The 72,089-nt window shown below is 43.1% G+C and overlaps 1 long non-coding RNA gene across 1 annotated transcript; it reads left to right on the forward strand.

The window, feature by feature from the left end:
• The first annotated feature begins 18,507 nt into the window (after nt 1-18,507).
• On the forward strand, nt 18,508-46,570 carry LOC143787339 (uncharacterized). The gene is made up of 3 exons (XR_013218334.1): nt 18,508-18,726; nt 42,570-42,661; nt 46,362-46,570. It is a non-coding gene; the product is annotated as an uncharacterized LOC143787339 (long non-coding RNA).
• The last annotated feature ends 25,519 nt before the right edge of the window (nt 46,571-72,089 follow it).

Below are 72,089 nucleotides of genomic sequence, written 5' to 3' on the forward strand. Positions count from 1 at the left end.
ATGAGCTCTTCTCCCGTGAAAAATCAAAGTTTCTTGTGTCACCTATAAGTAACTATCCTGTAAGTCAATATTTGACCCATAATAGATGGAAAGATTAAATTCTCTAAAAAAAATTAAAAAAAGTTAAACCCAAACTAAAAAGTGTTTGGTCATTAAGAGGTTAATTTATATAAAATTCAGCAAAAAAAGAGACAAATAATGCTTAAGGATACACGGTTATAAATCAGATGTCACAGGGCTTGCTCTTATCTTACAGGAAGTCTTTATCCCCAAGTTGTGTTCCAGGAAGTGACCTTGATAACTGCTGAGCTGAGGGACACCGAGACCCCTCTCCGCATTTATCAAGGACCTGTCCGACAGGTTATGAGGTTATCTGCAGATGATGCTTGTAATGTTCCATGAGTCCAGGCGCTTTTGGAAGTTGTAAGCAGATCCTTCCTTCCTTCCTTCAAGCAGACATTTTGACATTGTCAAGGTCACAGACATTACAAGAACTATAGGGCCCTTAAAAAGGAGGGGCCCATCACGTGGTCCAGGATATAGATAGTAGGGAATAGGGAGGATGGGTCTAAAGGTTGGAAATGCATCCAGCCATCTTGTCCAGGTGTGTAACCTCCAAGGTAGCTCATATAGCAGCTTCTATAGGGCCCAAAGAGTCGTTTCTATACAGTGCAGAAAGTAAGGGAAGATACAAAAAACTGATGCCAGCACTGAATATGTGTATTATCCCATCATTGTAGCATCACTATGCTTATTATCTATGTACTGTGACATCACTATGCTTATTATCTATGACTGTGACATCACTGGGCTTATTATCTCTGTACTGTGACATCACTGTGTATAGATATGTATAATTATACGTTTCTTCAGACAGATACAAAATTAGGATTATTCTGTTTTTGGAATGCGCTGGATACATTGTATCACTGTGAGAATCATCGTCCTTGTGAGTACAATAACATCATTGGCAGCTCCTCGGAAAGAGCTGGAATGCAGGAAAACAATCCCATAATTATCAACACACAGAAAAATATATTCTGAGGTCATAATGAGACATGAGATCTCCTCCGCCTCGTCTTCATTTCGATCCTACATCTCTGGCTGAACAACCTGCAGAATATGGGACATAAAAAATGAGTCCAAAGACAAAACTATCAGACCTTCTGGTGCCGGAACCTCACCTGAGCCCACCAATAGCATCACTGAGACAATGTATGTTTTTGGCAAATCCATAAAAACAATCCTGTCCATCACTGAGTTCATGAGAACAGTGGGGGACAGAGGCAGAAGGGTGGTCTGACCACACATGCATCTCTTCTTGAAAGAAAATGACAACATGGGGTATTCTAGCGAACAATGGTGTCATCCAGGGATGGGGCAAGTCATCTCCCAACCTCTGAAAGTCAGAGCCCTGATTCATCATTGCTGCTCCTCTAGTTTTCTGGAGTAATTTAGCTCCTTTATTGGCTTTAGTGTTGGTGCTTTACTCTCCATACGCTTTGTGCCACTTTTCAAGTCGCCTTACTTTATTAGGTCTTTTTTATTTTTCTTTACAACTTTGCTTATCCAGATGTTTCAGACAGATTCCAAAAATGCAACATATCACCAGGATGGTGAGGGATAATATACAACACTACTAGTAGGAGGAAATGGTGCACAAGTAGGGTATCCAGCCCGTATATAACACCAAACAAACTTGGCGCTCCAGTTGAAGAACGGTGAAATAAAGTTCCTTTTATTATTGCAATCAAAATGTTGAACGTTTTCGGTCTTGTATTCAGACCTTCATCAGAACTGATTGTCGGAGGTTAGAAGAGGAACCTGCATACAGCCGCACTAGTGCATGCGACCTGCGTCATTTAGGGAAAGCACATGCACTAGGATAAGAGACATATTACCAGGATGGGATCCCTGTATGAAGGCCATATACCAGGTTGGGGAATATATACCAGGATGGGGGGACATATGCCAGGTTGGGGAATATATACTACATGTAGGACTATGAGCTATGCATTATACTGTATGGAGGACTATGGGGGTGTAACACCCCAGGGTCCTGGTTGTTACAGTGGCATTGCTTTCCTCACAGGGAGAGTGATGTCACGCTTGGAGGCGAGGTAAGATCTCTTTTATCAGGTACCACAAGCATACAACATGTTCACACTCCAGGCCAGAAAGGGGAGCTCTGTTCCAGTTTGTGGGTGGCTCCCCTATATATATATATTCTGGTCTGGAGGGAAAGCTAGTTAGTTCCTATCAGAGGAGAAAGCAGTCAAACATTGAGTGTCGGAAGGCCTGAAGGGACCGTGCAGCCAAAAGGTGCTGCAGCTCCTGGAGAAAGAGGGAACACAGAAAGACGAACAGATTTGTAGTGAGCATGCAGGAGAGCGAGGCAAAGGAGAGGAAACAACTGGGGACAATAGCTGCGACTGAGCTACCTCCCTGCAGAGCGCCTGAAACCGGTAGCTGGAAGACCGAGGTTGTGCAGTATTCTACATCTCACAGCAGAAACCAGCGGGACAGCTGATTGCAAGTTACCTGTCCACGACACACCTGAACACACAGTATCGAATAGAGCACAGGTCGTGATAAAGATCCTGTAAAAAGGCTCTTGTTACCTGTCATTACAGGTATTGTCCTAGCCTTTAAGGGGGACAGAAAGACAGTGAGGACTTTGTGTGAGGCCTAAGGCAGCAAAGGACTACACCACAGAGCTAGTAGGAAGGCTTCTAACTCCACCTGGTAAAGGGGACTCTGAACTCGCAAGCCGGCCGGACCCTGCCTGTGCCTGTGATCTGGTGCCCTGGATTGTGGCTGCCTGAAGTCTTCTGTAAACCAGGTAAAGAGACTGCAAGCCTGTGTCCTCCATTTCTTACTGCACCACTCACCATCTCCATCTACACACAGGGAGCCCTGGGGACCTACTTCACCTGTGGGAAGTTATTCCATCCTAGCTGCCATAACATCACCCCAGAGGACCCCTTTAAGCAGCGTCGGTTATCTGTGACCGAATACCACAGGTGGCGTCACGAACACAAACTTTACTCCAAAACACCTTTAAAGACCCATCCCTTTTGCTTGGGTGCCCAGGGCCACGGACCGGGTCGCAGTCACAGTGACATCCCTTTAAAGTACCGGACCCGGTATCGAGTACCCCATGCCTTGGCAGGCGATTCAGGGGCACATTATACCTCATGGAGGATTATGGAAGCTGCATTATATTATATGGAGGATTATGGGGGGCGCATTATCCTAAATGGAGCAGTATGGGGAGTGCATTATACTTTATGGAGGACTATGGGGGTGCACTATATTATAGGGAGGGCTATGGACTGTGCATTATGCTGTATGGAGGACTATCGGGTGCGCTATATTATAGGGAGGGCTATGGACTGTGCATTATGCTGTATGGAGGACTATCGGGTGCGCTATATTATAGGGAGGGCTATGGACTGTGCATTATGCTGTATGGAGGACTATGGGGTGCACTATATTATAGGGAGGGCTATGGACTGTGCATTATGCTGTATGGAGGACTATGGGGTTTATTATACTGTATTGAGTACGGGGAGTGCATTATACTATACAGAGGACTATGGAGTGTGCATTATACTTTAGCTATGGAGCAACATGAGTTCTATGTACTTTTTTTCTATACATTAAAGAACAGCGGCAGAAAGGTGATGGGGATGGGATCCAAGATAAGCTACATATACGAGGGTATATATATGTATATATGTACATGAGGAGCATATGTGCCAGGATGGAAGACATATATATATATATATATAGGGCAGGGGTGTCACTCTGCGACGGTCTTCAGTAAGGATGGGTGGGCTTCAATTGTCCCTGGAACTGGAACCCTAACTATCCCTGTCCCTGGGGTACTCTTAAAGGTAGAGAGGCCCGGGTCTCCAACCTTACTATGCTCCTGTTAAGGTCCTAAGCTGTGCCCTCCCCCATACCCAGCAGTCCTGGAACAGATATGTTAGTGTTTATACATGTAAGACAAGCAAGGATAGCAACTTACATGCAAAACACACCACGGGTAGAGAGGAATAAATGGAAGGAAAGGAAGTTACAAACCAAATGATATTAGGATAATGGAGAAAGCATACACCCAAAAGCAGCAAACAACAATCTCCAGCAGCAACTACGAACTCCAACTCCAGCAAGCCAGGATGTAAAACTTCCACAGGCAGGGATGAGAAGGTCTGGTCAGGTTTTATAGAGAGAGAGAAAAACGAGCAGGTCAGAAGCAAGGATGAGATGGAGCTACATGTCTCTAGCCAACATACAAAGTGTCGTTAACCTCTTCAGCGCCAACGGAAACAAAGTCCATTTAGTATGAAGAGCAAAACACACAGACTAAATGGAAGACCTGCGATTCACAGTATGTAAAAATCGCTTAACCCCATATCTCCCAGAAGGATGTGACACACTTGTGGCGTTGGGGGCAAACCTTGCACCAGGCCCGTCAGACTCTAGTTACACCACTGGCTGGAGGGATGCGATGATGACACAATCTATATGTTGTTGTTGCGCTGACAGATGATGTTGCTGTTTCGTGTCCCGCTGATATTATCGGGGGGTGATCACATTGTTATATTGTTATATTTATAGTACAGTGTCACAATATCTGCAAAGCATTTCTACATATTAACAGCATCCACTCCCAGTGCACCCGCTCCAGCCCTGGACCCGATGGGTGAAGCTGTTCACTATCTGAATTTCTACAGGTAAACAGTTTTGTCAGACAGAATTTCCTTCCTCCAGGGTGGGAACCTCATATGGATCACTGAGGTCCACCCTTCCTGCTCCTGCCCCGACATTCCTGTCCTATATCAAGCAGACATTAACGAGATGTGATAGAAAAGAGGTTAGGAGGACGAGAAAACTCCAGGCACAGAAAATGCAAATCCTAAAACTACAGTGACGCCTTGTAACGACTGTGAACAGAGGCAATTCTGTGTCACTAGTGCAGAGGGGAACTAAAGGGGAACTCAGGGGAAAGCTGGAGTTACCATATTGTAATTATTTATTAGGGTAATTGGCTCCAACATGCACTGATTGCTGGGCTGTGAAGATTGCTGGGAGTTGTAGTTAGTTATGCAACAGACGGAGAGGTCACTGCAGGGGATGCAATCTCCTATGTGTCACTATGATTGACACAAGCTAATGGTCCATTGTGATGCCCATCGAGTACAGTGCGAGGGAATGGACAGGTTCACAGGGGCAGCAAATAAAAAATTATATTTCTGGACATAAACTCATGAACCAGAAAGCTTAGGATGAACATAATTACAATTTCCTTCCAATAGTAAGAAGAATTTGGACACTAAAAAACAAATCAGGAGAGAAGAAAATGCATAAGTACAGAGATATTTCAGTTCAGAACTAAACAATGAATGCCATTGTATCAAAACCCCTGCAGGAAAGAAGCTCTGACACCGAGACATGATACAAAAATGCACTGATGTCTACACAGAACACTGCACGAGACAAAACACCGGCCAAACTATGCAGACAACACATATGGTGCGTGCTACACACCAGACTGATCCAAACTAACACAAACCAAGCACAAAGAGTTCCTACTATCAACTGAGGCAAACAAAATCCATCAGTATAATCAGGTCAGAACCCTTGACCGGAAAATACAAAAATGACCACTTATGAAACAATGTGTTTTGTTAAAAAAAAAGTCATATAATTTTATTAAATGTTCATAAAACACATATATTTAAATTAGAAACTCAACAAGATGCCTCTTGTGTAAAGCAGGCGTGCCAGAAATATCCACATACTATGTCAAAAGAATGTAACAAATGTCCACATGGACCTGCGCCGGACCATATTAGTCAATGATAACAATAGGTACAAAAAATCAAATGATTCCTGTTTTGGATCATTTAAATCATCACAGTCATGCAGTGTACGCCAAAAGAAAGTGCTAAATGTAAATGACCGGATGAATATATCCTAATCCTGACAACCAAGGAACACTCCTCACAAATGTGTAAAGAGATTGAAGATCAATATTACCTATTGAGTGCAAAGTCCCAGTATTGAAGTCCAGCGCTTGTATGGGCGATCTGGCCCATCTTCAGGGGGCGCCCCCTGAAGAAGGCATTACGAAACGTGCGTTGGGGTGGAGGGAGGCACGGACAGATCGCCCATACAAGTGCTGGACTTCAATACTGCGGTCCGGGGAGCGCAGGTCAGGAAGTGATGTTACGTCAGATGAGGAGGAATGAGCGTTTCATGCGCCGCACACGTCCGGTTGGTTAAACACATCCCCTCACTCTAGTCACATGTCTTTCGCTCACGGCACTGTTCGTGCCATTTGACTATTTAATCCCCATATCCACCCACTCCTAACACGCCCCCGGAAGAGGCAGGATGCAAAACGCGCGTCGGGGTGAGGAGGGACGCTGCTAACCACACCTGGATGCGATCTTCATTACTGCCTAATCTCGGTAATATGTTACATTACATTTCTTATGATTTAATGCCACAGTAACCTTCACTCAGCTTAAGTATAAATGTAGGGCACATGCCTATTAGAATGTACCGCTCATATATTGGTGGGCTTATGTAATAATGTTGTATGGCTTTGTAATTTGGGCTGGTTACATACCTTCATATAATGCAGTGTCTCTCCTAGTAAGGGTGCTCTGTTATCTTTTCATTGTTTTAACACATGTAATTTTGATTTTAACATTATTATTAATAAAGCATTGTATTTTTATATCTCAAATCAAGTACTGGATCTCTTCATTCGGCAACATTATATGTTAGTCTGAAAATTGTGATGATATAGTTTTGAAATGCCAGCCTATAATATTATTGGACATTTTTTGGATTAAATACTGTAGGGGCAGTATTATAATTGTTTAATTTGTGCACATATGCACAGTATAGTACTTATTAACCTGTTTTAAATGAAATCTGAAATGACCTCGTTTTCCTTCTGTCATGAAATAGTCACAACATATTTCAGACTTCAGAGATTGCAATAAATAGATATTAGGAAGAATGCAGAATTCCATTTGTTTTTCTAATTACACCATCAGATCCTATGTAAACATTCCATTTTCAAACCAGAAAATATTTTTTCTGGGAGACTCTGATGCTCATTTCTTACAGTTTTATTGCATTTCCAGCTCAGATGGAATTATAACCAATAGTAGATCTGCATCAGGGTGGAGCACCTAAAACCAGACAATAGATCTGTGTGTAAAAGTTATGTGATCTCTGTGGGTTCAAAGTTTTATCAGTCATTGCTAAGGTAGGGCAAGAAAATTAAAAAGTTAGAAATAGTTTGGATTTTATTTTAATTTTGCAGCGCTAAATAAGGCTGTAGACAATATAGGAACATTTCTTTAGAAAGTCAACTTTAAAAGAAATCCCATATACTGTATATGGAGTTGCATAGTAATGTGCATAATACCGTTATAGTAACGCCTCCTAGAGGTGGCAGTAATGAGACAGAATGTTACTGTTTAATCACATTGCGACCACATAACATAAATTTATATCACATGGTTACTCAACCAGCATCCGCCTGTAACAGCAGTGGCCGAGGCTTCCTCCGACCGCTGCTGTTTGACCATTTAAGTGCTACCGTCAATCTTTAATAGCCACAATTAAATGTCTAACTTAGTGGTGCAATAGTGCCCATTGATCCCTCCCCATGTGATCCCAGTGTGCTGCCGATTTACCATTGCAGCTGGGGTTTGCTAAAGTCCCAATGGCTGGCATGTTGGTTTTCCTATGAACTTTAGTCTGTGGCTCGACTTCTTAGGAGAATGCAATTAAAGTATACAAGTATACTCTGCAATACTTTGGTATTGCAGTGTACAACATCCAGTGATTGCAGGTTCAAGTCCCCTAAGATAAATACCAAACTAAGCAAAAATGAAGAAAAAAAAAAAGTTTAATCACCCACTTTCCTACTTAACAATATAAATATATATATATATATATATATATATATATATATATATATACACTGCTCAAAATAATAAAGGAAAGCAACACTGATTGACAATCAATTTCACATGCTGCTGTGCAAATGGAAACACAACAGATGGAAATTATTGGCAATTATCAAGACACCCTCAATAAAGGAGAGGTTCTGCAGGTGGGGACCACAGACCACATCTCAGTACCAATGCTTTCTGGCTGATGTTTTGGTCACTTTTGAATGTTGGTTGTGCTTTCACACTCTTGGTAGCATGTGACGGACTCTACAACCCACACAGGTGGCTCAGGAAAGTGCAGCTCATCCAGGATGGCACATCAATGCGAGCTGAGGCAAGAAGGTTTGCTGTCTGTCAGCGTAGTGTCCAGAGGCTGGAGGCGCTACCAGGAGACAGGCCAGTACACCAGGAGACGTGGAGGGGGCTGTAGGAGGGCAACAACCCAGCAGCAGGACCGCTACCTCAGCCTTTGTGCAAGGAGGAACAATAAGAGCACTGCCAGAGCCCTGCAAAATGACCTCCAGCAGGCCACAGATGTGCATGTGTCTGCACAAATGGTTAGAAACCGACTCCATGAGGAAGGTCTGACGGCCCGACGTCCACAGATGGGGGTTGTGCTCACAGCCCAACACCGTGCAGGACGCTTGCATTCGCTGCAGAACACCAGGATTGGCAAATTCGCCACTGACGCCCTGTGCTCTTCACAGACGAAAGCAGGTTCACACTGAGCACATGTGACAGACGTGACAGAGTCTGGAGACGCCGTGGAGAGCGATCTGCTGCCTGCAACATCCTTCAGCATGACCGGTTTGGCAGTGGGTCAGTAATGGTGTGGGGTAGCATTTTTTGGAGGGCCACACTGCCCTCCATGTGCTCGCCAGAGATAGCCTGACTGCCATTAGGTACCGAGATGAGATCCTCAGACCCCTTGTGAGACCATATGCTGGTGCGGTTGGCCCTGGGTTCCTCCTAATGCAGGACAATGCCAGACCTCATGTGGCTGGAGTGTGTCAGCAGTTCCTGCAAGATGAAGGCATTGAAGTTATGGACTGGCCCGCCCGTTCCCCAGACCTGAATTCGAGTGAACACATCTGGGACATCATGTCTCGCTCCATCCACCAACGTCACGTTGCACCACAGATTGTCCAGGAGATGTCGGATGCTTTAGTCCAGGTCTGGGAGGAGATCCCTAAGGAGAGCATCCGCTGCCTCATCAGGAGCATGCCCAAATGTTGTAGGGAGATCATACAGGCATGTGGAGGCCACACACACTACTGAGCATCATTTCCTTGTCTTGAGGCATTTCCACTGAAGTTGGATCAGCCTGTAACTTCATTTTCCACTTTGATTTTGAGCATCATTCCAACTCCAGACCTCGGTGGGATATTAGTTGTGATTTACGTTGATCATTTTTAGGTTTTATTGTTCTCAACACCTTCCATTATGTAATGAATAAAGATTTACAACTTGAATATTTCATTCAGTGATATCTAGGATGTGGGATTTTAGAGTTCCCTTTATTTTTTTGAGCAGTGTATATATATACTGTATATATATATATATATATATATATATATATATATATATATATGTGTGTATAGCATCAGGAATACTCTGACCTGCCTAGATCTAAAATTATTTTGACCCAGATGTTAAAGGCCAAAAAGAAGAAAGACTCAAAATGCAAAAATTGCTTTTTTTTTTTTTATGGGAGGGTGGGCGCTGCTATGAATGATGTGGTAGAGCTGGAACAGTGATGAATGATGTAGCAGAGGAATAACGGCAATCACCGAAGTAACAGAGCAGGAACAGCAATGACTGATATTGCAGTGCTGGAACAGTGATGATTGATGTAGCAGAGGAGTAACAGCAATCACCGATGTAACAGAGCTGGAACAGCAATGACTGATATTGCAGTGCTGGAACAGTGAAGATTGATGTAGCAGAGGAGTAACAGCAATGACTGATGTAATAGAGCTGGAACAGCAATGACTGATATTGCAGTGCTGGAACAGCGATGATTGATGTAGCATTGGAGTAACAGCAATGACTGATGTTACAGAGCTGGAACAGCAATGACTGACCTGACATTGCAGAGCTGGAGCAGCGATGACTGATGTAACAGAGCAGGAACAGCAATGATTGATACTGCATTGCTGGAACAGCGATGATTGATGTAGCAGAGGAGTAACAGCAATGACTGATGTAACAGAGCAGGAACAGAAATCACTGATATTGCAGTGCTGGAACAGCGATGATTGATGTAGCAGAGGAGTAACAACAATGACTGATGTAACAGATCTGGAATAGTAATGACTGACATTGCAGAGCTGAAGCAGCGATGACTGATGTAACAGAGCAGGAACAGCAATGACTGATATTGCAGTGCTGGAACAGCGCTGATTGATGTAATAGAGGTCAAACAGCAATGACTGATATTGCAGTGCTGGAACAGCGACGATTGATGTAACAGAGCTGGAACAGCAATGATTGATAGAACAGCAATGACTGGAAAAGCAGAGTTGTAGCAGCAGTGGCTGTAGTAGTGCTGGAACTATGCACATGAAAGCAGAGTAGTAGCAATGGAGGAACAGTACTGATTAATCAATATAGCAGTGTTGTAGCAATGTCATTAGCGCTGTGTAGTGTCAGTATCTAGTGTCCTGATGCCTTAACTGGGTTAAATGATCCAGTGAGAGGACAACACTAGTGCACATCCGGCTACTACAGCAACCTGCTGCACAGAGGAGAAGCGAGTTGGGGCCATGATGGAAGGTGGATGCAACACTCAGCTCTGAAGCCAGGTCAGGTAGGTATTCTCTATCACTTTATGATCCCGGGGATTGATTTTTGAAACCCCTAGTGATAATTAAATGAAGAGAAAACAGTATTGGTTTAGTGTGCGGTTCCCATCTCTGTTTTTCCCAAAAATATAACTCTGTGTCTGCAGAATTGATAGAAGTCTCAGAAGTCAGACCCCTACCATCAAAAAATCAGGGCATATCCTCGACATCAATTTAAAAATAATTCATCTAATCGCCCAAATGGCCTGATTCACATTAGTAGGTTCACACTAAGAATCCTCACCCCCTGCTGTATCATCTGATGCATGATTATGGAGTTAATGTTACCATGAAGCAAACATTCTCTTTCGAGCTTCCTTTTCGATGTAATCTCCGATTTTCATGTCAGTAACATTAACGATCTTTAGTCAAAAGGGTTGGAGCTTTTTATTTTATATCTCACTTTCTTCCTGGGATGCCTCCGTTTGTTATTATTGACATTTCAGCTTTTATATTTGACATGAAAAATTATATTTCCCAATCATTCAGCAAAAAGGGTCTGTGGACGTTGCAGCCAAAGAGAGCGTAACCTTGTTGGCACTAAGAGGTCAGACCTCGAATAACTTTGGCTCCCAAATCGAGGACCATAAAGCTAAACCTTGATTAAATCCACCAACACAATCCACAATCTTCCGAGCAGCAAGAAGTTTGGACTGAAATGTACAAAATATTTTTTAATCATTAGTCCAAGAATGACTTGCGATTAAATGTATGGGAATCTTTCGACTCCGCTGCTTTCTTTCTTGACCTTGCCGGCGTCTGTTCTACATTTCTGAAAAAAAAAGTAAAAACAAAAAATGTAAAAAATAAAACAAATAAAAATGACCGTAATTAATTTTTGTGAGCCGAGCAATGTTATAAAGTAGAAGAAATATTACTCAGTTGACTAGAAGTCTAAGCAACAAAGAAAAGCAAAACTATAAAAAGCTGAGGGCTCGAGGGACACACACCTACAATACACACAAACATTTTTACAAGGTTTTGTTCCTAATTTTTAAAACAGCAAGATCCCTGGTGTGGAAGGCTGGGACGGAAGCTTCCGTGGAATGAGAACGTGTTACACCATTTGTAGTGGGATAGAAGGTAACAAACAATACAAGGAAGTGAAGGAAAACGAGTGTAAAAGATGTGAAAACCTCAAATCTGGCACAAAAAGGAGGTCATCTGAAACTCTCATGGGGAGCAGGTATTGCAAGAACAAATGAGGATTCCTTCTGTTGTGTTTTTGTTTTCCCTGATATTTAAAGGGAATTTGACAGTAGGATCAACTCTCCTAAGCAGTCTATATGTAGATCATAGGATGCTGAATAAAGCGATATCTTGGTATCTGCAATCTGATGTCCAAAGAAATCTACGTTTTTTCATAATATGTAAATAAACGGTTAAGATCTATGGGCCGGGCATACAGGTGCTTCTCACAAAATTAGAATATCATGAAAAAGTTAAACTCATATATTATATAGAGTCTATACAAACAGAGTGATCTATTTCAGGTGTTTATTTCTGTTAATGTTGATGATTATGGCTTACAGCCAATGAAAACCCAAAAGTCATTATCTCAGTAAATTAGAATACTTTATAACACCAGCTTGGGTGTCAGGTCCGAGCATTCCTACATGAACAGTTTCCTGGAAAGTGGATTGGTCGTCGTGGGCCAGTTGAATGGCCACCAAGGTCTCCCGAACTGACCCCTTAGACTTTTATCTTTGGGGTGATCTGAAGGCAATTGTCTATGCTGTGAAGATACGAGATGTGCAGCATCTGAAACAACGGATACTGGAAGCCTGTGATAGCATTTCTTCTGCGGTGTTGCTATCAGTGTGTCAAGAGTGGGAGAAGAGGGTTGCATTGACTATCCAACACAATGGACAGCACTTTGAATACATTTTATAAGTGACCATAAACTTGTAAATAACTCATGAAAGAATAAAGTTACGTTAAAACCAAGCACGCCATTGTTGTTCTTGTGAAATTCTCAATAAGTTTGATGTGTCACATGACCCTCTTCCCATTGAAAAAATAAAGTTGGATCCAAAATGGCCGACTTCAAAATGGCCGCCATGGTCACCACCCATCTTGAAAAGTTTTCCCCCTCCCATATAGTAATGTGCCACACACAGGAAGTTGATATCACCAACCATTCCCATATTATTTAGGTGTATCCATATAAATGGCCCACCCTGTAGTTATATTCTTGTACATAGGGGCAGTATTATAGTAGTTATATTCTTGTACATAGGAGCAGTATTATAGTAGTTATATTCTTGTACATAGGAGCAGTATTATAGTAGTTATATTCTTGTACATAGGGGCAGTATTATAGTAGTTATATTCTTGTACATAGGGGCAGTATTATAGTAGTTATATTCCTGTATATAGGGGCAGTATTATAGTAGTTATATTCTTGTACATAGGGGCAGTATTATAGTAGTTATATTCTTGTACATAGAGGCAGTATTATAGTAGTTATATTCTTGTACATAGGAGCAGTATTATAGTAGTTATATTCTTGTACATAGGAGCAGTATTATAGTAGTTATATTCTTGTACATAGAGGCAGTATTATAGTAGTTATATTCTTGTACATAGGAGCAGTATTATAGTAGTTATATTCTTGGAGTTATATTCTTGGACCCGTGGGAGCGCTAGTGCGCGAAACGGCAGTCGTCCAGTCTCTTCACTCCCCGCTCCCTCACCTATTCCTGCCTAAGCCGAAGAATGTTTTGTTACACTTAGGTGTTGAATAAAGACACATACTTAGCTGAAGAAACCGGGTGAGTGCCACATCTTTTCTCTTCGTATCGTGCATTATATGGATTGTGAATTTTCTATGTGGAGCACCACCATTTCCAGCAGCAAGTCTAAAGTGTCCGATCCGCAGTAAATGTGAATATCACAGACGGGGGAATCAAACAGCTTTCTGTGCTGGTAATACCCACTGTTCTTTTGCAAGTGGAGTTATATTCTTGTACATAGTGGCAGTATTATAGTAGTTATATTCTTGTACATAGGGGCAGTATTATAGTAGTTATATTCCTGTACATAGGGGCAGTATTATAGTAGTTATATTCTTGTACATAGGGGCAGTATTATAGTAGTTATATTCTTGTACATAGGGGCAGTATTATAGTAGTTATATTCTTGTACATAGGGGCAGTATTATAGTAGTTATATTCTTGTACATAGGAGCAGTATTATAGTAGTTATATTCTTGTACATAGGAGCAGTATTATAGTAGTTATATCCCTGTACATAGGATCAGTATTATAGTAGTTATATTCTTGTACATAGAGGCAGTATTATAGTAGTTATATTCTTGTACATAGGAGCAGTATTACAGTAGTTATATTCTTGTACATAGGGGCAGTATTATAGTAGTTATATTCTTGTACATAGGGGCAGTATTATAGTAGTTATATTCTTATACATAGTGCCAGTATTATAGTAGTTATATTCTTATACATAGGGGCAGTATTATAGTAGTTATATTCTTATACATAGTGGCAGTATTATAGTAGTTACATTCTTGTACATAGGAGCAGTATTATAGTAGTTATATTCTTGTGCATAGGAGCAGTATTATAGTAGTTATATTCTTGTACATAGGAGCAGTATTATAGTATTTATATTCTTGTACATAGGAGCAATATTATAGTAGTTATATTCTTGTGCATACGAGGCAGTATTATAGTAGTTATATTCTTGTACATAGGAGCAGTATTATAGTAGTTATATTCTTGTACATAGGGGCAGTATTATAGTAGTTATATTCTTGTACATAGGAGCAGTATTATAGTAGTTATATTCTTATACATAGGGGCAGTATTATAGTAGTTATATTCTTATACATAGTGGCAGTATTATAGTAGTTATATTCTTATACATAGTGGCAGTATTATAGTAGTTACATTCTTGTACATAGGAGCAGTATTATAGTAGTTATATTCTTGTGCATAGGAGCAGTATTATAGTAGTTATATTCTTGTACATAGGAGCAGTATTATAGTAGTTATATTCTTGTACATAGGGGCAGTATTATAGTAGTTATATTCTTGTTCATAGGAGCAGTATTATAGTAGTTACATTCTTGTACATAGGAGCAGTATTATAGTAGTTATATTCTTGGAGTTATATTCTTGGACCCGTGGGAGCGCTAGTGCGCGAAACGGCAGTCGTCCAGTCTCTTCACTCCTCGCTCCCTCACCTATTCCTGCCTAAGCCGAAGAATGTTTTGTTACACTTAGGTGTTGAATAAAGACACATACTTAGCTGAAGAAACCGGGTGAGTGCCACATCTTTTCTCTTTGTATCGTGCATTATATGGATTGTGAATTTTCTATGTGGAGCACCACCATTTCCAGCAGCAAGTCTAAAGTGTCCGATCCGCAGTAAATGTGAATATCACAGACGGGGGAATCAAACAGCTTTCTGTGCCGGTAATACCCGCTGTTCTTTTGCAAGTGGAGTTATATTCTTGTACATAGTGGCAGTATTATAGTAGTTACATTCTTGTACATAGGGAGCAGTATTATAGTAGTTATATTCTTGTACATAGGGGCAGTATTATAGTAGTTATATTCTTGTACATAGGAGCAGTATTATAGTAGTTATATTCTTGTACATAGGAGCAGTATTATAGTAGTTATATTTTTGTACATAGGGGCAGTATTATAGTAGTTATATTCTTGTACATAGGAGCAGTACTATAGTAGTTATATTCTTGTACATAGGAGCAGTATTATAGTAGTTATATTCTTGTACATAAGAGCAGTATTATAGTAGTTATTTTCTTGTACATAGGAGCAGTATTATAGTAGTTATATTCTTGTACATAGGGGCAGTATTATAGTAGTTATATTCTTGTATATAGGGGCAGTATTATTATATAGTTATATTCTTGTACATAGGAGCAGTATTATAGTAGTTATATTCTTGTACATAAGAGCAGTATTATAGTAGTTATATTCTGTACATAGGGGCAGTATTATAGTGGTTATATTCTTGTACATAGGGGCAGTACTACAGAGGCAATACTAAATATATTATTTTCTTATAAATTGTAGGATTTTTGTTAAAGTTACATTGTTATCAATAGGGAAGAAAATTTTACCATAACAGAAATTAGAGTGAACCATTTTGCATCATTAAAGATGTTTTTATTCCATCGCTTGGCACTGTTTGCTATCCTCTCTTACTGGCCATACAGAATCAATGCTCCTCCTGAGCTCAGTTCTTGGCTCTATTATTTGGCATTATCTCAGCCTCCGAAGTCCAAGCAGAACAGATAGTAAAATAAGAAGCAGATGAAACTCAAAAATGCCTTAAAATGGACATTTGCCCTGGTTCTTTGTTCTATATATGGATCTCTTCACTTTGCAGCCTCTTATGTAGTTATTGTAAAGTGTTTATATTTGACACGATTCCTTGGCAGCAGGAATGTAGGTGAATGGAACAAAACTAAGGTGATTGGAACAATGTCTCCTGGCTCTGGGCTCTGCTATTGTTCACATTTCTGATTTTAGGAAAGATAAGTTCAACACAGAATTGATGAAAACCTCACTCTGAAAATGTCAAGCAGAAGGCAAAATATTCCAGATAGGCAATTATCGGGGAATTTATCAAGGCTTTTTGCAGCAATTTCAGCAATTTTATGGTGTCAAAAAGTTGCAATGTGTGTGGCATATGCTGATTCTGGCAAAGATTTGCAACTTTTCATAACTTTACGCTGGGCACGGTTGAATTGCAACTTTTAAAAGGTCACTGAAAAATTCACAATTCTGACTCCGGCAGGGTTGTAGTAAAAAGTGGAAGTGGGAGAACATTTCTAGATAAAAATCTTGTAGCTAAAGATCTTACAAAACTATTGTAAAATTGATGCAAACAAAAGTAACACGGCCAATTTTCTAGTAACAAAAAGATGCAAATTATGTCGCGATACATTTTTGAACAACAATGTGAGATTTTTTTTTTTTGTTATTTTATATCACTATTACCTTTTGAAATGTGAGTGGGAAAGTAGGTATGTAAATATGTCTAAGCCATGAAAATGTAGGTCTAAGGTGGATACATGGTGTTGCCTCCCGATGTCTCCAGTGGGAAGAAGTAATATTTTGAAAATGATCCTAATGCAACAACTCCTTTATTTTCTTCATAATACTCCACTTTGGATTTTTATGTCTTTATTTCATAAAATATATGGGCTGTTTCGGGAACTCATCTGGAAAAAAAACAGCAACCCAGACTTAAACTAGAAACCCTGCAAAGGGGAAGGGATAATGGGGCCCTAGCGGTTCCAAACCCTTGGTTATACTTCATATGCTCGCAGGTACAGCAGTTTCAGGGCTGGGGTACAACTGACCACTGTGGAGCTTCGGGTCAGCTAATAAAGGAGGGCACAAAACGGGAGATCCCACTATTAGCTCTTGAGGCTGGTTTTCTAAGGGAAAATGAGTCAACGGTTCACACTCTAAATTTGATCTATAAAATCTGGGATGGGGCAAGGACATTCTCCGAGAATCAAGGGATTCACAAACTATTCCCCTCTGTGGCACAATTCTAAACTAAGTAGCTAAACTAGAGGGCTTCGGTGGATGGGAACGCAGAGGGATTTCGCTATTGACCCAAATAATACGTGACGGATCAATCCAAAGTTTTGATCAGACTTCTCTCTGCGTTTGGCATTCCACATAGATCCATAGAACTTTTGATCAGGGTCATTTGGATATTTTGGGTTTTATAATTTAAAAAGAGAAAACACAGTAGTTTGACAATAAATGGCTTCACTCAACCACTAACCATGAGTGGAGGAAAAGTTTTGGTGTTATCATTCATATTCTCTGAAAAAAAGGCCAAGAAAGCAAAAATTCTGCCGGTGTATGTAAACTTTTCAGCACAACTGTATCTGCACTGTATAGGTAGATCATATAAGCTCTCACATGATAACAAGTGAGGATATTTTATTATTAATCATAATAATACAGAGATATTTGGGGTTAAAGAGCAATCTCGTCCCACTGAGATCAGATTATCTTGAAGTTGAAGGGAATGAGTAATTCTGTTTTTCGGAACATAATGCGGGGTATAAACATAATATGGAGGATTTACTTTTTTGACCTTAGCTCCAGTTGGTCTGGGATTATTGCTTGTTTTATGGTAATTAGGAACATTTTAGCTAGATTACCAGGAACCATCTATGATAGTAAAGAGAAAACCCCACTGGGTATTTCAAAAGCAAAATTCATCTCTGAAACAAATTGTTTTTTTTTGTTTTTCGATCCAAGCCTGATACATAGGAGTCGCTGATAAGTCTGTTTGTGTTATGGGGTAATGTTATTTTGTACTTAAAACGAGTATCACAGAAGACAGATGAGGCCGGGGATGTAACCTGCCAATTTCTGAATGTGTTAATCTGTTTATCAGTGTTAGTCTGCCCCGGGGTGGGGAGTGAGGGTAACATGTCTATAAGAACTATTGTAAGAAGTTAAATTCATCATAATGACATAAAAGGATCCAAAGGGCATAATTTGCATTGTTATATTGTGGAAAAACAAAGAATTGTCTGAAAAATGTGAGCTCTTCTTCCCATTTCTGGTAACTGTATAGATAGGATCTTCATGCTGTGATGTCACAATGGTGCTATGAGCTCTGAGCCAATTGGATGTCTTCTCACTGCTGCTTCCTCTCTCCACTCACATTTTGCAGTGTCACATTAAACTGCAGCTGCAGCTCCCCCTTCCCCTTCTTCTACTCTCCCTTTGCTTTATTACTCTATGTAAAGGTTCCAGAAATTGGGGAGTTTTGTGAAAGTTTATAAAGAACCTGCCGGCAGTGGAAGGAAAATTACATGTCCGTGTAAGAAGAGGAAGATGACATGGTGTGATGGTGTGATATGCTATGTGGGTATCATTTTTGTGTATATTTCTATTTTACTTATTTTCATGGTATTCTCTTGTAGGATGAGTTGTTATTTGCCATCTGATATTCTCCCACAGTCCTGTACTGTTATCTCTCCACAGGGTCAGTGAATAATGTTGTTTGCTAATATGCTAATGACATGTTGACCTAGCTGGTTGAAACAATGGGCCCCTGAGACCTTCCCCCTCCTGACCTGTGAATGAGGAGGGGGACTTGTAAAGATCAGGGAGGTGAGACACAGATCAGTCTGGTGTGGAATGATGTGAAGAGGGTATCAGAGAGAAAGAAGATTATATGGACTATGCTATCCTCTCTGCTGGATAATCTGCTGGATTATCCTGTTACTGAACTGCATTCGTGTTCTGGAATATTTTATTCTTTGTGTGGTGGATCATATATGGACCTTTCGTACTTTTGCCTAAATAAAGGTCTCGGGATTGTTCACTCTTCGCTGGCTCTGTTGATTGTGTGATACCAGAGAAGGAACCTGTGACACATGGTAATGTCTTAAAAGAGCTGCTGACAGATTCTCTTTAAATGGTGCAAAAATATTCCCATAATCTTCCTATTTGCCAATATTCAGCTAATGCCTCAATTCCTTACGTTGGACGCTATGGCCCCTAATGCAACTTACATACCAATGTCTTGGATGGACATTTAGGCCCCATCCACAGGACTATGGCAGGATTGCAAAAAAAACAGAAGTTTATGCCCTCTTTTGGACAAAGTTTATGTTAATTCCACTATTTTGGAATTTAATGTGCCCAAATTAGTCTGGATTTTTCCAAAAATTCTTAACAGCAATGGTAAATTCCAGACAGTTTGCAACCATGCTTCAATATAATATTAACTGATGGCTAAAAGTTGAGTATTCTCCAACATGTGGTGGGCAACCCCCTGCTATTTCGGTGCAGACATAATAGTCCTGTTCTTCCAATAGGAGAAGGTCCAAAATATCTGCCGTAAATGGTATAAAAGGGAAAACACCTTTAAATCCTTGAAATTAAGGGTAAATTCTCCGTTTGAATATCTCCAGAGTCAATGTTTGTAATGATGTGATAATTCAGGCAGCTTTTCTGTGACTTTATCCATGTACTAAACCCAGAGCGTGCGCAGTCAGCCATAACAATGTATAAAACAAAGTCATTTTGAGGCATTTGAAGCCCCCCTTTGTCGCAGGGGATCCAAGTTTTTCATATGTTTACATAGTGCAGAGCTCCTTACATCGTGCCCCATGGTTTGCACAGGGAGGGGAAGAAAAAAAATGATGAAATTATGCCAAAACCACAAGTTGATCTGAAATTATTAGAAGGCTGCGTTGCTCGAAGCCAGGCAGGATTAGTCGGGGTAGAGTTCAAGAGTCGTAGATTTATGCCTCTTCACTCCGGACCACTTTGGATATTGAGTTATTAAAAGAAAACTAATTCTGCATGTCAGAAGAAGTGATGGGATGGAACAGGCCAGTACAGTACATGGGGGGCCGGTGTGATTACGTAGAAATGAGGAGTGAAGACTTTGACTCACAACATGTTCTCTACAGTTAAATCAATTCAAAAGGCTAACTAACTAGAAAAATTGTAGGATATTTGCGACAAAAAACTCCCACATAGAAAAGTCGAGGGCCACACCCACTTGGTAACAAGGCTAGGCTAGGTTTACACAAAAGGAAGAGAGGGCCATATTGTTGGCACAGGAATGAATTTATACCAGACAAAAAAAAAATACATAATTTGGAAAGTGATGAATCCTTTTAAAAGATCCCCAAGGATAAAAATGAAGCCAACTGGAATCCATACAGGACAAATTTTGTCATGTCTCATTTATAACAAAGGAAAAAATAGTGCAACCTGACCTTTATCCAACCTTGTTGGGCATCGAACATTGTACATGAGTCAGTGCTCCTGACTCCTTGGCAGTCGAGTGGCATTTGGTCATAAAGGGACAGCGATGGGTCCCACCCTCGGCCCATAGTATGAACATTGCTCAGGTCACACTTCCAGATCACTTACGGATTACAATATATCATGTCTCATGATGTGTCTCCCGAGGTTCTCGCCTTCTCAACTATAATGGGAAGACGTTGGTACTTACAAGTGACCTCCCGATCATCCAGACGTCAGAAAACACACATTTTCCGGGTAAAGTTGCAGACGACTCCAAGTTTCCATTTTAAGTAATAGGAATAAGCATAAAGATTAATATTTCACATTCAGAATGGAAGATTATCAGATATTTTATGACACTTGAGTCATCAGTGTTATATGGTAACTAGACACCAGCAGATTGCTTCACACAACCCCAGTCCTTCGTCCAGGTCGGTGCTCTCTGGCTGAGGACAGGAGCTGTTGCAGTTTTTGATTCGCCAGCCTGATGTGACGACATCTTTGCAGCCTGCAGGACACAGGAGACATCTTGCCAGCCTGGCTAATCATAAGCCAAGCTTTGGGCCTACAAGAATAAGGAAATTCAGTCAGCTCCTATCCATGGCCAGAGAGAAGTGACCTAGTCCATGGAAGCTGGGTTGTGAGAAGTGATGATCCGCTCATCTCCAGTAGCGACTTATGTATTTAAGTCAAGACATATAAGATCTAAAGGATAAAAAAGAGCCACGGGGTTGAGGGAACAAAGGACCTTAAATAATATTTTAGCAGTCTGATATGTCATGTCTCTGGTCTCTGGGCTTGTCCAAATAAACCCCAAGATCTCTAAGACAAGATTCCTAGTCTTATTCTTAGTAGCCAAAAAAAAAACCCTGAGGAACAATTCTGCCACCACTAGAGGGAGCTCAAGCACATACATGTGAAGCCATAACATTCCCTTTGTATTGAGCTCTCCCTAGGGGCAGGTGCAAAAAGGCAGGATTTTATCATGTATAGAGGAAACTGAGGATTTAAAATTTATAGGAATAATGGATCATTTAGTTATATTATAGGTAGATTTTTCTTGCTGCAACCTCCCCTCCCCTTAACACCACCACCACTAACCCCAGTGCTATTCTAAATAGAACAATGGTTAAATATTGCCTGTAAAGAATTACAGACCTGCAGAAATATAAGATATTAACTCATAATACACCTCCTTAGGATATGCTATCAATGTCTGACTGGTGGGAGTTTTACATCTGGCCCCCTCGCTGATCAGCTGATCACTATGTCCATGGTGGTCGGAACTGCTCAGTTACAGAGCTGCACAGCGCCGTGGACTGAATAGTGGTTATGGACGGGTACTGCACATCTGCCACCTATTCATTTGGAATAGGAAGCGGTACGGTACCCAATCACAAGAACTATACAGTCGACTGATCCAGTTGCCACAGATACCAGAAACAGCTGATCGGCGGGTGTGCCGGGTGTTGCACCCTCACTGATCAGAAATTGATGACCTATCCTAAGGGTAGGCCATCAATGTTAAAGTCCCGGACAACCCCTTTAAGCACTAGCAGGTGGGTATAGACACAAAATAATTTAAAGATCACATAAATTACCAGGATGCACTGATACATAATGTTCCGATAGTTCTCAATTGTCACCTGGGAAAAGGAGGTGGCACCAACATCAATGACCTCGTCATCAAAGGCCCGGTGTGTCAGGGTTAGGTCTGACAACGGCTCTGAGGACTTCATCCTGGTACCAAATAGTAGTCAGGGTGCCGTTAGCTCTCACAGAGATGTCCGGCTCCTCCACCTGTAGCGCCCCCACTGCCGCAGGGCCGAGGGGTACCCGGTACCGGGCCTCTGAGTCTCTGCTCTGGGATTGTCACGGTGGCTAGACCCGGTCCGTGACCCTGCTGAGGGGTGCCCAATAATAGGTGTGGATGGTGGTGGTAGTGCGGTGCAGTGCCGGTAAATAACGAGGACACCAGGTTGCAGTCTCTTTACCTTTTTACTGAAGGTTTGGAGGTACCCAATCCAGAGCACTGTTAACAGGGCTGGCTGAGACCGGCCGGTCCAACGGCACATCCAGAGTTCCCTTTGCAGGTGGGAATCAGTGTCTACCTTCTAGCGCCTGTGTGTTGTAGTCTTTCCTTGCTGAGCTCCCCAGGATAGTCCTCACAACTGATTCTGTCTGTCTCTGATGTTCGTTCTCTCTCCGTCCCCCAGATGATATGGTTAGGACGCACCCGTATGACGGGGTAGGCCTGGAGTTCTTCCGGGACTCTAGAGTTGCCCCTCTCCCACAGCTGCCTCCGTTGTCTGCTTAGGTGTTTTAGTGAGACAGCCAACCTATAATTGACTGTCCGGCCGTGGTTTGAAGTAATGCTTAAAGTCTCTTACTTTCTCGGCGTTCCGGCCACCGACTGTTTGCGCCTCAGAAGGATGTTGCCTCGATCTTACAGCACGACTCCTTCTGGTCCTATCACCTCTTTGCTGTATTCCCGTTTTTCTCTCTCTTTTTGTCCTTTCTTAGGAATCTGTCAGGATCCCATCCCTGACAGGTCCTCTCTCTAGCTCTTCCTAGTTACTTCTCCCTGTCTTCCTGTCCAACCCCCAGTTTTACCAGAGTGTGAGGAGTGGCCTACTAGATAGAACCACTCCCCCTGGTGGCCGGAGTGTGAAGTGTAGTGTGAGTGTTACCTGGTCAGGTGAACTTCTTTAGTGCAGTCAGACGTAACATCACCCCCCTTAGTGGCAGAGCGACATTACTGCAACGACCAGGACTCTGGGGCGCTGCACTCCCCCCCGGTTAAATCCAGTACTCCCGGACTGGGAAAACAAGAACAACAATACATGTTAACAGAAAACACACAAAATTTTGAAATACCATAAACAATTAAACATAACAGTGCTTCCCTTTATGGGAGGTGAGGACTCTTGAACGTTGCGAAAGTTAGGTCATGCACAGTTTATGACTCTCAGTTCGGTGGTTGAAACAGCGGGGACCCCGGGTAAACAAAGGGGTCCCCTTTTAGAAGTTTTTGGAGTAATTCACTGTCCATTACTCCGTTGTCCATTTTAAAACCTGCAACAAAAGATATGCACACAAACAATTGTTAACTAAATAGCAGCCCTCACTAATACCTCCAAGTTTTGTAGCGGAGGGGAGTTTGATTCTTGGTGCTGCGTGTCGACCTTCGCAGCGCAGGGGTTGCTACTGGCCTAACAGGGCCCACTATGCTTGCTACTGCTGGTGTAGTGCACTGCCTTCTAGCTACACTTCTAGTGAGTCTGGGTAGCACTGGCAGGCTGGGGTTCTCAGGGCCGCTGCTAGCAACAGTGGGTACGGCAGGCTCGCCGATAGCAGAGGGAGGATTTGCCAGTTCAACGGTTGGCACGGCATCTTCAGGTAGGGCTTGTTGAGGCTGCGGGGCCGGATGATCTGGTACCACCATTGGTTCTGGTGGGTTCGGCTGTTGGAACGTTAGAACAGGTACCACGATGGCCTGATTTATCTGAGTCCAGGACTGGGGAAAGTCACCAAGGACAGTGTGGATCATCTTCTCCTTTTCTACAAGTGGGGAGGTTCCTGGATCCATTTCCCTCGCTCTCAGTTTCTCAGGGCAGGCTTTAAGGTGGTCCCTGGATATCACTGTCGAGGTCTCCCCTCCATCCTTGCTGATGAGGCAAACCTTCGTGTTGTCAAAATCGGATGGCAGGACAGTATACGGTTCTGCTTCCCATTGGTCGTCGAGTTTGTGTAGCCTCCTCTTTCGTTTGAGTACGTGCTCACCAGGTGGCAAGGGAATTGCAGGGGCATGCTGATTGTAGTCCCTTTCCTGTTTTTGCCTGGTCTGAGCAAGGCTTCTTTCCACGCACTCCTGTACCTTGCGGTACCTTTGCCGCCTCTCGGTATCCCAATCGGCATCCGGCGAGGTATCTTCGGGGGTTAGGACCCCCATATCCAGATCAACAGGTAACTTGCTAGACCTTCCTCGCATCAGGTACGCTGGAGTGCAGTTGGTGGAATTTACTGGGATGTGATTATATATGTCCACCAAGTCAGGCAACTTCGTTGGCCGCAGGCTCCGTTCCTCTACGGGCAAGGTCTTTAGTAAGTCGATCACCACCTGGTTCATCTTTTCGCACATCCCATTGGTTTGGGGATGGTACGGTGTGGTTCTGATCTTCTTACACCCGTACAATTGGCAGAACTCTTGGAACACTTCCGCTTCGAATGCTGGTCCCTGATCGGTCAGTACCTTCTCCGGGTAGCCATGGGGCCTACAAAAGTACTGCTGGAAAGCCTTGGCGGCCGTCCTGGCCGTTAGATCCTTGACAGGCACAACCACCAAAAATCTGGAGTAGTGATCCACGATGGTAAGAGCGTAGACATAGCCTGACCGGCTAGGTGTCAGCTTCACATGATCCAGCGCGACCAGTTCGAGCGGCCGCTTGGTGATGATAGGCTGCAAGGGAGCCCGTTGGCTGCCACGGTCCCTCCTGCGTAGGCTACATGGACCACACTCCCGACACCACTTCTCAATGGCTCTCTTCATGCCAATCCAATAGAACCTCCCTCGGAGTAGCCTCTCCAGCTTCTTCCATCCGAAGTGTCCGGCTCCATCGTGGTAGGCTCCCAGAACCATGGGCGCATCTCGCCTTGGCACTACTATCTGCCATACCAATTCGTGAGTACGTGGGTCAATGCTTCTCCGGCACAGCTTGCCATCATGGATAAATAGTTTGCTTCTCCCCTTCCACAGCTGCTGGGTCTCCTGTGGATCATCTGGGCCGGGATGCAACCCTGCCTGCGTCAAGAGCTCTTTCACCCGACGGACCGCGGGGTCACCATCCTGGGTCTCCGCCCATCCGTGGTGGGGCAGGGGATTCGGCATGGCATCCGGTTGGTTCTTGTGCCTGTTCTTCACATGATGGGAGTTCTGAGTGGCTTTGGGGCGATGGAATGCAGGCAGCTCCACCTCTTCAAGTGCCTCCGGGTCTTCTCCCGTTTCTGGCAAATTGGGCATTCGGGACAGGGCATCGGCATTTGCATTCTTGCGTCCTGCCCGGTACTTGATGGTGAAGTCGTAGTTGGACAGCCGGGCCATCCACCTCTGTTCCAAGGCCCCGAGTTTGGCGGTATCCAGATGGATTAGCGGATTGTTATCCGTGAAGACGGTGAATTTCGCTGAGGCCAGGTAGTGTTTGAACCTCTCTGTCACTGCCCAGACGATGGCAAGGAATTCCAGCTTAAAGGAACTGTAGTTGTCAGGGTTCCTTTCCGTGGGACGAAGCTTCCTGCTGGCGTAAGCGATTACCCTCTCCTGGCCTTTCTGGACCTGGTACAGCACGGCCCCCAATCCTACATTGCTGGCATCCGTATACAGCACAAACGGTTGGTCGTACTCAGGGTAGGCCAATACCTCTTCTCCCGTCAGTGCCGACTTCAGGCAAGTGAAGGATCCTTCCAGCCCCTCGTTCCAATCAAATGGGGTGTTTTTCCCCTTGGTCTTCTTTGATTGGCCCACCAACAGGTCTTGCAAGGGCACAGCCTTCTTGGTGAAGTCCTTAATGAACCTCCGGTAATAGCCTACCAGCCCGAGGAACTGCCGGACTTCGTGGAGGTTGCTGCGCTTCGGCCAGTCCTGGATCACCGTGACCTTGTCAGGGTCTGGGGCCACTCCTTCAGCGCTCACCACATGGCCCAGGTACTGCACCTTGGGTTTCAGCAGATGACATTTGGACGGTTTCACCTTTAAGCCAAAGTTGGACAGGGCTTCAAACACCTCAGCCAGGTGTTTCAGATGGTCTTCGTAGGTCTTAGAGAAGACAATGACCTCATCCAAATACAGCAGTACGGTTTCAAAGTTCTTGTGCCCCAGGCAGCACTCCATCATCCTCTGGAACGTCCCCGGGGCATTGCACAATCCGAAGGGCATGTAGTTCAATTCGCAGAGACCCATCGGTGTCGTGAAGGCCGTCTTCTCTTTGTTCGCCTCCGCCACGGGAATCTGCCAGTACCCACTGGTGAGATCTAAGGTAGAGAAGTAGTTAGCAGATTTTAAGGCAGCCAGAGACTCCTCTATCCTGGGCAGTGGGTATGCGTCCTTATGTGTAATGCAATTCAACTGCCTGTAATCAACACACATCCTCATTGTACCATCTTTCTTTTTAACAAGGACTAATGGAGCTGCCCAGGGGCTACAACTGTCTCTCACCACCCCAGCCTCCTTCATTTCTCGCAACATGTCCTTGGCACACTGGTAATGAGCTGGGGGTACAGGGCGATATCTCTCTTTTATGGGTCGGTGATCTCCCGTGGGGATATGATGTTGGATCCCTTTCACCTGCCCAAAATCTGAGGGGTGTTTGCTGAATACCTGCTCGTACTCGTGTACCACCCTGTAGGCCCCCTGTTTCTGATGGGTTGGGGTAGAGTCAGTGCCCACATGCAATTCCTGACACCAATCTTTCGAGTGCCCTGCAGAACCGTTGTCCTCCGCCACGTTTGACGGGACCAAGGGTTCAGGTGTCTGTATCACACTATTATTAACAACGAACAGTTTGGCGAGCGTGGCATACTTGGTGAGGTGAACCTCTTCCTCCCCACAATTGAGGACACGTACGGGCACCCTCCCTTGGCGGACGTCGACCACCCCCCGGGCTGTCAGGATAGTAGGCCTATTGTCTGAGTATACGGGTTCTACCAAGGCCTGGTAGTCCTTACCCCTGAGGCCTATGGCTGCCCGACACCATATTAACATCTCACTCCTGGGGGGGTATCGCGATGGGGTTTGAATCACTCACAGTGACACGACCAATCTCACCACCAGTCAGCTCTACCTGCTGTCTCTGCATCAGAGCTCTGATTTCTTTTTGCAGGGCGCGTTGTTCACTATGGCCAGTGGTTTCTGCTACCTGTTGCAACAAAACAATAACTTCTGCAAGACAATTTTCTATAACATTAGTACCGATGGTCATCATGGGATTACATTCACGGCGGTCAATATCAACAATTACAATCCCTTGGGCCTTCAGTTCCACCCGCCCCACCTTGATGGTGACCTCTTTATATCCCACTTGTGGCAACGGCTGACCATTACTGGCTATGATGGTGAAATCGTCATCGGGGCCACGAGTAATATCGGTGTCCTCCCAATACCGTTTATAAAGCACGTAAGGCATATGCAGCGCCCCAGAGTCCTGGTCGTTGCAGTACTGTGGCTCCGCCACTATGGGGAGCCATGGTGCGTCCGATGGCACTGAAGGAGTTCATCTGATCAGGTATCACAGACACCAATACATTTCACAGCCGGGCCTCCGGGGGGAGCTAAGGGTTCTATTCATTAGGCCACTCCCCACCATAGTGGGTAAACTGGGGGTCAGGCAGGAAGTTAGATCAGAAAGCTGACTGGATTGGACGAAGCAACACCTAGTGGCAGAGGGTGTTGTGGAGGAGGAGGCAGTGGGGTCTCTGTCAGGGGTGGGATCCTGACAGAGGCTTGGCATTGAAAAGAACGTAACGGGTCCGCGCCAGCTCCGGGAAGCGACGGGACCCAGGGGGGGACTGGAGGCGAGATGGATTGTGCTGAGTGAGAGACGAGATCAAGCAATGGGAGAATTTTCAGTAGGGGTCGTGCTGTGGGACCGGAGCGGCACCCTGCTGAGGCGCACTGCCGGTGGCCGGAACGCCGAGGGAGTATTATAGCATTCAGCTTCGGGCAATGCTCTAAGCAGCGGCGGGACAGTCAGTTTAAGGCGGGCTGTCTAACACATATCACCTATGAAGTCTTGGGGGGCAATTGCGGGAGAGGGGCGTCTCTAGGGTCCCGGAAGAGCTCCAGGCCTATCCGACAGACGGGTGCCGTTCTAACTGTAACATCAGGAAGGGACGGAGGATTAGAGGAACATCATTTAGTCGAGTTGTGAGGGTACTTGGGAAGCAGACACGGCGGTTGTGGGGTACTTTCCGTGGGCACAGCAGGGAGGGACTACGACACATGGCGCTAAGGAGGAGGGCGCCGATTTCCACCTGTGAGGTGAGCTCTGGAGGTGCCATTGGACCGGCCGGACTTGCGCAGCCTGGTGAACCGTATTCTGGACTGAGGACTCAGAGATCTCCAGTGAAGAGGTAAAGAGACTGCAAACTGGTGTCCTCGTTATTTACCGCGACCTGCACCCCACAGCTGCACCGTTACAACACCACTTATTGCACCGGACGTCCCCCACTGACAGACAGGGCCACGGACCGGGTCTAGCCACCGTGACAACCCCAGAGCAGAGACCCAGAGGCCCGGCTCCGGGTACCCCTCGGCCCTGCGGCGGTGTGGGGGCGCTCCAAACTTGGCGTCACGAACAGGATCTACTTAAGCCTGAAGAATCGGGTCATGTGTGCCTTGGAACTGTGATTTACTGTGCTTGGACTGTATTATGTTGCAAAGACTGTGTCCCGACATTCCCCGCCAAAACCGCCGCCATTATAACACTATGTGGCGCGCAGGGAGCATGGGGCGTGTCCTCGTGGGCGTAGCTTGGAAGAGTGGCGCGAAAATGGAGCCCGCCCCTCACCGTTATTACTATGTCCAGAGAATGTGCCCATCAAGGAGAAGGGCCCGCCTCCTAGTGTGGGATGGTGGAGGAGAGAAAGGCCGCCCTCCAGACGGGGAGGGACAAGAACTGCTGGAGACCACGAGGAAGAATCCGATTGGCAGCATGGAGCGCGGAAGCCACCCCGGAGAGGGAGAGGAGAACTGTGCCAGGTTCTACCAATGGGAGCCGGCGGAGTCTTTACCAGGCTGCATCACTAATCAGGAAATCCTCGGGGCGGAAGTGGAGGAGCTGTGCCGGCAGTTCCGGAGTCTGTGCCAGCGAGCAACCATCCCTGGCGAGGAGCCGCACCAGGCATCGCTCTCACCGTCGACTACAGAGGAGACCGACACCGGAGATGCGGCGGGAGCAGGTAACGGCGCCGACCCGGGCGTGGCGATTGAGGAGCCCCTATTGGTGGATGTAGACTCGCCCCCACCACGACCACCCGGACGGGTGTGTAGCCGCATTGAATGCGAGAGGCCCTGGGAAACTCTGCAGACGGCCGATCGCCCCCTACAGCCCATTAAACAACCCACGCAGCTCCAGGGAGAATGGGTAACCTTCAAATGGACCCGCGCGGCCACTACCAATCTGATGGGGTTCCCAGGGGATGCCCAGGAGGAGGGGGAGAGTGTCGAGGTCATCCGCCAGAGGGAATACCGCCAACGGCTGCGGCAGCAAGAAGAGGAGTGGGCCCGCAAGAAGGAGCTCCGACGTCAGGCTGAGCGGGAGAAAGACCTTCAGAAGAAAGCCCAAGTCAGGCAGGCTACTGAGGAGAATTGGGGTCCGCAGCGATATGGCGTGGTCAACACCTTCCGGATGCAGGGAGGTTGGGGCTTTATTAAGGAGCCCGGTCTCGCCTTGGAAGTGTTTGTAAACCGGCGGGATGTAGAGGCGCATCTCATTGAGGGACACCCAGGCCGGGATCTCTATCCAGGAGACCGAGTTAAGTATACCCGCCACTCGGGGGATAAAGGGTGGTATGCCTTGCATGTACGTAAATACAAGCCGGAAGTGACACTACCACCCCCTGATGATTCCCCAAGACCTGCGGCCATTCCCCCGATCTCCCTGTGTGCCAAGTGTCTGCGGACCATCACTCCGAGGAGAACCGTGAGTACCCAGACCCCTATCCAGGGTGCAGATGCCCTTTATGTGGTGGCGGGAGGAGGGCAGTACTCACGGAGATCGCCCCCAGACTTAAAAGAATAAACCTCGATACCATGAATCTGTAAATAGTTACTGTTTTCTGTTGGGCTGCTAAACCCGTTCAGGGTAAACTCTTAAAGGGATCCCTTTGTTGACCCGGGATCCCTATTGTTTGTTTTTGTTACCAAAAGCGTTGCACAAGTTTTAAAAACTGCTGAATCATGAACAGTGCATGATCCGAACTCTTTTGTATATAGTTTGCACCTTATTAAAGGCGCTCCCTACTGGTTTTACTTAAACAAGGACTCTTTGCGAAGATACCGCACTGGAACCTTTGATGAGTATGGACTGGTAGCTTGAGAAGATGTACTACCTCACAGAGATTTGGTCCCCTCTTAAAGGGGATGTTCATTTGTTGCACGTAAATGGTGATATTGCTTTAAGACCGGTAGCAATAATGTCAATGGAAGAAAATGCTGATAATATTTACATGTAAAAGTTATATGTATGCTATTAGTTAATTGTAAAGGAATGCTGATAATGTTCTCTGAAAGAAAAAGTAAAAGGAAGTAATGAGAAAGTTTAATGTTGTGAAAAGAAGATAGTTGATAATGTTGATAAGAAAAGGGGGGGGGGATAGAAGGTAAACCCTGCGTTCCCCATCGACAGTTAGTAATGTGTGACTAAGGACAGAAAGTGAACCCGTAAGGGTTAGTGGGTGAGTCCTTTATAGGAGCCAAGTAGAGCCGGCTCAGTGTTCTCAAACTGAAAGAAAAGTTATGTTCTATACTGTGTATAGTAGTTGAAAAGGCAGTAGGCCCTGGCTGAACGGGGCGGTCCTGTAACAGAAAGGAGAGGCAGTAGGTCTGGTGCCGATAGGACAGGCGGTCCTGCAGATCCAAAGTAGGAGAATGAAAAAGTTAAAGTGCCTTATAATGTGATTATAGGAAGGTCTTTAGTGGATTTAGTGTGTGAGTCCTTAAAGGCAATGTTAAATTATTGTTCAACAATTTTGCACTTAAGTAGAATGCCCGGTTGGGTAACAGAAGTAAATTATAGCATGTTGCTATGATATTTTTGCCATGTTTGTAACGTTCAAGTGTCCTTACCTCCCATAAAGGGAAGCCTGTTCAAGTATACTTATTGTCATTGCACTCAACAAAAATTGTATGTCTTTTGCTAACTTGTATTGTTGTTTTCTTCCCAGTCCCGGAGTACTGTGTTTAACCAGGGGGGAGTGCAGCGCCCCAGAGTCCTGGTCGTTGCAGTACTGTGGCTCCGCCACTATGGGGAGCCATGGTGCGTCCGATGGCACTGAAGGAGTTCATCTGATCAGGTATCACAGACACCAATACATTTCACAGCCGGGCCTCCGGGGGGAGCTAAGGGTTCTATTCATTAGGCCACTCCCCACCATAGTGGGTAAACTGGGGGTCAGGCAGGAAGTTAGATCAGAAAGCTGACTGGATTGGACGAAGCAACACCTAGTGGCAGAGGGTGTTGTGGAGGAGGAGGCAGTGGGGTCTCTGTCAGGGGTGGGATCCTGACAGAGGCTTGGCATTGAAAAGAACGTAACGGGTCCGCGCCAGCTCCGGGAAGCGGCGGGACCCAGGGGGGGACTGGAGGCGAGATGGATTGTGCTGAGTGAGAGACGAGATCAAGCAATGGGAGAATTCCAGTAGGGGTCGTGCTGTGGGACCGGAGCGGCACCCTGCTGAGGCGCACTGCCGGTGGCCGGAACGCCGAGGGAGTATTATAGCATTCAGCTTCGGGCAATGCTCTAAGCAGCGGCGGGACAGTCAGTTTAAGGCGGGCTGTCTAACACATATCACCTACGAAGTCTTGGGGGGCAATTGCGGGAGAGGGGCGTCTCTAGGGTCCCGGAAGAGCTCCAGGCCTATCCGACAGACGGGTGCCGTTCTAACTGTAACATCAGGAAGGGACGGAGGATTGGAGGAACATCATTTAGTCGAGTTGTGAGGGAACTTGGGAAGCAGACACGGCGGTTGTGGGGTACTTTCCGTGGGCACAGCAGGGAGGGACTACGACACATGGCGCTAAGGAGGAGGGCACCGATTTCCACCTGTGAGGTGAGCTCTGGAGGTGCCATTGGACCGGCCGGACTTGCGCAGCCTGGTGAACTGTATTCTGGACTGAGGACTCAGAGATCTCCAGTGAAGAGGTAAAGAGACTGCAAACTGGTGTCCTCGTTATTTACCGCGACCTGCACCCCACAGCTGCACCGTTACAACACCACTTATTGCACCGGACGTCCCCCACTGACAGACAGGGCCACGGACCGGGTCTAGCCACCGTGACAACCCCAGAGCAGAGACCCAGAGGCCCGGCTCCGGGTACCCCTCGGCCCTGCGGCGGTGGGGGGGCGCTCCACATAGTCGTCATCTGAGAACCGGTGTCCAGCAGAGCGTTCATGGGGATACCGTCGACCACAACAGGAAGAACTGGTCGCCCTCCAACGTATTTGGCTCTCCAATGCTGCGGGCCTGATCGTCCTACTCCTGGGGGTTGGCCCTTTGCCCCAGGGGTTGCTCGTTTAAAGGACAGTACCTTGCAAGGTGGCCCACCTGGTGACAGCGGTGGCAGATGGGTCATCCGTCCGGATGGAAGCAATCGCTGTCCCGGCCTCTGGTCGGCGGAGTCCTCCTCTGTCGCATCCAGGGGACATCTTCTGGTCTGGAGGCCAGCTGGATCTTCTCCTTGGGGGCCTCCTGTAGGGACTGCACCGTCCGGGCCAGGGCAGCAACGCTCTTGGTCAGCTCCTGCATCTGGAGGCGGAGTCCTGCAGGGGAGTCGTCCTCTAGGCTCTGGGCGTCGGCCTCGGCGGCAACTGGGGAATCCGACGCCACCTCCTGGTGGTATGTGAGAGCGGGATGCCTGGGTGGTATTGTGCGGCTGGGTTGTCGCTCCTGCAGCGCCTGGATAGCTTTATCCTTGAATTGCGCAAAAATCAAGTCTGGATTCTGCATGGCCAGGAAGTGTAATTGGCCCCTTTGGTGACTGCACAGGAGCCCCTCAATGAACCGCTCTTTCAGGAGTTTATCCTCATCTTGCATGCTGCCGGGGTCACTCTGCTTAATAGCCCGCAGCGCCTCCTGGAGATTAAGGGCATAGTCCCGTAAGCTATCCTGTGGTCTCTGTTTGCATCCATAGAAAGTCAGTTTAATTTCTGTAGCAGTGCGGGTATCGAAGGTGGCTTTAAGCTTTGCAAAAACCTGCTGTGCAGTTCCTTTATCCGCAGCGGGCCAGGACTTCACTTCTCTCAGAGCCGCCCTGAAGAGTTGGCCGATTATCATATGAACCTTCTGAGGCTCCGTCAGGGGATAGAACTCGAGCAGGCTGCAGATTCCCTCTTTAAAATCATTTAATGTGTGCGACTCCCCGGAGTATCGCGGGAGCCAGGCCGCTCCGGGCAGGTACGGCATAGAGAAGGGCATTATGGCCTTTGTGGTAGCGGCAGTGTCCGACCGGCTGATGGGGGCAGCGGGCTCCGTGGCCACCAGTGGTGGTATTAGGGCCGCGGCTACGTCCGCTACGGGGACCGGAGCTGCCTCTGCGTTCACGGCTGCGACCGCTGCCTCCGCTTCCCCTGACTCAGACATGGCTGTCCCTTCCTCCCACTAACCTGCTGGAGGTCGGAGTTCCTCTTCCGGGGTTAGCACTTTACCGCGCTTTCTCGTTCCGCGCTTCTTTTTAACCGGTTCCGCCCACGAAGCTAAGGCTCCTCCCTCCGTGCGCAGCGATGGCGAATTGTGGCGGGAACTCTTGGCGGCAATAACAATGCACAGTCTTTGCAATAAGTCACAGTCCAAGCACAATAAATCACAGTTCCAAGGCACACATGACCTGATTCTTCAGGCTTAAGTAGATCCTGTTCGTGACGCCAAGTTGTATCGCCCCCACTGCCGCAGGGCCGAGGGGTACCCGGTACCGGGCCTCTGAGTCTCTGTTCTGGGGTTGTCACGGTGGCTAGACCTGGTCCGTGACCCTGCTGAGGGGCGCCCAATAATAGGTGTGGATGGTGGTGGTAGTGCGGTGCAGTGCCGGTAAATAACGAGGACACCAGGTTGCAGTCTCTTTACCTTTTTACTGAAGGTTTGGAGGTACCCAATCCAGAGCACTGTTAACAGGGCTGGCTGAGACCGACCGGTCCGACGGCACATCCAGAGTTCCCTTTGCAGGTGGGAATCAGTGTCTACCTTCTAGCGCCTGTGTGTTGTAGTCCTTCCTTGCTGAGCTCCCCAGGATAGTCCTCACAACTGATTCTGTCTGTCTCTGATGTTCGTTCTCTCTCCGTCCCCCAGATAATATGGTTAGGACGCACCCGTATGACGGGGTAGGCCTGGAGTTCTTCCGGGACTCTAGAGTCGCCCCTCTCCCACAGCTGCCTCCGTTGTCTGCTTAGGTGTTTTAGTGAGACAGCCAACCTATAATTGACTGTCCGGCCGTGGTTTGAAGTAATGCTTAAAGTCTCTTACTTTCTCGGCGTTCCGGCCACCGACTGTTTGCGCCTCAGAAGGATGTTGCCTCGATCTTACAGCACGACTCCTTCTGGTCCTATCACCTCTTTGCTGTATTCCCGTTTTTCTCTCTCTTTTTGTCCTTTCTTAGGAATCTGTCAGGATCCCATCCCTGACAGGTCCTCTCTCTAGCTCTTCCTAGTTACTTCTCCCTGTCTTCCTGTCCAACCCCCAGTTTTACCAGAGTGTGAGGAGTGGCCTAATACATAGAACCCTTTTCTCCCCCTGGTGGCCGGAGTGTGAAGTGTAGTGTGAGTGTTACCTGGTCAGGTGAACTCCTTTAGTGCAGTCAGACGTAACATCACTCCCCTTAGTGGCAGAGCGACCTTACTGCAACGACCAGGACTCTGGGGCGCTGCACACCTATATGTATTAGTGTCCGGCTTCTAACAGGTGGCGCTCCGCTCCACGTGCAGGCGGCGGACCTGCTACGCTTCACTACATACTTGCAGCTTTCAGAAAGCTCATTTTTCATGCAGAAAATGGAATTAAGAGGCCATGAGCCGCTGAGGATTGTCGGCAGGAGATGTTTATTTTATTTGTCACCCTCCCCCATCATTTTTTGTAAACCACAGCAGTAAGTGGAGGCAGGGGCCGCACTCGCAGGGTGTCAGCGGGGGTCTATCTCGCTCAGACCGCCGTCCATGTGAGGACTGGGAGCAGGTACCAGGGTCAGCAGCTGTATTTTTTGGATGTTGACCAAGTATTTGCCTTGGTTGTCTGTGATCCCCGGTGCGAGGACGCGGCTGGAGAGCCTTAATCATGGCAGCTCTGTGTTTATACACATCGGGGGGATGTGGCGGGGGTGTCCTCACATCTCGGGGTTCTGCCGCTTTTTTCTGGAGCACTGACACGACCACAGACTGAGAAAGAGAAGTTGTAATAATTCCTTTGTAAGTGAAAAGTTTCCAAATGTTCTCAAACGCGTCGTCAGGAAGTCGACTGGTGCCGGAGTGGTCATGATGGGGGATGTAGTACCACAAAGAAAGTATCACACATGATAGGCTTAGATACAGCAGACACCATTGGATTAGATACATGACCCATTATACAGCATCATGCAGGATAAACTTAGATATACCAGCTCAGTATGACTGTATCACACATAATAGGCTTAGATACAGCAGCTCTTTGTACAGTGTCACAAATAGGATTAGATACATGACTCATTATACAGTATCACAAAGAATATGCTTACAGTAGATTCGGCAGCTCAGCAGGAGTGTATCACACATTATAGGCTTAGATACAGCAGCTCAGAAAGACAGTATCACATAGGATATACTTTGATACAGCAGCTCAGTAGGGCTGTATCACACATTATAGGCTTAGATACAGCAGCTTGGCAGACAGTATCACATATAGCCACATAGCATTAGATACATGGCTCATTATGCAGTATCACATAGGATATACTTAGATACCACAACTCAGCCAGACTGTATCACACATTACAGGCTTAGATACAGCAGCTCGGCAGACAGCATCACACAGGATTAAATTAGATACTGCAGTTTAGCAGACAGCAGTACCACACATAGGATAGGATTAGATACACCTGATCAGCAGACAGTACGACTCATGATGAGCTTCGATACAGCGGCTACAAAGTGGACTGTAAATGAGAAACGTTTTGCAAAACTATGCCCAGAAGTGAATATTTTTGGTGTGTTCCCGGGCAGGACATCAGGACATTGGTATTGGAAATGTTTGTAAAATTGGATACATCTGCTTAATAGGCGATAATAAGCATCAGATGCTTACAGACAGTATTACATATGAAAGGCTTAGATACACACTCAGCAGAGAGTATCACACATGATGGGCCGAGACCTACAGCCTGCAGAGAGTCTTACACAACAGAAGCTCAGGTACACAAGTTACTAAGTCCACGTTTTTGTGATCTGCATGACGTATCTGCAGGTATTTGAACCGTAAGAAAAATCACTTAAATGGATACATTTGTATTTATCTAATATATAAAGCTGAATGTGTGTATGTCCAAGATTGGCATCTGCACCGTCGCAGCTACAGCCACAAAATTTTGCACAGTCACACGTCTGGACCCCGAGAGCGTCATAGGCTATGTTGTGAGGCGAAATTTTAACCCCGCGCGTTCCAATTCACCAAACAATTTTGCCCCTATCTACATAATGGGGAAAAAGTGAAAGGATAAGTGTTGGAGGCGAATTAACAGCTGCCAGATATGAACAAGGGGGACTTAAAGAATGAGAGCGATGGCGCCAAAGAGTATATACCGTACAGTTGCTAAGGTGGGGCCCCGACATGGGATAATCACCACGCCACCACGGGGATATGAACACACACACAAAATGCGCCACACACTACCACGTGCTTGAACACATATACCACCCTCAGCACACATTTCACCACACATACACCAACCTCGCCACATAAAAGTCGAAACACAAAAGTCACCGCTCAAAATTCGCCACATGCAAAACTCGCCACATGCAAAACTCGCCTCATGGAAAACTCGCCACGCGCAAAACGCTCCACATGCAAAACTCGCCGCACGTGCAAAACTCGCCTCATGGAAAACTCGCCACACGCAAAACTTGCACACGCGGAAAAATTGCCACATGCACAAAAGTTGCAACACATGCAAAAGTTGCCTCACACAAAACTTGCACATACTCAAAACGCAGCACACATAAAACTCGCCACACGCAAAACTCACCATGCGAAAAACTTGCTGCACACAACTTGCTACACTAACCTGTCACATGCAACTCGACACACAAAAAGTTGCTGCACGCATGTCGCCAGCCACACAAAACTCATCTCACAAAAGTCGCTACATGCATGTCGCCACACGCAACTCAACACATACAACTTGACACACGAAACTCGCCCTAAAACACACACAAGTCTGGTATTATCCTTCAAAAATAAAAATCTGATTAATAAGCAGACAAACTACAAGAGCAACAACTGTGCCATATAGGAAATACGGCAGCTGTCAGTCACATGACCAGTCTATTATGTGTATGTGTGAGCTAATATATACTGCCAGGGGGTGGGCTTCCTGTTGGCTGGGGATTCATCAGGCTGCCAATTTAGCTTACAAATACTGAGGTAAAAATACTGAGCAAATAACGTGTGAACGAGGTCTAATACAGGAGGAGATGACATACAGATATATACTATATACAGGAGGAGATGACACACAGGTATATACTATATACAGGGGAGATGACACACAGGTATATACTATATGCAGGAGGAGATGACACACAGATATATACTATATACAGGAGAGATGTCACACAGGTATATACTATATAGAGGAGAGATGACACACAGGTATATACTATATACAGGAGGAGAGGACACACAGGTATATACTATATAGAGGAGGAGATGACATACAGGTATATACTATATACAGGAGGAGATGACACACAGGTATATACTATATACAGGGGAGATGACACACAGGTATATACTATATAGAGGAGGAGATGACATACAGGTATATACTATATACAGGAGGAGATGACACACAGGTATATACTATATACAGGGGAGATGACACACAGGTATATACTATATACAGGGGAGATGACTTACAGGTATATACTATATACAGGGGAGATGTCTTACAGGTATATACTATATACAGGGGAGATGACACACAGGTATATATGTTGTGAAATTGGATTTTGGGATCCCCCGGTGGCCACTGGTGGAATTGAACTGGTGTGCATCATCCTCTCTGTTCACCTGTTTCCATCAGGATGTGGGAGTCGCTATTTAGCCTTGCTCCTCTGTCACTTCCATGCCGGTCAACATTGTAATCAGAAGCCTTTCTGTGCATGTTCCTGCTGCTAGACAACTCCCAGCTAAGTTGGACTTAGTCCTTGTTTGTTTTTGCATTTTGTTCCAGTTCACAGCTGTAGTTTCGTTTCTGTGTCTGGAAAGCTCTTGTGATCTGAAATTGCCACTCTGATGTTATGAGTTAATACTAGAGTCTTAAAGTAATTTCAGGATGGTATTTTGATAGGGTTTTCAGCTGACCATGAAAGTGCCCTTTCTGTCTTCCTGCTATCTAGTAAGCAGACCTCAATTTTGCTAAACCTATTTTCATACTACGTTTGTCATTTCATCTAAAATCACCGCCAATATTTGTGGGGGCCTCGGTCTGCCTTTCGGGGAAATTTCTCTAGAGGTGAGCCAGGATTACATTAAAAAAAATGGATGAAAAACTGATCTTTTTTATAATATTGGAATCTATGGAAGACGTGTTGTTATAAACTTGAATCCTTTTTTAAATTAATTTTTTCATTTTTTTTGTCCATAAAACAAGTCACGGAGTCCGATTTAACTTACAGTATCTGTAGCAGAGTCTGTGATATAGATGTGAACAATTCCTTAACAACAGCGTCATCTTCAACCTACTGACAGAAGATGATTTCTATTCTTTTATTTTTGGTTATTTCTCATTGTCTAAATTATTTCTCTTGGGAATTTTCCTTTTTTAAAAAAAAAAAAAAAAGTCTTAATACCAAAGAAAGATTTCAAAGAGATTGTAAACCCCCACCCAATATCCTCTTCGATTATAGAATAAATAAAGTTCTACACTTGATTAAAGTGATAAAATCTCATTTGATGGAAATTTACCGAGACATAAAATAAATTTTGGAAAATTGAAATGACTTTGTATACGACACCGAGTTCTATATAAAGAAGGACCGTGCCGACGAGCCGCGGAAACCTTCCAAAAATAACAGTCCCTCCACCATAGAGCTGTAAATATCTGCACAAAAAACGCCCTGGAAATAGAATCCACTTTGAAAACTTGTGATTTAAGTTCAACACCACTTTCTCAAATTGCGGCAATCATTAAGGCAGCGGTGATTATCTGCACCTGTGTTATAAGCAAACCGTATAATATATGATCCGGCGGGAGATAAATGACAGGAGTAACTTAATACAACGTCCTCATGACAAACGGCCTGAAATAAAATACATGCGACCCTCACCATGGAGGAAAGGGTTTAATGAAGAAATGCTGCAAAAATATACAATTCTGCAGCCGAAGTGGTGGATGGTGTGTTAGCGGTAAGTGCTGATAAGGAGGCGCTAATTGGTTCTGCTTCATTTTGTATAAAGACAAAGCGGCTCCATAATGAGTCGTTAGGAGCCTACTAATATTTATCATCACGTAAAAAGTAGGTGAAAGTAAATCCGTGCCAATTAATTTCATATTTAATCATTATAGGAAAAGTAACTCCATTTTAATGATAAAGTCCAAAATTCTCACTGCAAACAAAAGAGGAGGTCTGTCAGCAACTAGTAGTTATATTCTTGTATATAGGAGCAGTATTATAGTAGTTATATTTTTGTACATAGGAGCAGTATTATAGTAGTTATATTCTTGTACATAGGAGCAGTATTATAGTAGCTATATTCTTGTACATAGGAGCAGTATTATAGTAGTTATATTCTTGTACATAGGGGCAGTATTATAGTAGTTATATTCTTGTACATAGGGGCAGTATTATAGTAGTTATATTCTTGTACATAGGGGCAGTATTATAGTAGTTATATTCTTGTACATAGGAGCAGTATTATAGTAGTTATAGTTTTGTACATAGGGGCAGTATTATAGTAGTTATATTCTTATACATAGGGGCAGTATTATAGTAGTTATATTCTTGTACATAGAAGCAGTATTATAGTAGCTATATTCTTGTACACAGGGGCAGTATTATAGTAGTTATATTCTTGTACATAGGAGCAGTATTATAGTAGTTATATTCTTGTACATAGGGGGCAGTATTATAGTAGTTATATTCTTGTACATAGAAGCAGTATTATAGTAGCTATATTCTTGTACATAGGAGCAGTATTATAGTAGTTATATTCTTGTACATAGGGGGCAGTATTATAGCAGTTATATTCTTGTACATAGGGGCAGTATTATAGTAGTTATATTCTTGTACATAGGGGCAGTATTATAGTAGTTATATTCTTGTACATAGGGGCAGTATTATAGTAGTTATATTCTTGTACATAAGACGTGGTATTATTGTAGGTTGAGCCCCTGATTTTCCATTTGTTAATCACAGTTTGAACACTGCTGACTGGCATTATCAATTCTTTGGATATCTTTTTTTGTATTCCTTTCCTGTTTTATACAGTTCAACTACCTTTTCTCATAGATCCATTGACAATTTTTTTTGCTTTCCCCATGACTCACAATCCGGAAACGTCAGTGGCTGGATGAAAGATGCAAGAGTCTGTCTGGATCCCAGAAACTCACTCAGCTTTTATGCACACACACTGATTACAAGCAAACATGTCACAAGTAAGGATGTTACCTTTAGTAGCCATTCAAGCACATTTGGGTGAACTTCTGAGCATCTTATCAGGCCAAAATCACCGGGGTATGTGAACTTTTGATCAGGGTCATTTGGATGTTTTGGGTTGTCATTATGATTTAAAAACAGAAACCACAGTAGTTTGACAATAAATGGCTTCACCCAACCACTAACCATGAGGGGAGAAAAAGGTTTGGTGTTATCATTCATATTCTCTGAAAAAAAAGGCCAAGAAAGCAAAAATTCTTCCGGAGTATGTAAACTTTTGAGCACAACTGTATATTGTTTTGAACAGGGCACTGGATTATGTTTTTCTTTGTTTTAGTGAAATATTGCCTTCTGCTAGGTTATAGAGGTAGTAATATTATTATGCATTTGCAGATACACTTTACAAGTCTCAGCGCTCAGTAATTCTCCTAGTTACATACCCCTCGGCATCTTGCACTTTGCAGCTTAATAGTGAATTATGTGACAGACATTTCTTTGTCAGTAAAGTTCACATCTGCTTTACGTTTTAGGTGAAATCTCTTCTCCATCTACTTCTGCCGAACCTGTTTTCTTTAGGGCTGAATATAAAAATGTATGAATCTTTACAACTAAAATCAATAAAAAAAAAATAAACAGAGAAGAAAGCAGCGATGACATTATTGATCTCGGCAGTTAAACCCTGAATGGCAAATTTTCTTCCATCCCCACACAGACAACAGTACATTTCCCCCTACACTGATGATCTGGGTCTCATTCCTGCAATCCCTATAGGGTGTAAACTTTATCCAAGATAAACATACTGTAAAGTCGGTCAGGATCCCAGCACACGCAATTTCTGACCCCGCACACCCTCCTTTTAAGGGATTTTTTTTTTCTAAAAATTTCGCCCTCCCAGCTGCTTACGTTTAGCCAAATCCATCAGGAAATAATTATGACAACAAGAATTGTATACAGGCCAATTAACGAGCTTTTCGCCATCATTCATTCATACGGCACCACTGATTGAGATTCCAGATAAGATGCAACAATCACAAACCCAAAAAGCCTGCAGTATTTACCGAGGGCGCTGGCCTCACAAGGTTTAGCCGTACTGTGCCGCTCATTGCTCAGAGTCTGACACTCAGGGTTATAGACCGGAGAATGTGGTGGAAGTAAATGGTTTGTGGTCCAAGGTTCAAAGAGCAAATGTTTGCGCTGAAAGACGGATGAAAGTGGAGCAGCCAAGAAAATGACTCCCAAAATCCAACTGCTCAAAGGAGGAGAAAGAGAAGTGCAAAGTAATTTCACTATGTGACAAAATAGAGCAATAAAGTAGATTTATATATTGTTGATTCCAGATGAAAACGAGACGGTCGAGCTGGAGGTGATGGAGGAAAACATTACCAAGGGGTTTAGAAAAGCCGACTTTTATTACAGAAAGTATATTCAGGTGAAATACATTTTTTAATATTTCTATTCTGTGTGTAACCACAAAAGGAGCTGGTTTGGGGCAAGACCCTCTGTATTAAGGAAGAAACATATTTGGGATGGATTGACCCCGTTTTTCCGCCAGGGGTCATTTGGATATTTATTCCATCTTTCATATAAAATTATTAACTTGAAAATTATTCTACTATATTTGATCAGTTCATTAACTGGCCCCTAATGTGATGGCTAAAGCTGCTTCTCTTTGCTGTGATGTTTGGTGTTATGGATAATGTTGCTACTCGTAACTTCTTTGCCATTTTTGCATCTGTCTGTAACTCTTTGCAAGCAAAACAGTATGTTTTTCCAAACACAGATGTATATTAAGCTGCAGGTCTCCTGAAAACTGAAAATTCATCACTGCTCAAGTTACATTTATAGAATTCAATCACTGGGAGGTCTGCCGTATATATATCACACAGGAGACACCGAGACTGATGTTTACACTACATAGGAGACACCGAGACTGCTGTATACACATCACATAAGGGTAATTGAAACTGCTGTATACATCACATTGGAGACACTGAGACTGCTGTATACATCACATAGCAGACACTGAGACTACTGTATGCATCACATAGGGGACACTGTTGTGTATCCGCTTTTTGGGCTCCCCTGGTGGTTGCTGGTGGTACTGGTGACTTGTTTGCACTTTGCTGCTTCTGTTCACCTGCTTCCATCAGTGTTTGGGAGTTTCCTATTTAGCCTTGCTCTCCAGTCTTTTCCTTGCCGGTCATCATTGTAACCAGAGCCTTCGGTTGCATGTTCCTGCTACTAGTCTGCTGATCAGCTAAGTGGACTTTGTCCTTTTGTTTTGTACCTTTTGTCCAGTTTGCAGTTTTGTTATTCTCTGTAGCTGGAAGCTCTTGCGGGCTGAAATTGCCACTCCTGTGTCATGAGTTGACACAGGAGTCTTAAAGTAATTTCAGGATGGTTTTTGAAAGGGTTTTCAGTTGACCGTGAAGTCCTCTTTTGTATCCTTCTGCTATCTAGTAAGTGGACCTCTCTTTGCTAAATCTACTTTCATACTGTGTATGTCTTTTCCTCTTAATTCACCGTTATTACATGTGGGGGGCTGCTATCATCTTTTGGGGTATTTCCCTAGAGGTAAGCCAGGTCTGTTTCTTCCTCTACCAGGCGTAGTTAGTCCTCCGGCTGGCGCGTGGCATATAGGAAGCCGTAGGTATGCTCCCTGGCTACTGTTAGTTGTGTGGTAGATTTAGCTCACGGTCAACTCGAGTTTCCATCACCCGAGAGCTCGTTCGTTACTTATATGTTTCTTACGTTCCCTTGCCATTGGGAACCATGACAGGACACTGAGACTACTGTATACATCACATAGGAAACACTGAGACTACTGTATACATCACATAGGGAACACTGAGACTACTGTATACATCACATAGGAGACACAGAGACTTCTGTATATACATAACATAGGAGACAACAAGACTGATATATACAACACATAGGAAACATCAAGACTGCTGTATATATCACATAGGAGACACTAATACTGCTGTATGCATCACATAAGATAGACTGAGACTGCTGTATATACATGATATAGGAGACACCAAGACTACCATATACATGACATAGAAGACACTGAGACTGCTAAATACACATCACGTGGCAATCACTGGGGCTTGAGCAAATACATCACATAGGAGATACTGAGAATACAACTACTATAATACTGCTCCCTATGTATAAGAATATAACTACTATAATCCTGCTCCCTACGTATAAGAATATAACTACTATAATACTGCTCCAATGTACAAGAATATAACTACTATAATACTGCCCCTATGTACAGGAATATAACTACTATAATACTGCCTCTATGTACAAGAATATAACTACTATAATCCTGCTCCCTACGTATAAGAATATAACTACTATAATCCTGCTCCCTACGTATAAGAATATAACTACCATAATACTGCCCCTATGTACAAGAATATAACTACTATAATTCTGCCCCTATGTACAAGAATATAACTACTATAATACTGCCCCTATGTACAGGAATATAACTACTATAATACTGCCTCTATGTACAAGAATATAACTACTATAATACTGTCCCTATGTACAAGAATATAACTACTATAATACTGCCCCTATGTACAAGAATATAACTACTATAATACTGCCCCTATGTACAAGAATATAACTACTATAATACTGCCCCTATGTACAGGAATATAACTACTATAATACTGCCTCTATGTACAAGAATATAACTACTATAATACTGCCCCTATGTACAAGAATATAACTACTATAATACTGCCCCTATGTACAAGAATATAACTACTATAATACTGCCCCTATGTACAAGAATATAACTACTATAATACTGCCCCTATGTACAAGAATATAACTACTATAATACTACCCCTATGTATAAGAATATAACTACTATAATACTGCTCCTATATACAAGAATATAACTACTATAATACTGCCCCTATGTACAAGAATATAACTACTATAATACTGCCCCTATGTACAAGAATATAACTACTATAATACTGCCCCTATGTACAAGAATATAACTACTATAATACTGCTCCCTATGTATAAGAATATAACTACTATAATACTGTCTCTATGTAAAAGTATATACTGGAGCCATTATAATACAGTCTTCTGTCTTAAGTATATTTACATTGGTGGGTATATGACTGTTGGAACTCGGGCAGCTGAACAGGGGCTCAAGAGGTAAAGGGGTCCACTGTCACTTGGAAAGCAGGTGGAATTGTGCATTATGATGAGATATTGGACTCCAAAGGGCCCATGTATTGTGCTTGCACAGAGGCCTCTTCTATCGGTATCCGCTCCTGTATAACTGCTAGGATATTTCCCACTTTATACAGGAAGTTGACTATTATATTACAACAAGTATTATATGAGTTACAGTGATGAAAGTGCAGCGGTGAAAGTATTCTGCAGGTGGTAGGATCACTTTCTTCTTCTCTGGATGACGTCTCCATGGAGAGACAGGAGATCACAGGAACATAAAGATAATACCGCAGGCTCACTGGGGGTATGAAAATGGAGACATGAATTTATTTTAGTTTCTCAGTTGAAATCTAGATGGCCAGTGATTCAGTGAGTATTCCTGAGAACATCCATTCCGCATTTGATGTTTAGTAATAATCGACAACTGTCAACACCAAAGATCCCAGCAGAGAAAAAATAGAGAATATGGAACAAAAAAAAAGTTACTTTAGCAAATATCTGTAGCTTTCAATAGATTATTCATAAATGAGAGGGAACCCTAATAAATAAACACCAATGTTGGTTTATAACGTTCACCTCTCCTCCATCCATTAATGGGAAAGTCAATCACTCCCCTAGACATAGTAATTGTCCTTCCCTTCCAAAGAGAGTCTTGATCCACAGGCAATTGCTTTTTAGAGTATTATTTACCCCGATGTTGCTTACTTGAGGTTTACTTCCTTGGGTATTGCTTCCTTGAATATTGCTTAACTGGGTATTTCTTTGGAATTTCTTTCCTGGGTATTGCTAATTTGAGTAATACTTACAAGGTTATTGCTTACCTATGTGCTGCTTACTTGAGTATTGCTTACTTGGATATTGCTTACTTGGATATTGCTTACTTGCTGCTTGTCTTCTTTCCCCATAAGGAAAGTCTATCCCAACATTTGTCAAAGTGTCAATCACCACAAACTGATTATGCTTGCAAGTAACAAAATGAGGGCATTAAGCTTGACGTGGATGAAGAATTACGGCAAAACCAAAGAAATGAGCTTGACCATAAGTTGGTATATATGCAAAGTGAAAGATTGTGTTCACACTGTGGCTATTTCACAGATAAAACCCAAGGAAAAAAGCAAAAAACCCCAAATGAGCATATACCCTATGTCAAATAAATAGGTAAGTAATCATAGTACATGCAAATAACAAAAGATGCATAGTTAATGCTATTTTGATTCAAAATAAATGCATAAAATCCATCCCACTATGACAAGGTGTACCCATTGGGACGGTCCTAACCTGTCTCTAGTATTACAAACTTACCATGTGCCAAACGAGACCAATATGGGATTAAGGGCAAGGCAGGAAAGGGGCCTGAAGGAGACACCCATCCACCCATGGATGAAGAATAATGAAGATTTTCGACCACCGCTAGATTGAGCCTTGTAACCAAATTATGGAAAAATGAAGAAGAGTCCAAGGCCCCGAATCATCAAGAATCAAGACCAGCATTGTTCACAACGGTCTTGATGAAGGGGTTGTTGGCATCAGATGTATCAGATTCTTTAAGAGGTGCGTGCCTCTTAATGCATCAGGTGTGTCTGAAAAGTGGTGTGCGCTGGACCACAAATCTCGGTCAAGATTTCTTGAATGAGACATGCCGCAGCTCGTCATGACTTGTATGCGCGAACATCTCTACCTGTTCCACCCCAACACCTGCCAATTTTGACAGAGCTGGCCAAAAAATGGTAAAATTTTTTAGCAAATTAGTGTTGCACAAAATTTTTTTTACTTTTCACAACGTTTTATGTACCGTAATTGATTTAATGAATCGGGACCCAAGTTTCAAACAAAAAAATATATATTTTTTTTTTATCCCACTTGTTCCGTCATCAGTTTTACTTTGGAGAACCTTAACATTTGCCAGTGTCAACATTTTCACCATTAGAGATCCGTCTGTACATCTAACCCCAAGACAACGTCTTACATTCATCCCAACGATACAACGTTGACCTGTTATTCAGGATTGACTATGGATGTATGTCTATGTCATATACTCCTGCTGATGTCAAGGCTAAGATATACCGTATGTGCCCCCGCACTATACAGTGATTTGTGGAGGTTTAGGTGGAAGCATCATTATGGATATTATTGGAACCAGCTGTGTCAGCAACGTGACGGAGATACATGTGCAGATGAATGGTGGCATCCAGTCTTGACTACGATGCTGCCTCTCCTGCGATGCCCTTCCATGGTCGTAAAGATGTTACATGAATCAAACTGTAACCATAAATGAGATAAAAGCTTCAGAGATCCTTATCCATCATTTGGCTCAGTGAAGGTTCCTCATTATTTACTCTTCATGGTGCCTGAAGCCTAGAGCTCTACATCTCATGTCCACATCTGGTGGTTGACTCGTAGCGGCCACGTTAAATGCTAATATTATAATTGCAATGGAATCATGTGTAATAATAATCCATTCTCTAAGCAGGAGCTAAAGGTTTAGGTCATGATTCTGTCTTCCTAATGTTTGTAACGGGGGTTCCCAATTTACTGGCAATGAGATGATCACAAACTTGGCAGTAAGTGTTGAATTTGCCTACAGCACAAGATAATTCTCAGATCCTGGGCATCCAGAGGTTTGTGTTTGGGTAGTCAAGTTCTGGGGTGTAACTATGTTGAGAGCTGTGATTGTAGGCGCACCCAGGCCCTGGAGTCTAGGGCAGCCCAAAAGGTTTTTTTTATAACCCATATGAGAAGGACAATATTATTAAAGACCCTAGATAGTTGGAGGCACAGTTGGAGATTTTACATTGTGGCCTTGAGCTTCAAGATACACTGCTTGACAAAATAATCTCCCGTAGTTGAGAAAGACCATTCTTGGTAAGCCAGTGTGAATTTAACCTCCAAGGGTCACCATGGTCAACCTTGGTTAACGAAGAGCCATTGGTCTCTTTTTTTTCCAATGGAGCCCAAGGAAGTGGTGTAGCTTGGAGGCCCACAAGGGTAGTTAGCCATAGTGTCAAGGTCTATTGGGGAGCTAAGTTTTGCTCCTTAAACTACTGTTAAATGTGTGGTTCTGGAAGGCATTATGTGTTCTTGAAGCACTCTGCATAGGCAGTGAGTGAAATGACAAAGCTCATCATAATGCCTAGGCTGAGCATAGCAGCTGATGACAAACTCGACTGCTGAGCTCTGCATAGGCTGCTAACAACATGACGGAAGCTGAGCAGCTAATGAATGAAGACAGTGTTGAATAACGTGCACTGCAAATGATTCCATACTGACATCATTCATTATTAAGCGCTGCCTTTACATTGTAATGGATAAACCTTAACTAGAGTTAGAACCAGAATTAGGCTTAGGGTTAGAGTTAGGTTTAAGGCTAGGGATAGGGATAAGCTTTGGGCTTGTTTTAGGGATAGGCATAGCGATATAAATAAATTAGAGTTAGGGTTATGGTTAGAGATAGGACAAAGGTTAGATTTATGGATAGGGTTAGGGTTAACTGTAGGGCTAGGAAAATAATATAATTAAATAAAGAAAGTAAATTAAAGTTGTAAAGTGAAAAAATATATCAGTGTATAACATCTTTTATTTTTCACATTTTATGTCGGAATTCAGCAAAAAGCTTAAAAAAAAAACTAGAGGTAAAACAGAAAACTATAATTTCATCAGTATTTTACTTAAAATGCAATACATGTGCTAAGTGGATACGGATTTCTGTACTTAAAACAGTGTCAGGGACTCATTGAGTGCTAACGGTTCACGTGTTAGAGGGGCTCCTGGGTTTTAGGCTAGTGTCAATCTGCTACCATAAGCTTGTGCTGTGTAACGATAAGAAGAAATATGAAATTTGTGTATTATCATAAAGAGTAAGAACTGATCTTGACCTATAAGAGCAGAACTCATGGAGAAGAGCGTTCCTGACCCCGGGCACATTGCCCCTTCTGACGTTGTTCTCCTCTTTGCCGTACACTCTGTTCCTCTGTGTCACATTTTTATGTAAAGCAGCTTGCTGAATTAGTCATATCTCAGTCGTTTGGAAATTTGAAGCCGATGCCCCCCGGAGTATTGTGCCTGCGACACACCACAGATTACACAGGATCCCTGCGGCCCAACATATCAAAGGCTTTGTAGAGGGGACACATTTATTGCATCGGAAACTCTGGCAAAGTTATGCAGGCAGTTCTGCAGCAGAGAACAAAACTAATGAAACTGTATAACCTCACCGAGCCCCAGATGGAGCACAGGGGGACGGGCGCCAAAACTCCGGGGTCGCACTTTTGAACATTCTGCCAGTTGGTACATTTTTAACTTTTTGTAATGTATAACTTATACCAGCTGTATATATAATTATATACCGTATATACAGGAGATCCCCAGGTTATACCAGCTGTACATATATAATTATATACAGGGGATGCCCAGGTTATACCAGCTGTACATATATAATTGTATACAGGGGATGCCCAGGTTATACCAGTTGCACATATATAATTATATACAGGAGATGCCCAGGTTATACCAGCTGTACATATATAATTATATACAGGAGATACCCAGGTTATACCAGCTGTACATATATAATTATATACAGGAGATGCCCAGGTTATACCAGCTGTACATATATAATTATATACAGGAGATGCCCAGGTTATACCAGCTGTACATATATAATTATATACAGGAGGTACCTGGTTATACCAGCTGTACGTATATAATTATATACAGGAGATGCCCAGGTTATACCAGCTGTACATATATAATTATATACAGGAGATGCCCAGGTTATAGCAGCTGTATATATATAATTATATACAGGAGATGCCCAGGTTATACCAGCTGTACATATATAATTATATACAGGAGATGCCCAGGTTATACCAGCTGTACATATATAATTATATACAGGAGATTCCCAGGTTATAGCAGCTGTATATATATAATTATATACAGGAGATGCCCAGGTTATACCAGCTGTACATATATAATTATATACAGGAGATGCCAAGGTTATACCAGCTCTACATATATAACTATATACAGGAGATGCCAGGTTATACCAGCTGTACATATATAATTATATACAGGAGATGCCCAGGTTATACCGGCTGTACATATAAAATTATTTACAGGAGATTCCCAGGTTATACCAGCTGTATATACATAATTATATACAGGAGATGTCCAGGTTATACCAGCTGTATATATATATATATATATATATATAATTATATACAGGGGATGTCCAGGTTATACCAGCTGTACATATATAATTATACTAGATTGTGGCCCGATTCTAACGCATCGGGTATTCTAGAATATGCATGTCCCCGTAGTATATGGGCAATGATGATTCCAGAATTGGCGGCAGACTGTGCCCGTCGCTGATTGGTCGAGGCAACCTTTATGACATCATCGTCGCCATGGCAACCATTATGACATCTACGTCAATACTGTGCCCGTCGCTGATTGGTCGAGGCCTGGCGGCAGACTGTGCCCGTCGCTGATTGGTCGAGGCAACCTTTATGACATCATCGTCGCCATGCTGTGCCCGTCGCTGGTAAGCCTGGCGGCCTCGACCAATCAGAGACGCAGGATTTCCAGGACAGACAGACAGAAAGACAGACAGACAGACGGAAAAACCCTTAGACAATTATATATATAGACTAGACTGTGGCCCGATTCTAACGCATCGGGTATTCTAGAATATGCATGTCCCTGTAGTATATGGACAATGATGATTCCAGAATTTGCGGCAGGCTGTGCCCGTCGCTGATTGGTCGAGGCAACCTTTATGACATCATCGTCGCCATGGCAACCATTATGACATCTACGTCGACACTGTGCCCGTCTCCAATCAGAGACGCGGGATTTCCATTATGACATCATCGTCGCCATGCTGTGCCCGTCGCTGATTGGTCGAGGCCTGGCGGCCTCGACCAATCAGAGACGCGGGATTTCCAGGACAGACAGACAGACAGACAGACAGACAGACAGACGGAAAAACCCTTAGACAATTATATATATAGATATACAGGGGATGCCCAGGTTATACCAGCTGTATATATACGGTAATTATACACAGGAAATGCCTAGGTTATACCAGCTGTATATATATACGGTAATTATACACAGGAAATGCCCAGGTTATACCAGCTGTACATATATAATTATATATAAGAAATGCCAAGGTTATACCAAATTTTCTAATATACTTAAATACAGGAGCTGTCCAGGTTAAAATGAAATCAGATTTTTGGGAATTTGTTCTTCTCGGGATGTCATTATTTTTTTTTTATGAATCTGACAATAATTTATTTAATGAAGGGGTCACTTGTACAATTTTGTAGCCTGGAGCCGGGATCTGATTGGCTGCTGTGGGTTAATGCTTCACTTTTCATCTGCCCTGGGTTTTTACCCCTCCGTCTCTCTTTTTCTCATGTCAATAATGGTTTTCTTGGCTTCGTCTTGGATAAAATTCAAACTTCTTAATCGAGTAATGCGAGTTGGCGACGATTATCCCCAGCAATTAGGGCTCCTTATTTTACTAGTAAAGCTCAAAGCTTAATGCAAATTCCCTGCAGCAATGATCTGAGAGCCATTGATTCCATCATCCCTTATGGTCACCTTGCCTAAAACAACACAGCATCGCCCCGATTACCCGGATCATAAGAAACTAAATGGGAAATGTATGCAATTTCCATTACTACCGTGCATTTCAATGAGAGTGATGTCACACACACGGGCTCGCTGTATGGGGCTAAATGGCCATTATTGGGGAGGGCGGTGATACAAGATGTCATTGCCCCCACGTCCCTAATGAATAATAATATTGAATTCTCACATTAATTGAATTCCTAATTATTCTTACCATTATTTCAATCCAAAACTACTTATATTTTAAGACACATCTGCACAAATATTAACCTTCTCCCAGCTGAGGGTGTTGTCCAGCGACAGCCCCGAAACCTGCAAGATCTGGAGAAGATCTGTATGGAGGAGGGGGCCAAAATCCCTGCTGCAGTGTGTGCAAACTTGGTCAAGAACTACAGGAAACATCAGTTATAATGTGATTTTTTTTGTTTTCATTCTTATATTCTTTCGCTCACAGTTGAAGTGTATCGACAATGAAAATTACAGATCTCTCTATTCTTTGTAAGTGGGAAAACTTGCAAAATAAGCAGTGTGCCAAATACTAATTTTCCCACACTGTATAATATAGAAAAATTATTATTTTTGTTGTGAAGAATATAGAAGCACTGAGAAAAGTTTTTTTCCCTGGGAACATAAAATGTTCAGCAAAAGGTTTAGAAAATAATGGGAATAAATCCAAACACAAAAATGTGTTTCCCTTTAATTTATAAAATGAGATAATAATATAATAATAATCTTTATTTATATAGCGCCAACATATTCCGCAGCGCTTTACAGTTTCAAAGACAAGTCATAGGTAACAATGTTAACAATACAATAATAAAGCAAAATAAGAAGACCCTGCTCGTGAGAGCTTACAATCTACCATGAGGTGGGGGAGATACAACGTACAGGGGTGTATTTACATTGATGGTCCAGCCATCTTCAGGGGGTGGGGGATAGATGGAGATAGTGAATGGGCTACACACACACAAACATAAAATGAGTTTGATTAGTTAACGTGGTAGGCCACTCTGAACAAATGCGTTTTGAGCGAGCGCCTAAAACTATGCAAATTGTGGATGGTCCTAATATCTTGGGGTAGAGCATTCCAGAGGATTGGTGCAGCACGGGAGAAGTCTTGGAGTCGGGAGTGGGAGGTGTGGATTAGTGCAGAGGTTAGTCGAAAGTCATTTGCAGAGCGCAGCGGTCGGTTAGGCCGACAGACAGAAATGAGGGAGGAGATGTAAGGGGGTGCCGCACTGTGGAGAGCTTTATGGGTGAGAACAAGTACTTTGAATTGTATCCTGTAATGAATGGGCAGCCAGTGTAACGACTGGCGAAGAGCGGATACATATAAGTAACGATTAGCCAGATGGACAACCCTGGCTGCTGCATTAAGGATAGACTGGAGAGGGGAAAGTCGAGTAAGGGGGAGGCCAATTAAAAGAGCATTGCAGTAGTCCAGGCGGGAGTGGATCAGGGCGACAGTGAGGATTTTCGTTGTCTCCATGGTGAGAAAAGGGCGGATACTAGAGATGTTCTTTAGGTGTAAGCGGCACGAGCGGGCAAGAGATTGTATATGGGATGTGAAGGAGAGATCGGAGTCAAACAAAACACCCAGACAGCGCGCCTGCTGCCGGAGTGTTATTATGGTGCCACCCACAGAGAGGGAAATGTCAGATTTAGGGAGGTTAGTAGAAGGCAGGAGCAGAAGAAGTTCAGTTTTGGAGAGGTTGAGTTTCAGATAGAGAGCGGACATGATGTTGGAGACTGCAGACAGTCAGTCAATGGTGTTCTGTAGTACAGCAGGAGTAAGGCCAGGGGCTGACGTATATAGTTGTGTCATCAGCATAAAGATGGTACTGAAAGCCAAATCTGCTGATGGTCTGTCCAATTGGGGCCGTGTAGAGAGAGAAGAGAAGGGGGCCAAGGACTGAGCCCTGGGGTACCCCAACAGTGAGAGGAAGAGGAGATGAAGTGGAACCAGAGAACAGAACACTGAAGGAGCGGTCAGAAAGGTAGGAGGAGAACCAGGAGAGAGCAGTGTCCTTAATGCCTAGTGACTGGAGCCTAGAGAGTAGGAGAGGGTGGTCAACAGTGTCGAAAGCTGCAGAAAGGTCGAGAAGAATGAGCAGAGAGTGGTCACCGTTACATTTTGCTGTCAGAAGGTCATTGGTCACCTTGATGAGTGCAGTTTCTGTCGAATGTAATGGGTGGAAACCGGACTGTGAAGGGTCTAGGAGGGAATGAGTGGAGAGGTAACGGGTACGGCGGGAGTAGATCAGGCGCTCCAAGAGTTTCGAGATGAAGGGGAGATTGGAGACCAGTCTGTAGTTGTTGTGCAGGATGGGTCGAGGGTGATTTTTTTTAGTAATGTAGTAATGATAGAGTGTTTGAAGGAGGAGGTGAAAATGCCAGAGGAGAGGGAGAGATTAAAGATTGTAGTTAGGTGAATTGTGAAGACTGGAGAGAGAGACTGGAGGTGTGGGGTCGGTGGTGCATGTAGTCGGACGAGAAGAGGAGAGGAGCTTGGAGACTTCTTCTTCTGTGATGGGATCGAATGTGGAGAGTGAGCCAGGGGAGATGCAGGAAGGAATGGGAGTCATTGCACTTGGTGTCTGGGAGCGGATTTCAGGGTTGTTGGATAGTGAGGAGATCAGGGTGGTGTAGTAGGTCTGTTTGGTGAGGTGAAGGGCAGAGTTATAGGTTCTTAACATAAATTTGAAGTGTGTGAAGTGTTCTGGTGTGCGTGTTTTCCTCCATAAGTGTTCAGCACTCCTAGAGCATCGCTGGAGAAATCGGGTTTGCGATGTGAGCCAGGGCTGTGTTACTCTGTGTTTGGAGGTTCTGAGGGTGAGGGGAGCTACTTGGTCTAGGGTGCTGCTAAGAGTATCGTTGTAGTTATGTACAGCCAGATCAGGACATGAAAAAGAAGAGATTGGAGACAATGATGAGTGTAGGGAGTCTGAAAGTGTATGAGGGTTAATGGCATGTAGATTTCTGAATGTGTTGTAGGTAGGAGAGTGCTGGGGTGGGGGAGGAAATATGAGTGTGAAGGATAGAATGTTGTGGTCAGAGAGGGGAAGCGGTGAGTTATCTAGGTAGGAGATTGAACAGAGCCAGACAAAGACCAGGTCCAGGGTGTTACCGTCTTTGTGTGTTTCAGAGGTTGAGAGTTGTGAGAGGCCTAGAGAAGTGGTTAGGGATAGAAGCTGGGATGCAGATGTGGAAGTGGGCCTATTAATGGGGATGTTGAAGTCTCCCAGGATAAGGGTTGGAAGTTCTGAGGACATGAAGTGCGGCAGCCAGGCTGAGAAGTGGTCCAGGAAGTGGGTGGGTGAGCCTGGGGGCCGGTATATGACCGCTACTCTGAGGGAGAGGGGACGAAAGAGCCTGATGGTGTGGACCTCAAAAGAAGGGAATGAGAGTGATGGAACTGGGGGTATAACCTGGAACGTGCATTGGGGGGACAGGAATATGCCGACTCCACCACCAGGTCTGTTTGTGGATCTCAGGGAATGGGAGAATTGTAAGCTGCCATGAGAAATGGCAGCGGGGGAGACAGTGTCAGAGTCCTGGATCCAGGTTTCAGTGAGGGCCAACAGATTCAGAGAGTTGTTCACAAAGTAGTTGTGCAGGAAAGGAAGCTTGTTACATACAGACCGTGGATTCCAAAGGGCACAATTGAAAGAGAGAGGTGAGGTAGTGCAAGTAATATTATTAAGGTTAGTATGGTTTTGATATGAGGTAGGGTAGCGGTTGAGGATGGGGGATGGGGGACCGGGGTTGGGGGAGATGTCCCCCGAAATCAGAAGGAGTAAGAAGATAAAAAGCAAGTAGTTTTTGGAAGTGTATGAATTTTTTTGTGCATTGTGTTTGGGCAAGATGGGCTGAGGTTTTTCAGGAAGGTGAGAAGTGCATGGGAGCTGTACATGGGAGAGGGAAGGAGAGAAGAGCTGATGCATAGGAGTCGTGGTGGAGGTGGGATTGGGCGGTGAATGTGGATTGCAAGGGAACATAGGAGGATAGGAGATCTTCCAAAACATCAATATAAAGCTTCTCCTGAAAAAAAATTTTTTTTTTTAACCCAGTTATCAATTTCCAAAATTCACTGTCTCCTTGCTGCATTTATTGCCTTCGGTGTAGAGCTTGTCACTTTATGGCGCTGTAAAGCAGCCTAGTTAGTGCTGTTCCCAGGCGCTGGGTGCTGAATGCAGCTCTCATCATTGTTGCCTGGTCTCCCTGACATCAGCAAGACCAGGCGATGCTGTTGAGACTTGTACTCAGCAGCAGTCATCTGTGTAACCCACATAATAAATGCATAATTAAATATAAAAAAAAGGTGTGGGGTCCCCAGTAATTTTCCTAACCAGCTGAGGGAAATCCAACAGCTGGTGTTAATCTTCTGGGAAGGGGCCAATAGCCATGAAACTTCCCAGGCTACTAATATAAGCTCACAGCTGTCTGTGTAGCCTTTACTGGTTATTAAATGGGGACCCCAACAAAAAAATTATGTGGGATCTCCCCTATATTTACTAAACAGCAAAGCTAAACAGACAGCTGTGGGCTGATATTAATAGGCTGTGACGTGGCCATGGATATTGGCACCAGACTAAGAACATCAGGGAGGGAGGACGTCAGACACAGCACACCTCGGTGGTAAGCTCTTATATTAATATAATATATTTCTATTTACTGGCACTAATATTGTCATTATTTCTATCGCATATCGAGCACCTTTAATATGGGAGACTGTTACTTTTTGCATTAGCCGACTTCGGTGGTATCTACATACCTAGTATTGGATTGGATTATAGCGGTCTTCTATTATCAGCATGTACAGCTACCCCTTTACCTATTAAGATAAGACTTCTAGTTTCTATATCTTCTTTGATATTATTACCTTGCTGTTATTAGTGCATATTTGAGGTATTTTTACATCATCCTTGTGCCAGTTAATGATCTTGTCAATATATTCATATATTTCCATCATTTGTTACTATTTGGTTATATATATTATTAGGAATGAGCACATGTGTATACATCTTTAAACTTACCACCGTGTCTGAATCTATTGTCCCTCCCTATGGAGGTTTTTTCAGCCCTGTTCATTAATTAGGTTTTTATTCATGATTTATTCATGATTTTTTTTTTTGTAATAAAAATTCTTTTAGCTCTTTTAACTCTTTAGCCTATATCACTCATTATCCTTGGCAATTGCACCTGTATGGATATAGTTGATAAATTCCAGTTGAGTGTTTTTCGGGCGATTTATTCCCCTATGGACTAATAGTACTAATAAGAACATCAGCCCTCAGCTGCCCCAGAAATGGCGCATCCATAAGATTTGTATTTATTATTTATTTATTACGTGCCATACACAGATGGTGGTGCTGACTACAAGTCTCATCAGTGTCACCTGGTCTCGCTAATCACCAGGCGACAATGATGAGAGCTGCATTCAGCACCTGGGAAAAGCACAAACTGTACCTGTACTGCTTTTCCCAGGTGCCGGTATGTGTCACAGTGATGCGGCACATGGATGCCACACGTATGTTTCACATGGACACACTGACATGGATAGCACAGGTACTGTTTATTCCAGTACTGGAAATATCAGGACGTGTGAAGTGGGACTTATACAGCCACTAGAGGGAGCTCACTACATACAGATTTATACAATTGCCATTTGGGAAAGCCAGAAGATTTTTGCAGCCACCACTAAGGGGAGTTCACTCCATACAGATTTAAATGGTCACCACTACACACCGTTTTATACAGCCATGCACCCCTTCTGAGGAAGAAATCATCGAAACTTACATCAAGGGATTACACTGGAACTCTTTGGACCACTAGGGGGGGCTCACTACATGCAGATTTATACAGACACCACTAGGGAGGGCTCATAACATAAACATTTATACAGACACCACTAGGGGGAGCTCACTACATACAGATTAATACAGACACCACTAGAGGGCACTCACTAGATACAGATTTATACAAGACACCACTAGAAGGAGCTCACTACATACAGATTTATACAGCCACCCCTAGGGGGAGCTCACTACATACAGATTAATAGAGACTGCACTAGGGGAAGATCACTTTATACAGATTTATTCAGCAACTATTACATTAAATGACTCTTTTACTGATCTATATGCAATGAGTTTCCCCTAGTGGTGGGTGACATTAGCTACAATGACAGTAGTCATTTCTCAAAACTATTCAGTCATTGTCCTAGCATTAGGTCACTCATTTATTATATTTCTTTTTCCCTTTTGCATTAATGTTTTGTTATGTATGATAGTGAACATCACAATGTTTTCAGATCTGGGAAAACTGTTCATGTTTAACAATATTGACTGAAATATAAACTGTAGTCTTTCACAATATTTAATTGGGATCAAGGTGAGTACTGTCTCCATCTTGTGTTCACTTATGAATATTGCACATGGTGCACTGCTTGCTTGTAAATACAGCTCGTTTCTTTAATCAGTAGTAACACTCCAGAATGCTACAGAAATTCTTAGAACTAAATTTTCTTAAGAGTAATTCTTATGATTTAACTCCTCTTTGGACAATATCTGCACCTTACTAGAGTTTCATGACCTTGAATTTGTTGGAAAATCTTAAAAGAAGGGCACCATTCATCACTTACAGTTTTTTAAGCCGCATTTCTATTTTTTGACTTATGGTATTCCTTGTAGTTTTTGGGCCAAATTCTTCACAATGGCGCAGACAATTTCAAAATATAAAATGCTCTTTTTTTCTTGAACTTTTTTGGGGATTTTTTGTTAGTATAAAAGGTCACATAATTTGATAAAATGTTGTAAAATTTGCACAAAAAAAATCAGATGTACCTAAAATTACATTTAACGGAAGAATAAGGCGCAAATGGAAAACAGACAAAAAATATGAAAAAAATATATACAAAGAAGGTGTAAATGCAATAATGAATTGGACCCTAGGGGTTTAGTTCCCCAGAAGAACCTCAGGGTAACTGAAAAATGATACAGTTTTTCGTCGTATGATTTGATTATCTGTGTCCTGTAGGTCAGGACGAATCCTCCGGAGCCAGATATACTCTGAATAACCCTAACAAAGTATATGAATGTGCATTTTCGAAACCTGATGAACTTTTTTCTAATCTTCCTGAATTTTAAACCTTCTACCGTTTTGTGTATGCAGCTCCCATGCAGATCTATAAGTCTCAATGCTACAAGCTAGCAACAAACTCTGCGTATGCTGATCCTTTTTCTGGATACCCTGCGGAGTACAAAGTTGGGTCAGAAGAAGAATAGTAACAGATGTCTGCAGGCTCAGGAACACATTCAAACCCATTGCTCTGCAGAGGAGCTGCGTACACAAAATGGAAGTAGATTTTTTTTTTACTGCAGATTATTTGCAAAGATGTTTTATTTTCAATGCATTGGACTTAAAAGAATCAAGGTGCTGTCTGGGACTTGAGAAGGATTTTGGTGTCTTCTGTTGTGGCATAGGGGCTTTGGGGTCAACTCAAGAAAAAGGGGCTGGATGCAAAGGTTACAGTATCTTTGGATTTTCTAAGTTCCGATTGTAGCAAAGCCTGAGCTGTGAGAAATATTAGACTAAGACTGGTTTAAAAAAAAATGTTCCTATTCACTGACAGCAAGCCGAGTTCTTTAAAATGGTGATGAATGAAAACTAAAAGTCTGGTAGAAAGTTGCGGAACTTTTCATCATGCTGTGATTGAGCTTTGCTTGGATAACCTTCTACCACTAATTTCTGGTTTCTACAAGCAAATGGGATTCCTGTCAACATATACGACACGTAAACACACGCGTCCGTGGCCGGGGGGTGCCGAGCCGCAGTGATGCCCGCCGCTGCCCCCCGAGCTGCTGAGAGACGCTGCTGAGGTCATCATTAGGGCAACGTGTAATCACGGTGCGGGGTCCGCATCCCCCCCCCATTCTCCATGTTCTTCCAATTTGTGTTTACTGGTGGAAAGAGCCTGAAAGGTAAATGATATTTGCAGAGGTCGGAACTCCTGGAAAGTCTTCAGAAACTTTGTAAAGACTTTTCTGGGGATTTACCCCCAGCGGCTGCGGTCAGTCCATTAATCTCTATCAGATTGGATGTATTTACTGTTCTCTCCATGCAGAAGTACAATATACAAGGGATGGTTCCCATTATAAGCCCTCGGTGTGATTACCAGGATGGGGGGCATTACTTAATACGGGGGGGTGGGGGGGACACCCCTCAGCACTGCTGCATCGCACACTATGGAAATATAACCTTTTCACTAAGGCAGGTAACCACAACTCTAGAGGTACAGCACATGAAGCCACTTAAAGGGGCTGTCCATCTAAAGGGCCAATTTTTTTTATTTTTAGTTAAAGGGAACCAGGCATCTCAGGAAATGCAGATATAGGGTTAATCTGCAGGTAAATAGTGTTTGGCTATGTTCACACGTGGCATTTTTTTTCTGCATTTTTATTTTCTGCAGCAAAGCCTGCTCTTAACAGGAAAGATGGTGCAGAATAAGAGCAGGTTTTTCTTGCTTTTTTTATTGTGCGTTTTTGTCATTCTACATTTGTCTCTTGTGTATGCAAAAAAAACCTCCTTCTATTTAATCAGATATTGGTGCAAAAGGCTGCAAAACCTGATACCTGCATTTTTTCATCGTTTTTTTTCACCACCCGTTACTTTCAATGGGTGAAAAACGCAGGAAAAAAAACTGAAAGAAGTGACACGCTCCATTGTGCAAAAAAAAAAACATGCAAAGCATAAAATACTGATGACGAAAAAAGCAATGTGTGTGCATGAGATTTCTGAAATCTTATAGATTTTGCTGGTACTGTAAAACACAGCTGAAAATTTGCATTAAAAAAAGCTGAAAAACTCCTAGTGTGAACATCGCCCGGCCGCCCGTACTGAAATCCCAGCTACCGGGAAAAAGCACAACCTGACACTATGACTGACAGCCAGCTCTGCAGCGTATCTGTGCAGAGCGCCTCCATGACTGACAGCCATCGGCCCCCTGGACGAGTCCAATTCATTTTCTCCCGGTAGCCGCACTTTCAATAACTATTTATCTGCAGCTTCCGAGGTGAATGATTCCCTTTTAGCCCATGTTCTTTTAGGCTCACATATTATATTTGCATTTAGATTTCATTAAACATGTCGCCCCGCTTGGCTTTTTTCGTGTTGCCCTGTTTTTTGCTGGCTGCAGAATGAGTTCACTTGAGAATCCATCAGTGAGCTCGACAGCCTGATGGGGACATTGTAACTCTTCTATCTTCTTTTTCTGAGCTCCTTTCAGTTGATTTCTGACCACATCAAAGTTGACCGTGCAGGGAAGTAAAGAGCTTGTAAGAGTCAAAGTGCAAGATTTTAAATGAAACCCCTTTAACCAGACTGGATTGGGGTCTTCACATCGGAACACCAAATGTCTGAGCTGGGACTACCCCTTTAAGGTAAAAATAAAGGAATGAACATTGGCGAAAGAACCAAGCGAAGCTTCACATCCTCCTGATGAGGGAACATCAAAGACCCCAGTGTTGTCCCACCTGACCGCAGCACTGATAACTCTGCTCTGATACTTTGTAGCTTTTCCTTGCACAGTTTCCTTTTTTCCTTCTCCCCTTCCCCATGATTCCTCTGAATATTGATTCTGCAGCCAATGAAAACATGGATCCCTGTGGGGCATCTCAGGTTAGCGGTGCGCGCCGCTCTTGGGTGACCCCACCGCTAGAGGAAGGGTCCGGCCGGAGGTCATCGGCGGGTGCACCTGTAGAAACAGCCCTGCAGGCCGAGCCGCCACCTTCTGCCTGAACAGGAAGCTTCTCTTTCCCCACCATGGCTGCCGTATAGAAGATCCACGCTCTGGGTGACAGCCGGGATCCTATTAACCCTTCCTGGACCTTTGATCGTTTAATCCTTTGCCTTTGATTTTACACTTATTACCATTATGTTCTTTATTTCCTCCCATCTGGACGGACACGACCACCTGGTTCACTTGTTTTTTTTCTAGGATATTATATTAGGATAGGGCGATTGTATATTAGTAGGAAAGAAGTGTGATCCCTCTTTGCCAATCCAAAATTCTGCACTGATTCATTTCTATATCTGGGTTTAGAATCCTCTGCTTCCTTTACAACTCCATAGAACTGCATGATAACATTCTGGCCGCCTGCAGCCACCACTAGGGGGAGCTCACTGAATACAGAGTCATTACTGATCTTATTAGGAACTTTAAATGTCTGTAAAAAAGCAGCTCCCTCTAGTGGAAGAAGTCAATTATTTTAACTATATCTTGGGAAGGGATTTGGAGGTCTGTATCGGAGAAACGATGCTCGGAGCAAAATAAAAACATATCAAGACCTTCTTTTGATCAAAGTGGTGCAGGATACATTTTCACTGACTGCAGCCACCACTAGGGGGAGCTCAGTGCAGACAGATTTATTGCTGTGTTTAATCAGGGATGTATTAACCTGTATAACAGGAGCTCCCCACCTATCAGGCTTAGAGAGGGGTAGTGCTTATTGTACCATTCCTTTAAGAGGGCCTACCCAGTCACACTAGAAAATAAGCATGTGCCAATGAAAAACATTAGATTCACATAATATTATAAACAGAATCACTCGCCAAGATTTGTTGGTTTCCAGAATATAGTAACAGATAAATTATCTACATTACACTGAGCAAATAAAGATGAGCAAAAAGGTAATAAAGAGATATTCCAAGGTTCTACAACGGTGATATGAAATAAAGGTGAAGATTAGTGATGAGTGAGTGTAATCGTTGCTCGGGTGATCTCCGAGTATTTGTGACTGTTCGGAGATTTAGTTTTCATCTCCACAGCTGAATGATTTACAGCTACTAGCCAGCCTGATTAGATGTGGGGATTCCCTAGCAACCAGGCAACCCCCACATGTACTCAGGCTGGCTAGTAGCTGTAAATCATTCAGCTGTGGAGATGAAAACTAAATCTCCGAACACTAACAAATACTCGGAGACCACCCGAGCGACGAGTACACTCGCTCATCACTAGATACGTATGATATACAGCTGATATTATATTCAGGTGATATTATACAAAGGTGATATGATATAGACTGTGTGCAGAATTATTAGGCAAGTTGTATTTTAGAGGATTATTTTTATTATTGATCAACAACTATGTTCTCAATCAGCCCAAAAGACTCATAAATATCAAAGCTTAATATTTTTGGAAGTTGGAGTAGTTTTTTTTTTAGATTTGGCTATCTTAGGAGGATATCTGTTTGTGCAGGTAACTATTACTGTGCAGAATTATTAGGCAACTTAATAAAACCCAAATATATTCCCATCTCACTTGATTATTTTCACCAGGTAAACCAATATAACTGCACAAAATTTAGAAATAAACATTTCTGACATGCAAAAACAAAACCCCCAAAATTAGTGACCAATATAGCCCCCTTTCTTTATGATGACACAACAGCCTTCCATCCATAGATTCTGTCAGTTACTTGATCTGTTGACTATCTAACATTGCGTGCAGCAGCCACTACAGCCTCCAGACACTGCTCCGAGAGGTGGACTGTTTCCCCTCCCTGTAGATCTCACATTTTATGAGGGACCACAGGTTCCCTATGAGGTTCAGATCAGGTGAGCAAGGGGGTCATGTCATTATTTTTTCTTCTTTGAGACCTTTACTGGCCAGCCACGCTGTGGAGTAGTTGGAGGCATGTGATGGAGCATTGTCCTACATGAAAATCATGATTTTCTTGAAGATACCGACTTCTTCCTGTACCACTGCTTGAAGAAGTTGTCTTCCCGAAACTGGCAGTAGGTCTGGGAGTTGAGCTTCACTCCATCCTCAACACGAAAAGTTCCCACAAGTTCATCTTTGATGATCCCAGCCCATACCAGTACCCCACCTCCACCTTGCTGGCGTCTGAGTCCGAGTGGAGCTCTCTGCCCTTTACTGATCCAGCCTCTGGCCCATCCATCTGGCCCATCAAGAGTCACTCTCATTTCATCAGCCCATAAAACCTTTGAAAAGTCAGTCTTAAGGTATTTCTTGGCCCAGTCTTGACGTTTTATCTTATGTTTCTTGTACAAAGGTGGTCGTTTTTCAGCCTTCCTTACCTTGGCCATGTCCCTGAGTATCACACACCTTGTGCTTTTTGTTACTCCAGTAATGTTGCAACTCTGAAATATGGCACAACTGGTGGCAAATGGCATCTTGGCAGCTTCACGCTTGATTTTCCTTATTTTGCGCCTTTTTTGGCCAACACGCTTCTTGCGACCCTGTTGGCTATTTGCCATGAAACGCTTGATTGTTCGGTGATCACGCTTCAAAAGTTTGGCAATTTCAAGACTGCTGCATCCCTCTGCAAGACATCTCACAATTTTGGACTTTTCAGAGCCCTTCAAATCTCTCTTCTGACCCATTTTGCCAAAGGAAAGGAAGTTGCCTAATAATTAAGCACACCTTATATAGGGTTTTGATGTCATTAGACAACACCCCTCCTCATTACAGAGATGCACATCACCTGATTTACTTAATTGGTAGTTGGCTCTCAAGCCTGAACAGCTTGGAGTAGGACAACATGTATAATAAGTATCATGTGATCAAAATACAACTTGCCTAATAATTCTGCACACAGTGTACAGGTGATACATAAAGGTGATTTGATATACAGGTGATAATAATGATAATAATAATAATAATATTATTATAGCGCCATTTATTCCATAGCGCTTTACAGGTGAGGAGGGGTATACATAATAAAGTACAAGTACAGTAATCTTAAACGATACAAGTCACGACTGGTACAGGAGAATGAATCCTGCCCACGAGGGCTCACAGTCTACAAGATATGATATAAATGTGATATTATATAAAGGTCATATGATATACAGGTGATATGGTATAAAGGTGATATTATATACAGGTGATACGATATAAAGGTGTACTGTCAATTTAAACAAATGTAATTATTTTCTTTATGTTTTTTAATCAGATTAAATAAATAAATACATAAATAAATAAACACTTGTGCACGGCACTGATGCACGATGGCAGCGTTTCACACACGTGCAGAGCGTTACGTGAGATCTGTTCCTGTCCGGGGTTCACTCTGTAATTTTAGATCAAAGTCGTGCAGGAACCAGATGGATGATACAGGAAATTGGAGTTTAGGGAACAATGTAAAGTTTTCATTTACTATTTGTAATAAATATTCCCCAGGACACAAAGTAGAAGGAAAGTCACAAACTGTGACTGCAAATATGGAATGTACAGAAAGGAAAACCTCCCGGAGAGGATGATGGGAGGGATGATCCAGGACTTGCGATTGTGGCAGAAGTTATTATACGGTTGTATCAGTCTGCATCACTCTACAGGATACAGAGAAAAGATTAATCAAGACAGAGACAAAATGAACAATGGATAATTATCTCTCAGATCTGGATTAGTATTTTAGATATCTGATTTATTATTCACAGATCTGGATTATTATCTCTCAAATCAGATTTATTATCTTTCAGGTCTGGATTATTGTGTCACAGATCTGGATTATTATCTCACATATCTAATTCATTATCCCTCAGATCTGAATTATTATGTCACAGATCTGATGTAGTGTCTCACAGATCTTGATTGATTATTATCATACATATCTAGATTATTATCTCGCATATATGATTTATTATTTCCCAGATCTGGATTATTATCGCCCAGATCTAGATTATTATCTCACATATCTGGATTAGTATGTCACTTATCTGATTTATTATCTTCCAGATCTGGATTATTGTGTCTCATATCTTATTTATTATTTCACATATCTGTATTATTATATCACATATATGATTTATTATCTCCCAGATCTGGGTTATTATGTCACAGATCTGATTTTGTATCTCACAGATCTCGATTATTGGCAATGGAAAATAATATATGGGTTGATTCTGCACTGTTGTAGGAAGAAGAATGACGGGTGGCAATCTATATACACTATGTTCCAAATTATTATGCAAATTACATTTTTATTGGATTTTCCTAAATGGTCGGTGCAAATGACAGTCAGTCTAATAAAAGTCATCACCCGTTAGATTATACATCGAATTTTATTGAAGAAACCTCCCAATGATAACAGTATAATCTCTAAAATGAATAAAAACTCAAAATGCACTGTTCCAAATTATTAGGCACAGTAGATTTTCTAAACATTTGATATGTTTTAAAGAACTGAAAATGCTCATTTGTGGAATTTGCAGCATTAGGAGGTCACATTCACTGAGCAAAAAAGCTATTTAACGCCAAAACCTCCTAACAGGCCAAGTTACATGTAACATAGGACCCTTCTGTGATATCACCTTCACAGTTCTTGCATCCATTGAACTTATGAGTTTTTGGACAGTTTCTGCTTGTATTTCTTCCCTCCCAGAGCTGCTGTTTTGATGTGAACGGCCTCCCACCCTCATAGATCTTTTGCTTGATGATACTCCAAAGGTTCTCTATAGGGTTGAGGTCAGGGGAAGATGGTGGCCACACCATGAGTTTATCTCCTTTTATGCCCATAGCAGCCAATGACTCAGAGGTTTTCTTTGCAGCATGAGATGGTGCATTGTCATGCATGAAGATGATTTTGCTCCTGAAGGCACATTTCTGCTTTTTATACCATGGAGGAAAGTTGTCAGAAACTCTATATACTTTGCCGAGGTCATTTTCACACCTTCAGGAACCTTAAAGGGCCCCACCAGCTGTTTCTCCATGATTCCGGCCCAAAACATGACTCCTCTTCCTCCTTGCTGACTTTGCAGCCTTGTTGGGACATGGTGGTCTTCCACCAACCATCCACTACTCCATCCATCTGGACCATCCAGGGTTGCTCAACACTTGTCAGTAAACAAGACTGTTTGGAAATTAGTCTTCATGTATGTGTGGGCCCAATACAACCATTTCTGCTTGTGAACACTGTTGAAAGGTGGCCGAGTAGTAGGTTTATGCACCACAGCAAGCCTTTGTAGGAGCCTACACCTTGAGGTTCGAGGGACTCCAGAGGCACCAGCAGCTTCAAATATCTGTTTGCTGCTTTGTAATGGCTTTTTAGCAGCTGCTCTCTTAATCCGATGAACTTGCCTGGCAGAAATCTTCCTCATTATGCCTTTATCAGCACAAACACATTTGTGCTCAGATACAGTCACAAATCTCTTAAGAGTACGATGATTACGCTTAAGTTTTCGGGAAATTTCTAATGTTTTCATCCCTTCACCAAGGCATTGCACTATTTGATGCTTTTCAGCAGCAGAGAGATCCTTTTTCTTTCCCATGTTACTTGAAAACTGTGACCTACTTAATAATGTGGAACATCATTTTTAAGTAGTTTTCCTTTAATTAGAATCACCTGGAAAACCAATTATCACTTGTGTTTAAGATTGATTTCAGTGATACATTGAGCTCTGAGACACAATACCATCCACGAGTTTATTTGAAAAACAAAAAAATTAAATCTTTATGACACTTAAATCCAATTTGCATAATAATTTGGAACACAGTGTAGTAATAAACCACTTTCTATATAGATTGGCATCCATTATCCTTCCTACGGCAGTGCAGCATCAACCCATCTGTTTTTTTCTATTGCCTATGCTTCATCTCCTCGTGGGTCTGCAGCAGCCGCAAGCGTTTTTAGTTGCTGTGTGCACACAACCCAAACCAGGTGAGCGCAATTGTGCTATTTTCCTTCATATCTGTTTTCCCAGATAAAACCCTATTTGTGCATTGTTTCCTTCTAGTTCCTCTCTCTTAGATCTGGACTATTATCTCACAGATCTGATTTATTATCTCCCAGACCTGGATTATTAACTCACAGATCTGGATTATTATTTCACAAATTTAACCCTTTATCTCACAAGACTGACTGATCTGATGGATCTGGTATATTATTTTACAGGATTTATTATTTCTCAAATTTGTCACATTTTCTCAAGCAATCTGATTTATTGTATTATAGATCTGGATTATTTTTTACATCTGATTCATTACATTAAAGATCTGCATTATCTCATGCATCTTCTTTATTAATCTCCACGATATACAGTACAGACCAAAAGTTTGGACACACCTTCTCATTTAAAGATTTTTACATTTTACATTTTAAAATTGTACATTCACATTGAAGGCATCAAAACTATGAATTAACACATGTGGAATTATATACTTAACAAAAAAGTGTGAAACAACTGAAATTATGTCTTATATTCTAGGTTCTTCAAAGTAGCCACCTTTTGCTTTGATGACTGCTTTGCACACTCTTGGCATTCTCTTGATGAGCTTCAAGAGGAGGTAGTCACCGGGAATGGTCTTCCAACAATCTTGAAGGAGTTCCCAGAGATGCTTAGCACTTGTTGGCCCTTTTGCCTTCACTCTGCGGTCCAGCTCACCCCAAACCATCTCGATTGGGTTCAGGTCTGGTGACTGTGGAGGCCAGGTCATCTGGCGTAGCACCCCATCACTCTCCGTCTTGGTCAAATAGCCCTTACACAGCCTGGAGGTGTGTTTGGGGTAATTGTCCTGTTGAAAAATAAATGATGGGCCAACTAAACGCAAACCGGATGGAATAGCATGCCGCTGCAAGATGCTGTGGTAGCCATGCTGGTTCAGTATGCCTTCAATTTTGAATAAATCCCCAACAGTGTCACCAGCAAAGCACCCTCACACCATCACACGTCCTCCTCCATGCTTCACGGTGGGAACCAGGCATGTAGAGTCCATCCGTTCACCTTTTCTGCGTCGCACAAAGACACTGTGGTTGGAACTAAAGATCTCAAATTTGGACTCATCAGACCAAAGCACAGATTTCCACTGGTCTAATGTCCATTCCTTGTGCTCTTTAGCCCAAACAAGTCTCTTCTGCTTGTTGCCTGTCCTTAGCAGTGGTTTCCTAGCAGCTATTTTACCATGAAGGCCTGCTGCACAAAGTCTCCTCTTAACAGTTGTTGTAGAGACGTGTCTGCTGCTAGAACTCTGTGTGGCATTGACCTGGTCTCTAATCTGAGCTGCTGCTAACCTGCGATTTCTGAGGCTGGTGACTCGGATAAACTTATCCTCAGAAGCAGAGGTGACTCTTGGTCTTCCTTTCCTGGGGCTGTCCTCATGTGAGCCAGTTTCTTTGTAGCGCTTAATGGTTTTTGCCACTGCACTTGGGGACACTTTCAAAGTTTTCCCAATTTTTCTGACTGACTGACCTTAATTTCTTAAAGTAATGATGGCCACTCGTTTTTCTTTACTTAGCTGCTTTTTTCTTGCCATAATACAAATTCTAACAGTCTATTCAGTAGGACTATCAGCTGTGTATCCACCAGACTTCTGCTCAACACAACTGATGGTCCCAACCCCCATTTATAAGGCAAGAAATCCCTCTTATTATTTTTATATAATTTATTCTCTCTTCCTCCCTCCCTTTCTTCCTTCCTTTCTTCATTTCTTCGTCCATCTCTTCATCCCCTTCTCCTTTCCTACCTTCCCTTCCCCCTCTTACTTATATTCTTTTTTCCCCAAATCCACCAATTTTTCCATCTTTCTTTTGTCTCAGTCTTTCTTTCCAATCGTTTCCCTTTGCAATTCATTGTTCCCACTCTCACTTACCCTTTCTTCCCTCCACTTTCCCTTCCACCATCTTCAGTTCCTCATTCCATTATTGAGCAGTATAAAGCTTCTCTCCCTGAACTATATAAACATATATAGATATATATAAACATATATAGTTCTTTTTACATTTTTATGAGTGACTTCTCAAAAACCCCCTATAATGTAGCATTTCTGTGTTTACTGCAGATTCTCCCGTTTCCAGTGCTCATCACCGGCCGCCCTCCCTGCTCTGCCTCCACCTCCCTCATTTCATTTACTATATCCACATGTTGCGTTTTAAGTTTAAATTACATTACTTTGTGGTTGAATATTCTAAATTATTTACGGCTCATGTTGTGGCTGAACTTTCCCAGCACCTGATTCCGGGACACGGGATGTAGACATGTAAGGACAATGTGTAACCGGAGGATGGCAAGAAGGCCCAAATAATGCGCTCATTAGTCCCAGAACTAATGAGTCGCTACCACAGATCAATGGAAGCCGGATGATGGCTGTTATCGAGAGATAAAGTTCCACTTTCTGCATATAAAATGCTCCCACTGATAACTAGCGATGAGCGACCCAACAGTTCAGCGTTCACACCGGACAGAAAGTGTACAGTACGACACTAATCGCCGAACACGGACTTTCCCCGGAAGTTCCTTGCAATGTTCAGAGTTTCTGGGGTAGTCTGTGAGAGAGAGAAAGAAATATAGTTTTATTTTTTTCTTGCCCAAGCCCAGAGTTCGGGTCACCATGGTTTTCAAAGGGGTTTGAGTTTTGGTTCAAGTTCAGGTACAGTTCTGGTAACCGAACTTTGGTCTAAAGTTTGGCTCGGGTACCAGAACTTGAACTTGCACAGGTCCGTTCATCCCTACTTATAGCAAAAGATGTCAGATATTACAAGGCTACAAACTAAAGAAAAATCTTTATATCAATCCCCAAAGTTACCAACATTCCAATACATGAAATAAGGTCTTCTAGGAGCTTCCCTGGCACATCACTATAAGACCCACTATCACCACTGCTACCTCACTACAGGACTGTCTAAGAATAATTTAGACTGTCAGCAAGTAATCATTCCATAATGTATAAAAGTACAAACAAATGTAAATGCTCCATACTATCATTACGTATAACTACTATAATACTGTCCCTATGTACAAGAATATAACTACTATAATACTGCCCCTATATACAAGAATATAACTACTATAATACTGCCCCTATGTACAAGAATATAACTACTGTAATACTGCCCCTATGTACAAGAATATAACTACTATAATACGGCCCTATGTTCAAGAATATAACTACTATAATACTGCCCCTATGTACAAGAATATAACTACTATAATACTGCTCCTATGTACAAGAATATAACTATTATAATACTGCTCCTATGTACAAGAATATAACTACTATAATACCGCCCCTATATACAAGAATATAACTACTATAATACTGCCTCCTATGTACAAGAATATAACTACTGTAATACTGCCCCTATGTACAAGAATATAACTACTATAATACTGCCCCTATGTACAAGAATATAACTACTATAATACTGCTCCTATGTACAAGAATATAACTACTATAATACTGCTCTTATGTACAAGAATATAACTACTATAATACTGCCCCTATGTAAAAGAATACAACAACTATAATACTGCCCCTATGTACAAGAATACAACTACTATAATACTGCTCCTATATACAAGAATACAACTACTATAATACTGCTCCTATATACAAGAATATAACTACTATAATACTGCTCCTATGTACAAGAATATAACTACTATAATACTGCCCCTATGTACAAGAATACAACTACTATAATACTGCCCCATATGTACAAGAATATAACTACTATAATACTGCCCCTATGTACAAGAATATAGCTACTATAATACTGCTCCTATGTACAAGAATATAACTACTATAATACTGCTCCTATGTACAAGAATATAACTACTATAATACTGCCCCTATGTATAAGAATATAACTGCTATTATGTTGTTTCTGGGTTCAGTAATAGATATTCCTGATTGTAGTGAATGTGGGGAATGTGTCTCTGTGTCATGTTCGGATGATGAGTGGTGAAATGTATGGAGGCCAGAGATCGCTGACAGCTCCACTCCACTTTCCTCTGAAATTCTGAATGCACGATTTCCCAGTCTTGGATGAATGCTATCAGACTGCAGGACATTGAACAGGAATGTTAGGTTCTCCAGAAATATATGGAAAAAAAAAATAATGAACAGTATTTGTAAGTAATAATAGTATAGTATATACAGTATTGTGTATCTCAAAACTAATTATCATGACGATCTTATGGTGGCCTTACCCAGGGGAGGACATACTGCGCCATTAGTGCATCCTGTGCAGCCGCCA

Source organism: Ranitomeya variabilis, chromosome 8, assembly GCF_051348905.1.
Source record: "Ranitomeya variabilis isolate aRanVar5 chromosome 8, aRanVar5.hap1, whole genome shotgun sequence".
Taxonomy (NCBI): domain Eukaryota; kingdom Metazoa; phylum Chordata; class Amphibia; order Anura; family Dendrobatidae; genus Ranitomeya; species Ranitomeya variabilis.